Source organism: Anguilla anguilla, chromosome 1 (genome assembly GCF_013347855.1).
Source record: "Anguilla anguilla isolate fAngAng1 chromosome 1, fAngAng1.pri, whole genome shotgun sequence".
Lineage (NCBI taxonomy): Eukaryota > Metazoa > Chordata > Actinopteri > Anguilliformes > Anguillidae > Anguilla > Anguilla anguilla.
The window spans coordinates 52,395,026-52,465,620 of record NC_049201.1 but is presented as its reverse complement, the minus strand read 5'-3'; the positions used below and the strand labels follow the sequence as shown (position 1 = coordinate 52,465,620).

Sequence of the window (70,595 nt, the reverse complement as noted above, 5' to 3'; positions counted from 1 at the left end):
TACAAAGTAGTGACTAATCACATCTCAATGCCCAACGGCAACCTGCCAAATCCTGTCTTAATAACACTGCACATGACCGTGCGGAGCAGCCAATCAGCCGACCGCACTCAGGGCTACAGCACAGAGGCAGGGAATGGATCCCTGGTTATTTTCACAAATCAGTGAGACTTGCCTTGGGAGGGAGTCCGCCCTGGTAAGCAGGCCAGCTGCAGGAGTAGGCAATAGGACGACCAGTCGCATTCAGAGCCTTTGCCATGAGAGGATACCCTATGGGACACACACACACACACACACACACACACACAAACACCTCTATTTTAATTAATGTTTTCAGACCTAGTCTCTCTGTCTCTCTTTCTCCTGTCCTTAGTCCCCACTCTATTTCCTTTAACTTCCTTTAAATCTATATCCCTTCTCTCCCTCACTTCTCACAACCCTCCTTGTCATCCCTCTATTCCCTCCCCTCTCCACTCTCTGCCTTTCTCTTTTCTTCTTTTCCTCCCTCTCCTTCTCCATTTCCTCCACTCATCTCCCTGCTTGCCCCCTCTCCTCCCATTCCTCACCCTCCTCTTGCACCGTTCCATTGGAATAACAGCCGTCCAGCTTCAGCATGTCCACGCCCCAGTCAGCAAAGGTCTGGGCATCTATGGTGACCGTGTCCAGCGTGGTCCCCGGGTAGCCACCACAGGTGTGCGTGCCCAGATCACCATAGATACCCAGCTTCAGGCCACGGTCGTGAATGTAACGTGCCAGTTTTGGGATTCCACCAGGAAACCTGGGAAGCAGGTGGGACACACACACCATTAACAAAGTGGCTCAAATCATCAGTATCACAAAAACAGGACAGGCTGAGGAGAGACTGAAAAGACTACTGACACAGCCTAACATTCCTAAAAAAATTATTTATTTATTTATTTTGCCTGGATAAATGTTTGTGGTATTTTTAGAAGAATATTCATCAGTTATTCATTAGTTGTTAATTATATTAGTAAGCTACAGTACTGTGAAGAAAAATTTAAAAGTTTGCCACCTATTTTATTCACATGTGCGATCACCTTTCATAGCATTCATGTAGAATAGCAACACTAAATGTATGTTTGAAAAAGTGAAGCTGAAAAATAATATACAATTATATTTACTATCGCTATAAGTGTGCAAGCATCTGATTGATTAGCACCGCATGGATTCTCCATCACTATATCTTACTCATTCTTGGCAACATTTCTGGAAAATAATATATTTTACAAAAATTTAGATCAGGCTTATCAAAATACTCAGCAAGGTAAATGAAACTGAAATTATTCAAAATGAAAAGAAAATATTGAAAACAGTATGTAACATTCCTTCACTTTTGGTGCCTGAAACATTTGAACAATATATGGAATCTGGGCCATACTATTGGCTGAGTCTCCTGAAAGATCTTATAAATGTCGAACAGCTTTCCTGAGAATGGGGCCTAATGTCTGAGAAAATCACACCTCAGCAGGACATCCCTGCATGTCGCAGGAAGCTTTGGGCATTAGCATAGCAGTGACCATTGATTAAATAACAGGAGAGTGATAACTGCAGATCGGTCTGTCGGTTCCTAAGCTGATCGTTAATCATTGATAGTGCAGTAAACTATCGATGAGACAACCATTAACTGCGTTTTAAAAACCACCCACGATTGGGACATTTTAAATGTGAAAAGTTATTCTGGAAGCTTTAGACATTACACAGATTGTAATGTTAGGCAGATGTGTCCTATTTGATACTTGTAGTTCACACTGCTGGCCATCTACAAACTGGTAGCACCTATGCGATATGTTTTAATAAGAAGCAAAAATAAAAAAGAGTAACCATGGGGTTAAACTTCTGTAACAACTATTTCTAAGTCACTGAATATATGGAATAAGAGTAATGATAATAATAACGGTGGAATGGGACCTGTGTGCGTCAGACTGTAGCCGCCCCTGTTTGTCACGGTCCATGGAGGACCAGCAGTCATCGATGTTGATGTAGACGTATCCCAGCTCCCTCCACCCATCCTCCGCCAGTCTGTCGGCCATGTCCCTAAACAGCCATTCACTATGGGGGGGGGTTAAAGGTGACACAGTCATTAACACTCCATTCAAACTCTCAGGCCCCCAAAAGAACACTTTTCTATCACCACCCCCACTGCCTCTATACCTGATGCAGTTGCTGGGGTCATGTGTGCAGTCAATGTCACAGCGGAAGCGTTCCCAAGCCAACCAGCCCATAGGAGGAGTCCTCATCAGACCATTGTCCAAAGCGAGGGTGGCCGAGGAGAATGCCAGTGCAAAAATGGCCAGGGATGGGTCCATTTCTGCAGGAGAACATTAAGGCATTAGATGGCACACCAAAGATGCCAATCCGGTCCCAGTGATCTGATATACGACTGTCCCCCCACATGTGGAATTACATGCTTGTGTTTACACTGTGGAATAAAAACCTGCTGAGTGACATGATCTGAAAATATTACGCAATAACTCATGAAAAACGGAGAACGGTTTTGCAACATTCTGTTTCCAAGAAGGTTGCGAACTGCACAGCACAAAAGAAATAAATAGCAGGCAGCAATATCTTCACAGCCTTCTACTCAAATGCATGCACAAAGTCCACTCCAACACCACATAACTTTAAACACAAACTCAGGTTAGAAAAGGCTGAGTAGTTAAAACTGTCATACTCTCCCATGTTCACACACCTATTAAAATGACAAAGACACCAAAAGAATAAAATACCTCAGTCTATCCAGGCAGCTTTTCTTCTTTTAAAGACTATTGTTTAGACACAGACCCCAAGATCAACACTGTATAGAGCCTGCAATAAACTCTTCCCTGTGCTTCTTTCTGTCTTGTGACTCAGCAAGTCAAGACATCTTCAACTCAGTCAGCTGACTGAGGAGGGGGAGGGACAGAAATCACACAGACAATCAGGGTTTCCAGAAGTCTTTTTACAGCCCAGCAGAATTCTTCAGAATTCTTCAGAATTTTTCCTTTCTAAACACAGACTCAAGGTGTTGTGATGCAGTTTAGAATTCCCTCATTGCAGTATTAGAATCTGAAATATGGTTATAGGTCAAGACATGGGATAAATTGGAGTGTGCTTAGCTGGAGTTTAAGCCTCAGGCCCCTAGATCCCCTAGACCACAGAACTGCATTCCAACTGGAACAGCTACTCATTATTTCATAGATTTGGATAGATGTTCCAGTTACAATGAACTTCTGAGGTCTAGAAGTTTAAACCTGCGGTTTAAACTCCAGCTAAGCACGCTGCAATTGATGCATGTTGCTGCTGCTGCTGCTGTTCATTGTTTCATTGTTCAGGACAATCACAGACCTTACCACTAGGTGGGGCATGTTCCCCATGTTCCCACTCTCACAAAATCTGAGTTCAAGGTGGTTTTTTTTTTCTCATGTTGTTGTCAAAAAAATGCTATACCGAATGATTACAATAACTGCCAAGAAAACCAATTTCAGAGCTGTGTTTTCATAAGCGGTAACTGAGCTGGTCAACATTCGTCATTCAATTAATATAACACTCGTCACTCTATCAATCTGATGATAGAAGTCTAATATATTACTGAACGAGACAGCCTGCAAACCGCAAAAATGGTCTTGTCATGTGTGGCAGAGCAAAGGAACATGTGATGATATCTTTTCCCAGCTATGATCTCTACGCCTCACAAGCTGTTGTGTATCTAACCAAGAGCAACTTGTAAGCAACTGAACATCTTGGGAATGAACCTGACAGACAAAGATCATGGCCTCTGTCTTATCAAGAAGGATTTGTGTGGGTTCTGTTTATTAGTACAGAACTAGCCTGGAAACCGCTGTATGTTGTTATCATTGACACCCCATGACCTGTACTGATTACTCTTATATTCATTATATCAAGACATTCTCTGTACCCCATTTTGTTACAGTTAATCATTTCCTCTGTTGTTCAGTTAAACCCTAAACTACAAAATGGTAGCATCATACTGGGACTTTTCCTGAATAGGTTTTGTTTTTACAACTCTATTATTTAGCTTACATCATACAAACCATCAAGACAAACTGCAAACCAAGTATTTAACCAAGATCCACAACTTCTGTTGTTAAAACAAGAGGTCATGGTTTAATATTTGGAAATACGTGTGTAAAAATCCTGTTTGTGTCTTATAAATGTTGCACAGCTAGGTTAAGTTAGGTTGTGTGGGCCGTGTACAGAGACTGCACAAATGCAGGTGTCCTGGTCTCTTACCCCCCTGGGGAATAAGCAGAATCAGATAAACACCTGGCACACCCCCTTCAACCTTTCAAATTCCCAAGGGGAACTTCTTGTGATTTGCATGCTCAGAAATAGTCCAGCAGCAGCGAAGTGTTAAAACAGAAAATCACAGAGTTAGTCAGAAAGTGATACTGCAAATGGGAGGGAAATTAAAGCCAAGCTGGTAGACAAACTGTCAGCCAAAACCTGGTTGTTTCAGTCAAGGGTACTGTCTTTTTTCAGTAAATGTTAGGCTCTACTAGCATCCACAAAAACTAACTTCCAGTATAAGAAAACAAAATGAATGCAACAGCAGCTGTGAGCCTTCAGAAAAGGAATGGATTTACGGGAATGAAAGTGGTGATAAACACTAGTCACTTTACCAGAGCTGTAATCTCACCCTGCTGGATCTGAAGAAAGCTGACCAAAATCAGTCACAAGATTCCTATAGCAGGGAAGTAAAATCTATAACCAAGTGTACGCAGGCTGAGGGGTGATCTGATGTCTTCTAACAATCTGGAAAAGGCCAGTACAGGCATAATTGCTACAGTCAATCTCATAAGAAAACAAGTTTCTTGGAAGGTCTAGAATAAATGTATTACCTGTATCTACCTCGGTTATATGACAAACTATGAAATTTGATGAAGAGTAGAGATACAGCACTGAGAAAAGCACATTAAAAAACGGGCTGAAACACAAGGTTATCTTAGAAACACAAGGTTATCTCCAAGCTGTTAAAAGCTAGATCTCCCTTTTATTTTGATATTATGAATGAATAAAAAATAAATAGCAAACTAATCTGGAGTAACATCAGCCATCTCTCCTGCAAGATTCCAACATCTATAGGTGGTTTACTGCCAAGGGTACAATGGAGACTAATTGAGGATTGTTATTCCGCAGCCTCTATTTTTAATTATTTTTTCTGGAGTTGGCAGCTGATTAACCTGTCAATACAACAGAACACATGTCCTACTGTATGAATACCGGCAACTATTATTCCTGTTTTCAAATCTGGAGACAGCTCAGAAGCCAGTAACTATAGACCAAGAAACTTATTGGCAATAAGATCCAAGGTTGGTGATAGAATTGCCATAAACAACTGACAACACATTTTAATACTAGCAATTTTTCTTTTTGTCATGTGCAATTTCACTTCAGAGCAAACCACTCAACCAAAACAGCCACTTGCTCTCATGTAGAGCAAATAGAATCTATGTTTGACAAAGGTGGAGTAATTGATGCTGTATTTCTAAATTTGCTTAAAATATTTGATACAGTTAATCACAATGTCCTCATTTCAGAACTGTCTAAGTTCGACTTCTATTACTTATGGTTTGACTTAGACAAACTTGCCCATTTCAATGTCTAGTTTTTATTGCATAATGTCTTTGTGTTATGTGTATTTGTATTTGTGTAGAATGTATATCTGTATGTTTCTATTTGTAACCTGCCAAGAGACTGCAGATGAAAAATAGCTGTACAATACATCAAAGTTTCTGATTAATCTTGCACATGGTCCCTCCTAAATAAATATGAACAAATAAATCTTAAATCAGCCAATAAAAAAATGGAGAGATTCGGGAAGCCATTACATTACTGGCATTAGACAGGCACTGTCATTGAGAGTGACTTACAATAAGAAGACAAGTGCATACAATGGGGTTGAGAGTAACAAAAACCCTAGAGGAGGGAGGTAAATACTCAAAACCTAAGCTCTACGGTAAACTAGATAAGCCTGTTTGGGAACATACAAGAGGATAACGCAATAGCGAGATGTAGCTACAACTTGGTGATGCAAAATGTATTTTCTGCTCCTTTGTTTTTTGATATGCAAAAGATATCAAAAACAAAGGAGAGAAGATCCGAGTTATGGACGCATGGCTCATCATAGTAGCATCAGACATCCTGGTCACCTTGTGAACTCAAAAAAAAGCTTGAAACAACTTGTCAAGTAGCACAAAAACATGCTCCTTTATATTTTTATTTTCATTTTATTTCAAATAGTATCCATGTTCCTTTCTTTGTAAGAGCCTGATACTTTGAAAAACCTTGTTAAGTGATTGTTAACTGATTGCAGTAACTGCTTAAAGTACTGATCAGATTTGCATGGTGTGCTTTTCACAAGGAAACTTTTAAATAGCTTTGGCGTTTCGGAGGGTGTTGTTCATTACAAGACACACAGCGAATCTCTCAGTTTTAAATCAACTTTTACCGACACCACATTTACTGTCACAGCCAATTTTACACTGAGCTTTCTCTGTATGTGCAGAAGTTGAAACGTGTGACATGTAGCAACTATGAGCTTATGGCTGATCTGCGACTATGTTTTGATCCAGTGATGTTTTTTATTAACAGAAGAAGCACTCCCTTATTCTTCTGTTCCATGTGATTTTCATGAACAGGATGTCAGGTGATTGAACACTGACATCTCACATCTTCAAGTGCTTATGTAAGCTACAGTTTTGCAGTTTCTCTACATGTTTATCTAGAACTCCCATAGCTTTATCAGTGGGAGATCCCCCTCTGCTCTCCTCCCATGGGCCTCACCATTTGGTTGTCAAAGTAAATAATTTCAGACGTGCTGTATTTCGAATTTCCTAAATGCTAACAATTACATTACATTACATTACATTACAGGCATTTGGCAGACGCTCTTATCCAGAGCGACGTACAACAAAGTGTATAACCATAACCAGGAACAAGTATGACGAAACCCCTAGAGAGAAGTACCGGTCCAAGTACAGGGAACAACCGCATAGTTCAACCTGGACCCTGGTGGTTAAACTGATTAACACTAACAACGAGAACGGCAACAACGTAATCTATGGAAAAATAAAAATAAATAAAAATACAAGTAGTCGTTAAGACTGGCGCATCAACTAAGTCACCTATTAAACAGCTGCCTAGTTACAACCCTAAGTTTAGTCATTTACAGGGGGGGAAGGGATGGGGAGAGGTGCAGCCTGAAGAGGTGGGTCTTCAGTCGTCGTTTGAAATGGGTCACAGTCTCAGCTGTTCTGACCTCCACAGGGAGGTCATTCCACCATCGTGGGGCCAGAACAGAGAGGAGACGTGTTCTGGAAGTGCAGGTGCGAAGAGGGGGAGGTGCTAGGCGTCCTGAGGTAGCAGAACGGAGGGATCTGGCTGGCATGTAGGGTTTGAATATCTTGTGAAGGTATGCTGGGGCTGATCCCTTGACTGCCTGGTATGCTAGAACCAATGTTTTGAATTTGATGCGAGCTATAACAGGCAGCCAGTGGAGGGTAGTGAGCAGGGGAGTTACGTGGGAGTGTCTGGGGAGGTTGAAGACCAGACGAGCCGCAGCATTCTGAATGAGCTGCAGGGGTCTGGTGGCAGATGCCGGTAGTCCAGCCAGAAGAGAGTTGCAGTAGTCCAGGCGGGATAGAACCATTGCTTGGACCAGGAGCTGGGTTGAGTAGGTGGTGAGAAAGGGGCGGATTCTGCGGATGTTGTATAGGAAAAATCTGCATGCCCGGGTTACTGCTGCAATGTTGTTGGAGAGGGACAGCCTGTTGTCCATCATCACTCCGAGATTCTTGGCGCAGGGTGATGATGTCACTACGGTGTCCCCTAAGGAAATGGAAAAGTCGAGGAGGGGAGAGGATAGAGCAGGAATAAAGATTAGCTCCGTCTTTCCCGGGTTGAGCTTCAGGTGGTGATTGTCCATCCAGCTTTGTATGTCCCTCAGGCAAGCGGAGATGCGGGCGGGGACCTGTGTGTCCGATGGGGAGAAGGAGAGAAAGAGTTGCGTGTTGTCGGCATAGGAATGATAGGACAAGCCATGGGCAGATATTACAGGGCCAAGGGATCTGGTGTACATGGAGAAGAGAAGGGGACCAAGGACTGAGCCCTGGGGAACTCCGGTGGTGAGGGGACGGGGTGGTGATACCTTACCCGCCCAGGCAACCTGGAAGGAGCGGTCAGAGAGGTAGGACTCAATCCAGTCAAGGACTGTGCCGCGGATCCCTGTTGCTGCCAGGGAGGACAGGAGGGTAGAGTGGTCCACAGTGTCAAATGCAGCGGAGAGGTCTAGAAGAATCAGGACGGAGGAGAGGGAGGCTGCTCGTGCGGCATGGAGTGACTCACTGACCGAGAGGAGTGCAGTCTCAGTCGAGTGGCCAGGCCTGAAGCCAGACTGATGGGGATCAAGCAGGTTGTTCTCAGAGAAGAAAGCAGAGAGCTGGTTAGATGCAGCACGTTCGAGTGTTTTGGATAGGAAAGGGAGGAGTGATACCGGGCGGTAGTTCTGAATGACTGAAGGATCTAGTGTGGGTTTCTTCAGCAGCGGGGTGATGTGGGCCTTCTTGAAGGATGAGGGGAAACATCCAGAAGATAGGGAATGAGATATTCAGAAATATATCTTAGTGCCAGAAATATTTTCCATCTTTGTTAACATCAGAAATATAGAATATAGATTGTCCTGTTAAAGCGTGTGCAAATCCAAACTGTAGTCTGTTAAAGCGTGTGCAAATCTGGCTGGCACAGGCTGGATCCAGGGCATTTACTGTACATGCAGCAACTCTGGGACAATTAAAAACCCACTCATATGTCTGCTCTGCAACTCAGCATAGCACGGACAGCTATCCTGTTGCATATGACTCATTCACAAATAATTTCCTGGATCCTAGTCCAAGTCACACGTTTTTATTTTTAAACACAATTTGATTATAGAGCTTACTTGACTTGACAAGCTGTGCCCGGGAAGAAAAGGAAACTGCCGTTTCCAATTTGCGTGATTCAAGGCGAAAGTTACATTTATACAAGTAATAGAATTCAAGTACCTGTAACTGCATTCTGTGGGTCAAACCTGCCCCAGTGGGATTTGTTTGCATAGGGGGAACTTCCTGCTGTGAGTCTTTAAAACACCCCTGACACTGAAGTCTCTCTTATCAGTCCCACAGCCTGAATTGCTGAATTAAGCTTTCCGTTTTCAACATGAGGACATTGGTGTTGCTTCCTTCTCTCCTCCTCCTGATTCACTGTTAGTTGTACAATCATTACTATTACTAAATTCTATATGACTGCTTTTCCATTTCCAAATGTTGGTTCCATAATCATGTTTGATCATGTGATCATTTTTGGTGTTTTTTCAGACTCCGGTGGACAGATCAGCGTCTCACAGTCTCCGGCCACTTTCTCTCTGATGGTGAACGAGAGTGTGACCATGCGGTGCAGTGCATCTAAGGATATTAATGATGATATGGCCCTCTACCTGATCCGGCCTGGCGCTGCCCCCAGACTCCTTATGTATGAGCTGCACAAGGTGCACAAGTTCTCTCAGGCTCGTTACAGTGGTTCCTGGCAACACGGCTCCAAGGACTTCACATTCTCCATCAGGAATGTTCAGTTTGAAGATGAAGGGATGTACTTCTGTGGACAGTACAACCAGTCGCCGACACAGTGACAAAGCGTCATACAAAAACCTGTTCCCTAGCTGCCACTCAGAACAAATAGAGTGTCACACGGAAACCTATTCTCTAGCTGCCACTCAGAACAGAAACAGCAGATTATCTTCAGTGTGCAGGTAAGAAACATTTTAAAGCTTGATTTTAGGAGATAATACTCTGCCAGACAGGCGGGAATTTCGTGGAGAAAAACTTTTTATTTGAGCGAACTGCACTGTGTATATATCATGTAGTCCAGTGCTGGCTATCCCTAGGTTGGTCATTTCACTCATCAATCCTTAAAAAACATAGATATTTTGTTGTTGACTGCATCCATTTTACAAAACAATCTCAGGATAGTGCAAAAGGATAGAGTTGAACTTAAATCAAACTTAACTGAAGCACAAATAAAATGCAGAGCTCTTATTTAAAGTAGTAAATTTATGCATCAGTGTGCTTCAACAATGAATGACTGGATGGTGGATGGTATAACTGCTGGATGGTGTAACTGTCTTTTTAAAGCTAGAGTAGGACCCCTGTCTCTTGATTTAGATTGTAAGAGTTAATCGGTCGGGGTCTATCTGAATGCAGGAAAGGTTTTTGTACAGCATCTCCATTTGTACAGAGCACCGTGGTACACCTTTGGAGCAGGAACCAAATTGACAATTAGAGGTAATTGGATCTTTTAAAATATTAATAATATAAGTTTATAGTAAAACGAATTATTTATCCTAGCTTCACTAGGGCATTGCTTTAAGCAGTGTGTTGGTATTTTTTTCAGTCATCAAAATTTCAGCATAAGTTGTAGTACTTTACTCTTCAGTCCGTCTGTGGCATAATGCAGGTTCTATGTTGGGTTGAGATTTAATTTCTCTGAAAATAAGTCCTTCTCATTTCTTTTGTAAATAATGTTCAGTCAAGCTAGATTTATCAGTGAACAATGCAGTTCTTCCTACAGACTATTGTGCTTGAAACCAAAAACCATGTTTTAGTTTTTTTATTTACATTTTAATTTCATTCTAAAACATTCAAAATTTGCATTTAATTTGCTAAAAAGTGCATAAAAAGAAAATGTCTTAAGCAATAACATCTTGAAACAAATTATATGTACAAAATACTCTCTTAAAATAAAAAAGCATTTGGTCGAACCTAATAATAAGACCAAATTTATTTGCAAGCCATTAAATATCATTAATAATGAGCAATTCTAATAGCATCTATTCATTGCTGTGATGTGTCTGTCCTACCACAGACTATGCATGTTGTATAAATGATAAATGATTTGTGTATGCTCATCACTAATTACAAAGCAGTCACATCAAATGGTGAGCGGTCTCTACTCAGGAAAAAGCAATGCAGGAAATGTTGATATTTTATTAAAGTATTTTTGTGTGATGATCACATTCTTTTTCACAAAAATATTGAGCGATTCTTATTTTGTCACCCTCATTTCAGTTTATTGCCTTTCAGCCATGGTTACTTTATCTTACCTGTGAGAAAATGACGTATCTCTAGCAGCTTACAGTTCCTGAGAACCAAAATGCAGCTCAGGGTTTATTTTCTTGAACAAATTCTCCATCTTCACTGAAAAAACGTATCTATAGCATTTAGCAGTTTTTTTTTACTGTGTATTGCAAAATTCTCAGTAAAGTTAGGAAGGAAAGATGTACCAAAATGTTGGACATAGTCTATTGCAACGCAATCCACATTGATGGAAAGCTATTGCAAGCATGATAAAATACAGGGTATTGTTATGATGCTGATGCAACATTAGGTGAAGAATGGTGGCTGACCAGTTCCTTGCATGGTGACCCCTTCCACAGGTCGTGCCCTGTCTTCTCCTGTGGTCAAAATGTTGCCCCCGTCCCGTGAGGAGATGTCAAGCACCGACAAAGCCACGGTGATCTGTCTGGTGAACCAATTCTACCCAGATGCCGTACGTGTGAGTTGGACTGTGGACGGGCACGCGAACACCAATGAGAAGCTGGACAGCCAATCAGTGCGCGGCTCTGACGGGACCTATGGCATGACCAGCACCCTGTTCTTGTCTCGTTCGGCGTGGGAGTCCGCAGAGGTCTTTGCCTGTGTGGTCGAGCATGAGGCCCTGCAGATTCCAGCCACCCAATCCATCCGCAGGAGCCAGTGCATGGCTGACCTCTAGTGCTGGCTCTGCTTTTAACAAGCTCTCATTTCTGCTTTTCATATAACATTTCACTTTCTTTTTAAAATAATATCTCCTGCTCTGTTTAACTTTTTTCTTTTGTCACATCCATGCCTTTTAATATTTCTTCTGTGTTTCAGCATGACCAAAAAAAAAACAAAAAAAAAATAAACAAAGCCATAGATGATATTAAATGCACTCTGCCCTGCAATAAGAACCTTCAAATTCTGGAATCGGTTTACAGTCAAACACCATTCCAATTCATAACTAATGAGATTTAATAAATTAAAGCCTTGGTACTTATTATCATGTTTGTTAATTTCTGTCAGATTGTAAAATGTTATTAATGTTATTTACATGTAATCCTGCTCCATACTACAATAAATAAAGGTAATTTCAAAGCACTGGAATGTTTGATAGTTGCTTAAGTGAAGAAACATCAAAAGTATCTTTGATCATAAGTTCAAAACGCTGGAATGTTTGATCGTTGCTTAAGTGAAGAAACATCAAAAATATCTGTGATCATAAGTTCATAAACTGTACTTCACACTGCTGATGATTATTACATAATCATCACTCCACATTGGTGTACATTAGTGCATAATTTCTGTTAAACAATTGGTGAACTATCGTACAAAATCTCACACCTGATTATTACTGATTCATATACCCAGCTGCTCCATATTGTCAGGTTGCACAGAACGTCACCCTACACTCATCAAAAGTACGCCTGTCTGTTTGCAATGTTGTAGTGTCACAACTGCCTTAGTCAGACAGGAAGTCATGCAGGTATTTTTTGGGAATTCCAGCCTTGGTCATTTCATTGTACCAGTACCACAGCACCAGGCTGAGTATTGTGACAAGTATCAATGTGCCTGAGATTGCTATGACACAACCGCAGCTTGGTAAGTAGCGCCTGGGTCATATTTTATCACAACTGGGCTGAGTAGTACAAAGGTAGTTTATAAAACAAAATATATAACAAAAGTAATCATTAATAAATAACAGTGATACTTCATGCTTACTGCAACTGTTGTGCTTTTATTCATACATTAACTCCCATTCATGATCCATGTCTACAGATAGTTTTGAAGGATTCATTTTTATAAATAATAATAACTTTATATAGCACTTATCAAAACATTGGTACAAAGTTCTGTACAATAAGATAGGGGTATCTGTCTTGTAATTCGATGTAGGATAGAATTACACTGTATGCTTGTGGTGGCTGCCATTTTTATTGACAATTAGAGGTAAGGTTTTGCTCACCCATTAGACATTTTTGCGGTGAAAAGTTGGTGAAATGCCATTCAGGTGTTCAGGTGAAAACCCGGATACATTTAGTTGAAAAGAAAAACATTTCTTGCCTAGAACTAGAACATAGCCGGGCTATATCCAGGTAAAACCTGAAGTATATTCTGGTTAACCTAGTCCGTTTATGTCAGAACGTCTCTCAAACAAGATTCCCACACCTCAAGACGTCTAAATCTCGACCTTTGCTCACTGGGCAGTGAGTTCTTTTCCTGTAATCAGTGTTTTACGATTGAATGGCAGACAAACCACATGACTTCCAGTATGAGTTCAGGTATAGGATATACCAAACCTGTTCTGCAAGACCTTTTTTGTGTGTATACTTCAGTGTGTGTCTCTCTCTCTCTCTCTCTGTCTCTCTCTCAGGACTGAGAACCTCAGTGGCTGTGCTGCTGAGGGCACTGGGAGGGGGGTATGCGCTAGGCCTTGCAACAGAGACAGCCACAGAAGTGGAGGAGCTTATGCTGAGAGAAAAGGGCCCCCTGGTGGTCACGGCAGTGCAAGCAGCCAGAGTGGCGGGGCCATCGGGTGTTGGGGTGATGCTCTGTTGTACAAGTCTGGCACTGGCCTTCCTCTCTGCTGCCACTGGAGTTGCACTGGGAACTGGAGTCACGGCGCTGATGACAGAGGCCGGATGGAGCGCTCATGTCACTCTGGGCTTGGCGGGGGCGGTGGTAGCTCTGGGGGCCGTAGCTCTAGGGGCGGGCCTTGGAGCAGCAGTGGAAGCACTCATAGGGGTGGAGCTCACCGGAATCTTCCGCCTGCTGCTCATTGGCACTGAAATTGTCGTCCACCTTGCACTGCCGGTGAAATGGCAGGCAAGAAATGGGCTGAAGCAGATGAAGATGTTCCTGACGCAAGTCTTCATTGTCATGTTCATAGCAGTGGTACTGGGCCTCCTGGAAGCAGATTCTTTGGGAGAAAAGCAAGGAGTGGTCCTGGGACCTGTCCAGGGGTTGATGGTAGCCGGGCTACTCCTAGTCCCGGCCGCGGCTCGACTGGGAGCCACCGCCGAGCAGGCTTTGGGGAGGCTTCCGGGTCACAGGCAAACAGCTGGCACATTCCTGGGCAGGACGTTTGGAAATCTTGTGGTCCTCTTCGGATTCCTGCTCGGGGTGGGAACAGGCACGAGTAGGCAAGTGCGAACCTTCACGATGACCCTCCTGCATTCCCTGACACCACTCGCCCTGTTTTTAGCGGGAATTGTGGGCGCCGCACTGGGAACAATGACGTTGGGGCTGGCAGACGATGTGAGGGCCGAGGGTGTGTCAGTGTGGGTCTGCACAGTGGTGTGCGTGCTGCTAAAGGCCTTAAAGGCAGTAGCGGATCAGTGGTCCGTGCTGCTGGGGACAGGCAGCATGGTGGGGGCCCTGCTGGGGGCCTCCGGAGCAGCAGGACTGTCCCTTGGCGCCGTGGGGGTCGCATCAGGAACACAGTTCAGAGCCAAAGGCATTGCACTGGCAGTACTGGGGGCAGCAGGGGGTGCTGTACTGGGATCAGCCCGTAAAACGATGAGGACAGTGGCAGTAACACTGGTGGCAGCATCCATACCTCGACTTGCAGGAATGAAAGTTGTGGTCAGGATCCACTCTGAAGCAACAGCAAGGGTGAGGGGGGTCATGGAGACACTAAAGGGTGCCGTTATTGGATCTGTGGCCCTGGGGTCTGCCGCACTGGGGTCAGCCATTCTGGGAGGGCTCGTGATCTGGACAGTTGCATGCGGGACAACAGGACATTACGCTGTTCTGGTGGTTTCCATTATTACTTATATAATGAACCATTGAGGACCTCCTCTATGACCATATATTCTCTTTGGCCGAGAGACTTCAGCACATCAGAAGATTCTTTTTACACATAATTTATGGGATTGTTTTACTCAGAATTTCTATTCAGAGCAAGGTCTATTAAGTAGAATTTACACAGACCTTTGATTACAGTTTGTTGTAATTTCTGTTAATTAATCTATTTACTTATTTTACCTCATCTTTTCAATTGTGTGTCGGACCTCTAATTCACCATTTGGCCTGTTCTGAGCCCTAGGAAACTTCCCTAGGAAACGCATGGGGTGGCATAGCTCAGGAGGTAAGAGCGGTTGTCTGGCAGTCGGAGGGTTGCTGGTTCGATCCCCCGCCCTGGGCGTGTCGAAGTGTCCCTGAGCAAGACGCCTAACCCCTAATTGCTCCCAATGAGCTGATTGGTACCTTGCATGGCAGCCTTTCACAGTTGGTGTGTGAGTGTGTATGTGAATGGATGAATGAGAGGCATCAATTGTGCACTTATAAAGCACTTTGGATAAAGGCGCTATATAAATAGGAAGGAGATGAGAGATGAGACACAGAACAGGCCCAGGGGGGTGACCATTAGAGGTGTAAATGTGTGTGTACTGGGAAACCTCGTAGTGGCATATCTCATGCTCTTAGATTTCCATACCTCAAAACTGTGGGCACTATACATCCATGGGCACTTTGTTGGAAATTCTGGGTCAGGACATACCAGAATAAAAGAGAAATCAGAGTGTTACTACTGACTTTGTAACTTGGTTTAATTATTGCCTGGATCTACATCCTCGGATCCACGCATGAGCATTCATTAAGTATACATGGGCTAGGGGAAGAGCGGTTGTCCCCCTCCCTCTTCCAATGAGGACCGGACCTTAAATTTTGGTTGATATCAGTTGGCACCTGGGTCTTGCACCTAGGTCAGGCATTCACATTTTCATCCCTGGCCTTTTTGGAATATTCTGCTGTCTGTTGGTTTTTTAAATTTCTAGTATTAGGATTATTTGGGAGGGACAACTATGGTTTAGAATCATCTTTCATTTATTTATTTTGCAACTGCAACTTGTTCATGTCTGCAATATTCATTGTTTACTAAGACAGTTGAACCTTTGTCTTTAGATTAGACGTTGAACACTTGTTGTAACTTAATAAATCTGTTAATTTGTATCTGGTTGTGAGTTGTACATTTTGGTGACAATTGGATTGTTCTGCCAGTCAACAAATTTGGTGATTTAACTGATAATTGATATCTTTGATAATAATTGACAAATTAAATTAGATAAATTTATTTTACGTGTTGGATAAGTGAGGTGTTTTAACAGCTGATGCATTTGTGCCGCATTTCAGCCGTTAAAGTGCTTAAAATTAAGTGAGGGTGTTAACTGTTAAAACTAATGGATTCAGAAATGGTTGTCACATTTTTTTCAGTGTAATTTCACCATAAAAACAGAAAAGGACGGAGTGTAGCACAGTGGGTAGGGAACTAGACTTGTAACTGAAAGGTCTCAGGTTCGATTCCCGGGTAGGACACTGCCATTGTACCCTTGAGCAAGGTACTTAACCGAAATTGCTTCAGTATATATCCAGCTGTATAAATGGATACAATGTAAAATGCTATGTAAAAGTTGTGTAAGTCGCTCTGGATAAGAGCGTCTGCTAAATGCCTGTAATGTAATGTAATGTAAAAAAGGGAAACATTTACAAAAACGGAAAATATGTTTTAACAATTCAGAACAAGCATAGTGTATAGGACAGACACTACAACTGAAATATTTGAAACACACATTATCAAAGTCAGTGCACTCCAAACACAATTATGTAACAGATTGTTAAAAAAGAAAAAGCTTCATTCTTCACATTTCGTCTGAGTCATATTATTAATCCTACTGGCTTCTATTCAGTCCCATTCTTCCATCTGTAAGTGTTGTTTACTATGGGGTGCCGTTTGTTCAAATTTGCACACACTGAAACCCAGCTCAATTTTTGCACATTTAGCATTGCAAATGCAATACAAATGTCAGTTTAAAAGATCTGTAGAGAGATTAGTTAATGTGATTTTAAAGTTTGTTTTATTTTATACCTGGTTGTTTTATACAGCCATTACCCCAGATGCAAACTCTCCTTCAATTAATTCAACAAATTTGCCTGGACTAACAATTTTGAGGCAGCCGATTCAGCTGCTAACAGTGTTTGCGTGGGAGTGTTTTTTTTTTTTTGTTAGTTTTTGCTTCTCCTCCATAAAAAAAACTGACATTACACATAAGTGGCATCACCAATTAGAATATCTTCTAAACATTTAGTTTCTACATTTAGAATTTACATTTTCATGTAAAATTTCCAATTATTTTTAACATTCGCATTAATGCATTTTTTTTGCAAGGTTACTATTGGAAAAGTGATTATGATGTTTTAGACAATTTTATCTCTCAAAGTTTTAAAAAGTGGCAATAGAAAATTGTAGTGCAATTTTTACACTTGGCAATGCTAAACGTGCAAAAACTGAGTAGCGTTACAGAGTGTGCAACGTTTTACAGATAACACCCCATAATTTACAGCAGGTGTGGTGTTATATGGTTAACACATTTCAGTATTCTACTGCTTTGTTTGTGTGTACCACTCTTTCACTTCCCTCTGTTAAATGCTATGATAACTGAGCCCAACTGAATTAAATATCATGTCCTTGAACAGCACTTTACAAACCTTCAATATTGTCACTTAGAAGAAAACGCCAGCAATCATCATCATCATTATCCTCATTACTAGGCTATGTATTAAACATTCCACAACAGTACCTCCTTTAGCATTGCCTTGATAATGTTAATAGAATGTTTGTATGCACTCTTTCGAATTTCACATGCACATTGATATGTTTTTTATTTTTGTATAATGGCAATATTTTAGCCTGTTCACTGTAAAATGGGAAACTTTCTGAATGTATGCTGCCAGTGGATGTAATAGCTGACACTGTTTTGGATACTTTTGCTTGATTAACACAGTTATTTTTGGAATTATCGGTGACTTCTGGCATATGGTAATGTGTTTTTGTCTCACACTGATACTTTCTCTATTTTCAAGTCATAAAATCAATTGTACAACGAATAGAGTGAATTCAATAGAAGTATTAAAAGACGACTTTTAATTTGTGTATGATGAACGACTGATATGGACTGATATAGGCTAGGCTATTCAACTTAAGTAATTGAAGTCACCATGCCTGTAACAATGAATAATGTTTTCAATAAAGTCGTTTGAAAGAAAACTGTATTTGAAAAAAAAATCCCAGCAAATTCACATTTTCAGCCGTGTGAGGTCAGAAAATGAACCGAGTAGCTCAGTGCAACAAAGTTGTAGTTCGTTCTCCAATACTGTAGGCGGCAGTAATATTCAGTTTAGGGGTTATATCGGCGAATTGAATTGAGAAGAAGAATTTCCGGACAGATGGCGGCGTCCGTGGAAGAATCACATGTGAGCTTAGAAGAACTCACCGGTAATGTTTTGTTTAGTCTAATATTATTTGTTGTTTTCGGCGTGAGTATTTGTTTGATTGAAAATTAAGTTTATTTGCCGAGCCATTGTTTGTTTTCAGTCATTGTCTCTACGCCAAAGTTTAGAATAACTAACTTGGCCGCTGGCTAGCTACCATCATGGTCTGGAAGTCGGATGGTTTGATGTCGAGTTAGATGATCTTGCTCGTTTGTGACATACAGTGTGTATTTTACTGAGTTAACTATCTCTAGTTAACCTCGTTAAAAATAATCACTGAACATTTCAGTGAAAACAACCAATGAAGGTCGACCGTTTAAACACTAAACAACATGGCAGAAAGTGGCATGTGTCTTCTGACACATTTGTGGTTATTGACTGATGTTTTTAAACACTCACAGATCTCAGAAGATTTTTTCAAACCAGCTGCAGTACAACGGTTGACCGAGTATAAATTCTGCGTGAAAAGTGCGAACTAGGTTTAATTCATGTTTAGTTTAAGATGGTTTGACTGCCTGTTTTGGATGTGTCTCATGTTCTTTCATATTAACCCAAAATTCCTTGGGCTGTCTTGCATGTTGTCACAATGTAGGCTATATTATTTGAGCAACAATAAGGCAATTAATTCACATTTATTTTTCAATGTTATATAAATTAGAATTGAATAAAATTGAACCAGTATTCTCAAACTACTGCCCCTTCCTTATATGATACTTGTGGGGGCCGTCTTTGATGGTGTGAGAACCTAACCTGGTCATTGTGATGAGTCTGACCAAGACCTAATCACTATGGAGAGGCTGACAGAGACCTGAGCAGTGAGGAGGGACTGACCTCAACTCGACCGGTGTAATGCATTTGACTGTGACTTGCCCAGCACAGTGAGACTGACTGGAAAAATGTTTGAATTAAAAGTAAAAAGTACTTTTTAAGTCTATTTGATGAGCTTGACCTGATTAGTGTGGGGAGACTGATTGTGACCAGTGCAGTCTGGAGAGACAGCCAACCAACTGCGACTCCCATGTTGGTGTTTCAGGTTCAGCTGAGGAGGATGAATCCGCTGGTGACAGCAGTGCAGACGGAGAAAGCGATGATGGAGGGTCTGAAGGAGAACAGGAGGAGGAGGAGGATGATGGAGGGAGTGAGGGAGAACAGGAGGAGGAAGGTGATGGAGCAATGGAAGGAGAACTGGCGGAAGGGGACAATCCCAATGCAGGGTGGGCAGAAGCCATGGCTAAAATCCTACAGAAGAAAACTCCGGAAAACAAGACTGGAATCCTAATAAAGAACAAAGAGCTGGAGAAAGCGAAGGAGAAATTGAAGAAGGAACAGATGGAGAGGAAGAAGCAGGTACTGAGTGTATTTAGTGAGAAACAAATATCCTTTTGGTGCACAACCAGGTAATGTGAAGAACCATGTGCATGAAGGAGAGGAAAATGGCATAATCTAAAGGTACAGCGTGTTGGAGGAGCTGAAATGACATCTCTAAAGAGACAGTGGGCTCCTGAGTGGAGTCTGATGGATCTGATCCGTATGTGTTTGTGATTGACAGCTGGATAAGAAGCGGGCATGGGAGATGATGTGTCGGGAGAAGCCGGATGTGGTGAAGGACAGAGAGACCGAGAGAAACCTGCAGAGGATTGCCACCAGGTAGAGCACAGCACAGCACAGCTGTACACAATCAACGCACCTGAACTAGTCACCTCCATAATTATTGGCACCCTCGATAAAGATGAGCGAAATAGGTTATATAGAATGACACGGGCAATGAGTTCTATTCTTTGGTCATGAATATGGTAAACTTATATTATTCAAATATAATTGGAGAAATGTTTTTATTTTTTTAAAGACCATTTTATTACCCAAAAATGTATGTGGGTATGTATCACACAAATAGCACAACTGTATATGTGATATGTGTGCTGCCATGTTCTAGCATGTTTTCACAAAAATTTCCGTTATGCCTTCCATACACTAGACGACTTCTAAACAACTAGTCTGACACACTCTCGTTTATAAACTTTCTTTACTACATCATGGGTTTTTAGTCCTAGAGGTGCACACATCTTAAGGTTCTGTGAAGACTGGGAACCATGCAGCTTCGCACATTATAAGATTCCAAGAGGATTGTTGTAGAGATTTTCTATCTTAGCCCTCCTCTTCCTGTCAGAAACTCACTACCGGTGTGCTGGTGTCAGACAAAAGCCCTGTCCGGACGGGATTAGTTTCACTAGGGGAGGTCAGATACTGTCAAATTTACCAGCTTAATTCACACCTGGAACAACCATGTCAATGATATTCACCAGGCTCTCGAATAATAATTCTGGTTGAAAAAAACCCTGCTTTTCTGCTAACTTCGAGGTCCTCTGATAATTATATTACCATCCAGACCCACGTGCTAATATTTGATGCGAATTTCAACTATTTTAGGTACATTTTATAATTCTTCCTATTTCTGGCTTTGTATAGCCTATTTGTGTATTTCATATTGTTTTCTTTAATGTTACATGTGGGTTTTTTTTACCCTCCCTGGTGGGAATGTGTGGCGAATAGGTCGACACTCGAGAACAATCAAACAGACATGCCCCCTCAGTAATTTTGGGGAGTAATGAAGGGAAAGGGTTTTTGCATGGGGATTGCCCATTTAAATGATGTGCAGTGATAATAATAGGTACATTACCGACGTTTTCCTGCAATACTATACCCGTCCGGTCAGGGCTAAAGACAGAGCAACTATTGGCTGTTGGCAGTGTAGGATTATAAATCGCATTGTTGACCATCACAAACTTTTTTAGCCAGGACTAAAGACTTATGATATTAAAAATATTTGATTTTGTTGGAATGGTCATGATGAGAAAAAGACTCACAAACTCGGTCAGAGCCGTCTTAATACAATTACACAGAAACTGTGAGTCGTGACAGGGGTGCGCACCGACTGAACTAAGACTAGAAAGATTTTACTACGACTCCTAAGACTGTGCAATTGCGTAAAACATCTAGTCTAAGGCCAGTATTACATGCAACTTCTTAAATGTTCTTTCCTTTTTGCTCTCCCCCCTCCCTCTCTCAGGGGCATGGTGCAGCTCTTCAATGCTGTGCGGAAACACCAGAAGAACGTGGAGGAGAAGGTGAAGGAGGTGGGCGGGTCCGAGAGGAAGCGGGCCAAGCTCCTGTCCTCCGTGTCCAAGAAGGACTTCATCGATGTGCTGCGGGGAACAGAGTCCCCCGGGGAACCGGGCTCCAGAATTGCCAAAAAAGCTGTGCGTACCCTGATGATAAAATGCAACAACATTACAGCGTTCTTCTGTTGATTTCAGCGGACGTGTCTCAGACTATTACACAGAGAGACAGGAGTATTATAGACCAACATGGAGAGACAGTGTTATAAACCAACATGGAGAGACAGGAGTGTTATAGACCAACATGGAGAGACAGGAGTGTTATAGACCAACATGGAGAGACAGGAGTATTATAGACCAACATGGAGAGACAGGAGTATTATAGACCAACATGGAGAGACAGGAGTGTTATAGACCAAAATGGAGAGACAGGAGTATTATAGACCAACATGGAGAGACAGGTGTGTTATAGACCAAAATGGAGAGACAGGAGTGTTCTAGACCAACATGGAGAGACAGGAATGTTATAGACCAACATGGAGAGACAGGAATGTTATAGACCGACATGGAGAGACAGGAGTGTTCTAGACCAACATGGAGAGACAGGAGTATTATAGGCCAAAATGAAGAGATGGGTGTAACTGAGCAGCACAGAGATGCATGAGTGTATTAGATTGTCACAGGATATTTTAGTCGTTAACAAGAAGCGCTGTGTTTGTTGGGACAAGGATGGGGCATTTTCACAAATTTCGGCATGCAGAAGAGTTCTGGAGTTGTGAAATATGCAACAGGTGTAGTACTTCTGTATATCCAGTAGGTGGTGCAGTTGTATTAGAGAAGCACAGGGAGAATGGCTGCGTGTGTGCTTTTCTGAATGCATCTGTATTGTGAATTATGTATTAAGCCCAATGTCTTAGACCTTACTATTGGCCCTTACTGTTGTTTTACCACCCTTTTAAAAGTTATGTGTTAGTGGTGTTGGGTGCTGTTAGTGACCTTTGCAGCACAAGCGTATGGATATCTTGCAGATAACTCTGCCTCTCAGGGCACCCTGCTGGGGGTAAAGGGGTTTTTATAAGCAGATATGAAGCATTGTTAATAACCTGTTTACTCGCTTTGCTTCTTCTACTGTAAGCGGAAGCCTGTGCCCGTGGCTCATAAAGAGTCCTGTATCATAACAAAGAAAAGACCTGTGAGGCTGAAGCACTGTCCAGAGCGCTTGGCCCTATGCCCGCGTGCTAACAGATCTTCCCCCTCTCTGTTACGCTGGTGAGCTTGGTTGTGTCTGTACTAATGCAGCCCTGTGCGCGCAGGTGGGCCCGGCTGCAGAAGAGACCCCGGCGTGGAGCGTTCTGAAGGACGACTTCATGATGGGCGCCTCCATGAAAGACTGGGACAAAGAGAGCGAGGGGGAGGACGGGGAGGCGCAGGGAGGCCCCGGGGACTACAGCAGCGATTCGGACTGAAGCGCCACGCGTGATAGTGCGTCTGTGTGCGTGTGCATGCGTTCATTTGTGTGTGTGTGCGTGCGCGTGTGCGTGTGTGTGTTAGTGCGTCTGTGTGCGTGTGTATGCGTGTGCATTCATTTGTGTGTGTGTGTCCCTTTGTGTATGTGTGTGTGTGTTCATTTGTGTATGAGTATGCAAGAGACTCTTAAGATGTGCAGAATGGGACCCGTTGGTGTTGGTTCTGGTCTGCTGTGTCTTCATTATAAGGGAGAAACTGATCAGATTACGAGCGTCATCTGTGTGTCAAAAGATCCCCTACCAAAGCAAATCACTTTTTTGTGATTTTTGAGTGTTTTGTAGGGTTTTTATTTAGTTTGTTTCTTTCGTCTTTCATTTTGTTTTTTATGTGGAAAATATTTTTTCCTGAAGTGCTATAAAGTTATATGGCCTAATACTAGTCGTCGTGTGTGTGTCTCTGCGAGTGGGAGTCAGAATGTGTGTGTGTGTGTGTGTGTGTGTGTGTGTGTGTGTGTGTGTGTGTGTGTGTGTGGGGGTGTGGGGGCGGGGGTCAACATTCCCAGTGAAGTCCTTACATGCACTCAGCTTGCTTTCCTTAGTGCACAGGTGTTCAGTATAGACTAATGTTTTACTTTAATATCTGTTCCTGGCGGGGAGGCACAGCTACAACCTTGTGGGCAGGTTTTTGTGCTCCGTACCAGCTATGGGGGAGATATTCGCTGTTTTCTCTAAAATATGCGCATCTCTTGGTCCGCTTGGTATTCTCAGTGCCATTAACAAGTATTCCAGTTGCTTTGTGAAAGTGATTTACTTCGTCTCCCCTGCGTTTGTTACATCGGACAGGTTCAGCAGCGACATCCAACCTTTTTTGTCATAGATTTAATAATGCCTTAAGTTTAGTAATGAAATTTTGTGCGTTTAAGCTTGTGAGGAAAACGTATGGGTGAAAGATGGCAACTTGATATTACTTTGTATAGGCTAATTGTTTCCAAGAGAACCTGGAAAGTTTTCTGAGGTAAATAAAATGACTTATTTGTTTACCTGCAGATGTTTTTTTACCGTGAGGTTTTGTTTTTATAGTGATGCGTAGGCATTAGGTACAGTACCATACTGTACATAGCGCGGTACTGAAATGGACACTGACAATCCAATGTATAGGTCCACAGCCACACGGGGAGAGGTTATCTTGACTAGATTGACTGCAGTGCTCTCTCTCTCTCTCTTTTCTCTCTTTCTCCTGCTCCAGAACATCTGTTAGTGTGGGAATTGATTTAGTGACAACATCTGTGCTTCAGCAGAAAGGGAGCGCCGAGTGTTTCTGAGGGCTCCTCACAGCTGAGAGGGTTTGGGTGGGGGGTGTTGGCGGTGGATGAAAAAAATTGGGATTTTCTCGGCAGCAAAATGCGTAAATCAACCTGCCGCACGGGGTGTTTGGACTCCGAGAAAAGTGGGACCACATGGCTAAAACATGCCATCGCGTCCAAGAAGCACAGAGGTTTAACCGGAGACCCGTGTACTCGCACGTCTTTAGGCTGCGTTTAATGCTACTCTCGCGTCCGCGCATGTGTTCAGCGCTGTCCTCACGTCTTTAGTATGCATGTAGTGGTGTTCTCGCATCCAGGCGTGTGTTCAGCAGTCCTGTCGCCGTTGTTAACACGCTTACTGTCGCATCTGTAGCATTCATGATACGTGTTTAGTGTTCTCATGTCCTCCATATGATTTTTGTTACAGAAGATAATTAACACAATAAATTGGGATGTGAGCAATAAAGCATGTTTTTAAGTACTGTGGTTTAACAACAGTAAATTGAAACCTTTTCAAAACCAAAAAAAGCACAACTCAGGAATTGACACATACAAGGCAATACAACCTATGGATGAACACAGAAGTTACATTGACATTTGAGATTTAACAAGGAAGTGGTCCTGTCATGTGTAAACTATGATTTATCGCGGACACTTTATTGTCATTTTACTAAGCCCTAGGTGAAGGGTGTTAAGTGACTAACAGAAGCACCGATAATGTGTGAAACGTCAGAGTGTGGCTTTTGTACAAATGGAGAACAATTAGGCTATCCTTTTTAAATCTATTGAAAGGCCAGAAAGGAAATATGTCTTCTTTTAAATGACCTTGTACGAATTGTATATTTTACGTGTCAAAAATCTATTGACCCGAGAAGAACAAACGTTCAACACAGCAGTGTTATGATTTCATATAGCCTAATTTAAACGCACCACGAACTGAAATGACCCAGCCAGCACTAGGACCCCGGCGCTATGCTTCTGGGTTGTTAACTCGCGGTATTGTGCTGGCTGGCACGCCAAGCGGTTATATTCATAATAAATTGCCAGTTGACCCAACTTGAAGGACTCTCGGCCACAGACCGATGACCACAACGTTACTTTTTAGGGGGCAAAGCACGTGGTGAAGAAGTCCTTTATAAACCTCTTTGGTGATGCTATCTCCTGGCCAGCGCTTGCTTAGAGGGACACAGGATCTGATATTTGTTTTCATCGGAAAGGGATGGGGAAACGCTTAAACAGTCTGTTCGTGTAGACTGCGAAGATAAACGAGAATTTCTCTCATACGTTTCGGTTTTTTATTTCTTCAGGATACACGGCATTGTCGCTGTATGGTGTGTTAAATTTTCTCTTCAACACGTTAGTGTTCGACGTTAGTTTGACAGGCAGAGTGGTGTCTGTTGGGATAGGGTTGGTGCGATCGGAGTATGCAAGTCTTAACTGCAGCGCGCATCGCAACAGGGAGACTGGACGAAGTTAGAAAAGGCTTTCATTTCGCCGTTGCGGTGAAGGTGAGCGCGAACCCACAGGCAACGCGTCTGAGCTGTTAAACTGCGGATTGCCGAACAGATTGCATTTGTGAAGCTTTCAGGTTTAACGGAGTTTTGTTGGAATTTGAAGGCAGTATTTCAAGTGTCTGTCATTACAACCATAGCAACTCTGTACCTATGCTGTTGGATATCCATATGAAGCGTGCTTATTAGACTATAAACCTAGCCTTGTGGGTGTCTGGAATGTAGATCAAATCTGGTCTGTCTTCTGTTTGGATAACGGATTTCTCAGCTCGCGTAAATTTATTTCAGGTTGGCTATGTGAACGGATTTTCAACTCAGAATTAATGTTGTAAAACTGAGCAGACGAGTAGCTACTATACTCGAATATACGAGCATTGAAATATAATTATTTAACCTATTCAGAAATAAATACAACTTATCAAAATAATATTTGTTGTAAGAAGACTGATTTGCAGAAATGCATGTGGCCCTAATTAATATCATTTAAGAATCCCACGGCGTATGTTCAAACGATTTGCTGCTTCTGCCGACTAATTAAAACCCCATAAGTTTCGGAATTTATTGTAAAGATGAATTTATACATTTTGAGCCTCTTCCTGACCTTGGACTTGGCGACAGTGGCCTCGGGTCTGTCTACATGCAGCACATTAAACATGGACCAGTTTATGAAGAAGCGCATCGAGGCGATCCGCGGGCAGATCCTGAGCAAGCTTAAGCTCACGAGCCCCCCGGAGCACTTTACCGAGCGAGAGGACGTGTCGCGGGAGATCATCGCTATCTACAACAGCACGCGCGACCTGCTGCAGGAGAAAGCAAACGAACGCGCGGCGACCTGCGAGCGACAGCGGAGCGAGGAGGAGTACTATGCCAAGGAGGTGCACCGAATCGACATGCAGCCATTTCACCCCTCCGAAAGTAAGCCATATGTGTACCTGATTGTTTTATTATTCGTTCACGCAACATCGAATTTTGCATTCATTTGTTATGACATAGGTATATTACACGAGGCCCGTGTTTAAAAAGACTGATTAAAAGATTGAGGTGCTTTACATTACTAAAATAATTCCAGTATATCCCAGGTATTACTTAGGCTAATATAAAACATTGGAGGACATCCACAAGTACAACGTATTGGTCTCAGGTATAAAGTGAAATATGGTATTATTTCTTTTCATCTCTGATTGTAACAAAACTGAAAAATATCCAAATTTAAGATGATAGCACAGTCTTATTTCACATACACATTTATTTACAGTAGTTTAATATTATATAGATGTGAGTTTAAAACAAAAGGTAATGAAGCATATCTAGTGAAGATCTGAGTTTTTGGAATGTGAGCTATGTGTTTTCTGTCAGATCTGGTTACAAATCTAGCCCTGGCATAATTACAAGTGTTGGATGTTGTATATCAGACAATTGTACATTTACACTCAAGTTTCTTGTTGTGTATTTCTTCTTCAGTGCAAGCAAACACTTGCGTGTTCATGCATGTTATTGCTTGAGCTGTGAAGGTGCTGTTTACCTCTGATGGTCTTTCATGAATAGGGAATTCAGAGAGGGAGGGGGGAGGTATGCATTTCTGCACTAGATTGGCACGAGACTGTGGTCTACAATCGCAGCTGTAAACAGAAAAGGGTGTGTAAGGGAATAACAAGGCAGGAAACATCACCCTATGTTTACATGTTACACGGGTCACTAGGATAATGGGAAAATTAACAAAGGATTTGCAAGATAGGTGGAAACAAACAAGGTTTGCTGTGGTTAACCAGGCTGTCTGAAATCTAAGAACTCAAGAATGTCAACTGAATTAAAGCACACCTTAATCAAATCTAATAAACCATTTATGCTAGGGGTTTTGTGTACGTGCAATTATTATGCTAAACTGAAGTATCAGTGGTGTTGGGTTTGTAATTATTTTTTAGTGGACAGATAATGGATGGAAAAGTCGGTGAATAAACCAGTAGTCACGAGGACCAGTCCGAAGGAAATAGGGGAGACCCCTGGAGTTTAATAGCTCTTTTCTGCAGGCCATTCAGGACGCAGTGACATAACAGAGCGGTCTTAAAAAGGAGCAAGCAGGCAGCACAAACCCTACCTAAGATTTGTGTTCGGCTCCCCGAGTCTTCAGCCGTTTCGGTGCAGAACAACAAAAAATCAAAGCTTCTTAAACAAAGCAATATAGTTCACTACACTGTCGTCCTTCCTTTTCCAAGTAAACACTGTTTTATTCCTTAAATAATATCTGCATGCACTTCAAATTTTTTTTTGCGAAAGTCAAACCATTTAAGCACAGTAGCATTATGTGTACTGATTTAGCCATTTTGAGTTCACCTTTTTCCTGTAGACCAAGTATGGGCATGCAGGATGTAGAAAAAAACTTAATTAGGGGATCTATTATACTCCCAGAAGGTATTTTTTGCAATAAATATTATCTTTGGCCCTACAAGTTTGTATAAGTGCCCTAAATATGAATTGTGCTGGTACTTAGTTATAGGCAGGAAGGCATTTATGTGGCATAAATGAGTCAACACGTGGAGAGAAAGAGGTGGGGTTACATTTTTAATGTACCCGTATTATTCCTTAATATTCACTTCTGTTTCCCTATTTGAGTGCAAACCTGAGAAGGAGGGAGGGTTGGAAAAAGTAAGGAAAGGAAATGGATGTGACTGGTCAGCAGCCATCACAGAGAGCGGGTGGGGTTTGGGGGAGGGGGGTACCTACACTCAGAATCTGCTTTCAAAATCAACATGGATTTGTTTAGGCTAATTGTGTGCACGTGATGTCAGCTGTGCTTGGGTGTGTGACAGGAAGTTCCCATGGACTGTACCCTGGGGCACGAGAATGCAGGAACCCACACAAAAGAGGGAGTTGGGGGTTGGGTGGTAGGTGGGGAGCTGCAAGGTTAGAGTTCTGCCAAGGCCCACAGAATACACGCAGTTTTGAAACTAGCAAGAACCACATCGTCATGCCTACTGTACAGTACCTTACTCTCTATGGAAAATTCCATTAGTGGAAAGATGAGTGCCAGGTTGTAGAGAATTCTGTGCCCCCACCCCCCTTCTCTGCTTCTCCAATCCCTTCCTGCACATTTCTCCACACGCTCACTCTTCCTTTCTATCTTTAAAATGTCTATTTTCCTCCCTTCATCCAGACTGGCTTATTGAGAGGAGAGGATGCAGAGGAATCATCACATTGTTACCTGTATCTCAATCTTTATTTCAATTACGCTCGCAACAAAACCAAAACACAACTGGTTATTCCTCCACACCTGCGTCTGAGAAACAGATACACCTGAATTCTCTTCAGAAGCCAACCTGAATCATGTATCTAAGAGTGGGAGCATTTAAGTTTTTATGAATATTTATTGAGGTCATCAGATACCGCCGCATTCGCAGGTCCATATCTCACACCCAAGTCTTTATAAAGCAAGTTTTTCTAAGCCTGAACTTTGACTCACGTCTATGTTTTTTGTGTGCGTATGTGTCCGTGTTCAGCCCCCCCAGTGGCTCCAGCAATGGTCTCTTTTCATAGGGGAACCCCTCTGCACGAGAGAGGGAGGGAGACTGCGTGAAAGGGAGAAACAATAAGCTCCCTGTGCAGAGGGGGAACGAACGCATGCACACAAACACGCATTCACCGCAGGCACACCTATACACCCCGCGCACACGCGTGCACACACTATCCCTCTCATTCCCCCAGCAGTCTCGCTCACACGCACGTCGCTCAGGTAATAACACGTGTAGTCAACCTCGCCCAAGCATGCGTGATAGGCTGGCTGGAATCACATGTAGAATCACTGCTATTAGAATAGGTCAGACTCACTGTTCAGCTGTGGTAGGCTTGGGCGATGGTTAATTTAATCTTATGCCTCTTTTTTATACAGGATTTGTAGTTTTGTGAGTTATTTGTGGGCTGTGATTTTTAATATAATAAAATTACAATAAAACAAATGTCAAGGGAACTAAAACTGCTTCTGCCCATTAATAGAAGCTGCATAAAAAATTTTTATTGGGACCAACTGGAGAGAATAAACAAAGAAAAAGGGCAACCCCATGGAACAATGTGCTCCAGATCTTTCAGATGTGGACTGAGCAATGCCTCTCTGAACATTGCAGTCTCAGCTCTGATATGAAAATTACTCATTCATTCTGCTAGTCATATGAACTGACACAAAATGACCAAGGCGCTTGATAATGCTGACTAATCTACAAAACAAAATATATTTAAATGATTTCCAGGTTGATTTATGCCTGCTGCATCAGCCAATAAAACACAGTTTTCATCGCAATGTTTACCCCATGTGACAACTTCTAACCTCTAAATGCAGAAGGCATTCCCTTCTTGTGTTTATATTTATGTGCTGTGGTAGTTGTTGATGAACATGCCTTGCCATGGATGTACTGATGCTTTTATGTTGCTGGCTGTGTTGTATCACATAATGCCATATTTGAGTTGATATATTATGTGTCTGTGGCTTTGCTGATGTACATATTGTGTCACAGTAAGGTGTTAACATGTGGCTGCTGGTTTAGGCTCTGTATGAAAAGTAGGGCATGAGAGTCCAAAGAGGGACTTTTTGATGGAGAACTCGGGGGGGGTTGGGGGCGTCTGTATGTAGAGTGTGTCTGCTCTTTAGCTGTCTTCTTTCACCCTCTCCCCTGATCCCCGTCTCCCCTCTCTCCTTCTCTCTAGCTGCTTTGAAGTGGGCCGTGGGAGAGGGGTTGGATTGAGAGCTCAGTCAGAGGGGAAAGGGCTGTTAATGTTGAATCACTCACTGTAATCACGCCAGAACAGACTCCTGCCATTTTCTGCTGGGGAGCAGAGCGTCCGATCGGTGTGTTTTCGCAACTGGAGGAGAGCGAGGGCGGGAGAGTGACTAACACTACAGCACTGTAAACTGGGCTACACAGCAGTAATTCTGATCACATATTATATAATGCAATGTTCTCTGTTTAGTGGAGAGTACTGTGAAAGTAATATTGGTGATAGTTCTTTGCAAAAGTTGTTGACAGCAGTCTGGATGACCCTCCTCATCTGTGGTTGTGAGTGTGTGTGTATGTGCGTGTGCGTGCGTGTCTGTGTGCGTGTGTGTGTATGTGTGTGTGCACACACTTAAGTACTGTGCTTGCATATATTTTTGTTTTGTGTTTGAGTGTGCGTTTTGTATTTTTTGGGGCCTTGCCACACAGCGGTAGCTGAGAACAGAGGCCGTACCTGATTGATACCAGAAGTAAAGCCCCTCCTCCCTGTATAATTGTGCCTGCTGTGGGAGGAAGCAAACATCCCTGTGGTGGGAGGAGTCTACGTGATGGACATGGGGGAGAATTGTTGTGGAGGCAGACAGGCCCCAGGGGGGAGAATCATTGTGGAGGACAGGCATCACCTGGAGAGAAATATTGTGGAGGTGGACGGGTGTCTTTAAGGAAAGAGCCTTATAGAGACATGCCACCCTGTGGCGGAGGTTCTTCAAAGCAGGGGTATTTTTAGTTCGTAGGGATTATGTGCAGAGTTGTTTTCAATTTGCTGTTGGCAGGTGAGTGGTTTGGGCGGGGGCGTCTACAGGGACCGACACAGGCCAAATTCCCAGTTTCACATTTCCTCTCCCCCTTCTTCATCCTCTCTCATTCCTCCCCTCTGTCTCCTCCCTCTGTCCCTCTGAACTTCTCATCTCTGTCTCACTCTCTCACTCCCTCTCATTCCCACATGCGCTCTGCAGCGAAATGAGCATCAACAGAAGCTTGAGAGGGAACTGATCCGTCCCTCAGCCCTGCACTTCCTCCCCTTCTGAATCAATTCAAATATGGTTTCCTGTACTGGCCTGAGAATCACACACTATGCGTGTGAATATTTGCAGAGCCCTCAAAAGTTATTTGCACTCTTGATAACGGTGTGCAAATAAAACTATAAAAGTACGGAACAATATTGTAAATCCCAGACATGGAAAATAATAAAAATAATGACTCAATTGAATCTTAATCTTAGTTCAGTTGAATCAACAGAAATAAATTTATTTTGTCAAATTATAATTAAAAAAAAAAAAAATGTCACAAATATTCACCCATTTTCAGTACTTTGTGCACCCTCTGTTTTCAAGGATAACACTACTGTTGTCTTTTTTTGTGCTTTAGATTGGTTCGCATATTGGGGTGGACATTTTGCTTCATACAGAATCTCTAAATATCTTTCAGATCCTTAGTCTGTGCTTGTCGACTGCTCTCTTCAATTGAAACCACGAACTTGCCATCTCTCAATGCAGGACAGTAATTCTTTTCGCTTTCCACCCTTCCTCCCCTCTTTTGATCCCCTCTGTCCTTACTTCTTCCTTCTCACCCCTTCCCCCCACTCCTCTTTTCCAAAATCCACTTTCCCCCCTTCTCTCCTCTCCTCTACTCTCATGTGTGTTTGTGGAGGTTGTCCTGGTTTAACATTGGAACTCTCCCTACATTAGCGTGTGAAAGAGAGGGCCTAGGGAATTGTGAGTAGGTCTTACTGAAGTGAGAAATGCACAGAAGTTGGCCAAGCAGTTTTAGTTCGCAACTCTTTTGGTCTTTTAACTGAGTATGACATCTATTTTAAGGATAAATTTTGCCTTTCCATAATGGAATAAATTCTGTGTTTCTGCAGTCTGTCAAACGATCCCAGATTTAAAAAGGGTCCTTTGTACAGTAACAAAGCTGTCTTTTAAATATAGTCACATGGGCTCTATCAGTCTCTCAGACCTCCATGTGTCGTATTTCAATGTAAATTGAACTGTTTTATTATCACAAGCAGACCTGCATATTGTCACATGTTGGTTTGCATATTAAAGAGGTTTTAGCAGATTTTAATTGAAGAATTAACCAGTCGAATTGTCCTTGCATCTTTGACCGCACTATAGCTACCAAGTGTTGTTTATATTCTCTCTCAATAGGGGGCAGAAATTTGCTTTGTGCTTTGTTTTTTATTTTTTATTTGAAGAATGTCGAGCTCGCAGCATTTTAAGATCACTCTGCTTTGATAATTCTCAGTATAATGATCTGTTAGCTAGAACGTCGTTAGTTGTATCAGGTGTGTTCCAACTCAAGCACACCTGATACAACTAATGAAGCCCATGATTGCATCAGGTGTGCTTGAGATGGAATACCTCAAATACCTGCATCTGCCCGATGGTCCCCAAGGAGAGGTTTGGGAACCACTGGGCTAGAGGGAGATGTTTTACTACATACCTAGTCATCATCTTTAGTTATGACTGTTTTTGCATGAATGCACATCACTGATTGTGCATGTCTTTCGGAATGGTATTCACACTCCTGTCTGCATGCCATAGCAGCGTTGTGCTTGTACTCTTTACACTGGTTTGGAAGGGCTGATGGGGTGGGTGAAGAAATGCCTGGTCAGAAAAAGAGGTATGTGGATGGCACAACATACCTGGAGTGCATCAGAGCATGATGCTAATTTATAGCCAAAACCAGGCTGCAGGTACAGCCTGTATAGCAGTCTCCTGGTAACGCAGCCAATTTCATGTTGTAAATCAGTAAAAAATATCACAAAACTTGTTACTTTGCAAAGATAATTTCAATAATTAAATGCATGAATCTTTTCCATTTGACTGCTTTTAAAATTAATGTTATTGACAGTGGTGGTAGGTCAGTTTTCCTTTTTGAATACAGTACATCCCTGTTGACTGTGATCGTGTGTTAAACATCAGGTTAATTTAAGTTAATGACTTTCGAGAGTCCATTTTCCAAGTGTGTTTTTAGCACCATTCAGGTTGAACAAAGAGGATGTGTGCGTTTTCCTGCAATTGCCAGGACAACCTCTTGAAACAAATGACAGAAATCACAGAGATAACTTTGGTTTAGATAACTCGTGCAAATAGGGCAGAGAGAGATTTTGGGAGCATATTGAGCAATTTACAAATGTGTGAATGAATGTTCTGCGTGCGTGAATGAATGTTCTGCGTGTGTGTGTGTGTGTGTGTGTGTGTGTGTGCACGCTTGTTCTCTCCTGGATTAATAACACAGTCATGGCTATTCATGCTTGCAGCTCTTACAGTGTACTGCTGCTATGAACATACTGACCCCAGTTGGCCGTCCATGGCTCTAAAAGTAAAGGTTTTATAAAGGTTTGCTTTTCTGTGCTTTAGGCGTCACACTTACACTTAAAGTGTGATACCTGTGACTTCCCCATTGGGCTGTTGTTGTTTAATGATGTTATTGTGGGCACACACACCTGATGGTTCTCCATCGCCTTTTGCCTGTGATGCTTTCAGTACTACAGCTGACTCTGACCGGACCTATTTCAATGGTCTTTATTTAGGCGTACTATTACAACTTGCTGAGCATAGGTCAGCCTGCATTCTCCATAAAGTCCAAGGTCACTTCATACTACATGTTAACAGATTATGTATACAGAAGGCAAATAAGGCACTTTTAATGTCTTCACCATCCAAGTGCAGATGCGAACACAATTTTGTGTGCAGATAACTGTATGATCTCAGAGCTCCAGTTGAATTCATGTGAACAGTTCTGAATAAGTCAGGGGGGTTTCATGACACTAAGGTTAGTAAGACACAGCGATTGCTCCCGTTCAGTACTTCCGAGGTACTGATTTCATTAAGATAAAAGTTAATGAATGACAGGGAAAACCCTTTACTCATTTACTCAGTTTGTCATTAAGGAAACAGCGTGTCAAAAGCGGCATAGCACTATTGTGCACGCACACTCCTCAGGGCATCACCTCCCACTGTAGGTTTCCGAATGATATTCTCTCTCACTGCTGCCAGCCAGTTTGTATTCACGGTTCATGCATGGTTAATCATTCTTAAACCAGTAATTTGTATTTAATGCTTTATACTACTTACCTATTGAAGTTCTATGGAAGTGCCCTTTGATCAGTATGGGTACTGACCATGCATCTGAGTGAGTCAATTTGTCATAGTCAATGAGGCTAGTATATTAAGCTCGTACATGGTTCACACAGGTGTCAGAATCCAGTCCTGAAGAGCTGCGGTGTCTGTGGGGTTTCGATGTGTTTCTGCACCAGTGATTCATTTTTAGTCATTGATTGACTAAATAATCCACAGAACTTGTTCTCAAGGCCTTAAATGTTGGCTAAATAAGGAAAAACTTGCAGACACTGTGGACCTCCGGGACTGGATTCTGATGTCCTTTGTTTGCACACAATGGTCACTGAAATTTAAAAAACATAAAAAAAATTTAAAAAACATAATTTGTGAATTTCATAAAGGATTATAAGGCCTGTAAACATTACATTTTTTTTACATTGTAAAAAAAAAAAGTAAAATCAGACATCCTTAAATCCAACATTTAAAAAAAGACAATCTAAACAATCTAAACTGCCCCTTTAATTGCCACCCTTTTCTTTAAAGGTGTGTATTTCAAAATACGTATTTCATTTCTGGGTGATCTGCCCCTTAAAGTGTGAAAATGTGTGGTGTAGATCCTCATTGAATCAGGTCTGCCGGTCAGTCCATGCCATGTTTACTGGTCAGATGAACAAAACTGGATAAACGTTTGTCTGGGAACAGATAAAACTAGTTCCTTATTACCAGAAAGTATGCAGTAAGAGATATTTTCTCAGAAAGCTTCCTTCCTGGTAGAATGTGGAGAGTGTGCATTGGCAAGATTCAGAGACTGGTCAGTGTAAACTTAGAGGTAAAGCAGGTACAGAGTGAGTAGACCGTAACAAACTGTAGAGATTGGAGAATGTACATTTTGCTGAATGTAGAAGAGTTGGTTGAGAATGGCTGGATGTAGAGATTTGAGAGTGCAGTTATGGCAGGATGTAAAGACCAATGAGTGTAAATTTAGCCTGATGTTGAGAGTGAGTGTAAATTTTGCATCAAGCAGTGGATGTGTAGATAATGGTAGGATGCGCAGGAGAGTATAATTTATTAGGGAGTAGAGTGGGGACGTGTAGAGGCATGAGGTACTGCTGTGTGGAGGGTGGGAACATTCACACTCAGGCATCCCAGCGGACCCCCAAACAGCCTCCGCATTCTTAAAGGTGTTTCCTGCTGTGCCGCAGATGTAATCTCCCCGACGCACTACAACCCGTACTTCAGGCGGCTGACCTTCGACGTGTCGCCCATGGAGAAGAACGCTTCCAACCTGGTGAAGGCCGAGCTGCGCGTCTTCCGCCTGCAGAACTCCCAGGCCCGCGTCTCTGAGCAGCGCATCGAGCTGTACCAGGTAACCAACCGAGCGCGCCCGCTCTGCCCTGTCGCCCGCAGTGCCCTCCAAAAGGATGGCAACGGTAGAGCGGAATGTGTGATGTTTCCTGTGTACTTAAGGCATTTTGATTCGAGATCAAAAGATGCATATTCGACAAGGGTACAGACAGTCCACTTTTGTTTCATGGTATGTGTTCTACCATTTTGCAGAAACAGCTGTAAAATGTAAATCAAAGTAAGGAAGTCTACCATTTGGTTGCATAGCCCTTAAATCACCAAATCTTTGGTATCTTCTTTGGAAATGCATTTCAGGCCTTCACTGCAGCTGCTGAGCTTTGTTTCGGGGGGGGGGGGGGGGGGGGGGGGTTCTGTCTTCAGTCTCCTCTTCAGCATGTGATATGCATGTTCAGTTGGATTTAAATCAGGTGACTGACATGGCTCGTCCAAAGCTTTCCACTTTTTCTCCCTGATGAATGCTTTGGTGGCATCGGAAGTGTGTTTGGGGTCATTGTCTTGCTGCAGGATGAAGCACCGGCTGATGAGGCTGGAGGAATTTCTTTCTCCATAGCCAGACAAAACCTGTCTGTACACTTCCAAATTCAACCTAGTGCTGCCATCCTCAGTTACATCATCAATAATGATGAGTGAGCCTGTTCCAAAAGCAGCCATACATGCCTAAGCCATAACACTACCGCCTCCATATTTCACTGATGAGGTGGCTTGCTTTAGGTCATGGACTGTTCTATCTTTGTTCACACTTTTGGCTTTCCATCTCTTTGGTAAAGGTTTATGTTGGTCTCATCTGTCCATAAAACTTTGTTCCAGAACTCTTCTGGCTTGTCAGTGTATTTTTTTGGCAAATTCTAATCTGGTCGATTCTTGCTGCTGATGAGAGGTTTGCATCTTGCAGTGTAGCCTCTATAATTCTGCTCTCAAAGTGTTCTGCATATGGTAGCTTGTGATATTTTCACCCCTGCCCTTTGGAGACTGCTGGGGATGTCACTGACCCTTGTTTTAGGGGTTTTCTTCACTGCTCTTAGGATTTGTCTGTCATCAATTGCAGCTGTCTTCCATTGCCAACCCGTACAGTGTTTATTTCTGAGTCTACCAGTGGTGTCTTTTTTTTCTAGACTGCTGTAGTAGTTTTAACGATGTCAAAATGTTTTAGGCTTTCATATTGCTGAACATGTGATGAGCCGCGCATAGCACACCGTCTGTATCACTGTTTGTGTTGTGTCACTGCCTGTGTTGTCACTTCCTGTGTTGTGTCATTGGCTGCGTTGTCACTTCCTAGACTATGTCACTGGCTATTCTCCATCACTGCCTCTGTGTTGTGCAGAAGGGGTTTGTTGAGTGATGAAATTGTTCACAGGCATGTTCTGAGAGTGTTTTAATTTTAGATTATTGCGCCAAGCAATCAAAGACTGTTTTTATTTTTATGTGAAGATTTCAGAGAGCTGAACAGCAGTGACTTACCACTCTGTGTGTCTGGGTCTGTGTCAAACCACACTGCTGGAGTGCTTTCTCCAGCACTAACAATTCCCAGGAGGAAATGTTAATTCTGAGAGTGTAACTTGATTCAGGAATGACGTGTTTGGTGAATAAATTGAGCATTTTCTCATTAACCCTGAGCATGTGTGAGAGAGGGAATGGCCAGTTGAGAAATTGCATGTACAGTACACATATATATTATTATATATTATGTTATATTATAACATATGTGAGTTCACATATCACAGACAATCAACGCTTTCATGTGCCTTATTCAGTCTGCAAGCTCATGTATTGGTCACTCTGTGAGTTCACAATGCAGACTTGAATTAATGAATTCATTCAAAACAGACCTGTGACATTATGCATTCATTACAGTCACTCTCAGTTCATTATTAACCTACAATCTCAGGTTCATGAATCACTGACCTGCAGCAGGTGATTGTTTCACAGAAACCATGAGTTCATGTTTTACAAACACATTGTGAGTTTATGTATCACAGTCTGTTAATGAATTCAGCAGTCTTGAAGGTTTAGCTGTGTAAAATGAGTTCTTTTTGTCTGTGTGAGAAGCTCTTCTCGGGGTTGTGCTACAGAGCTCAGCTCATGTTGTACGCATTAAGGAGGTACCAGCCAATACAAACACATCTATGAGGAAAGTACAATAACAGCACTGCTTCAGACATCTGCGTTCTCAATACTAGCCCCTCACAGAGGGGCTGCTGGGAAGAGTGTGGTAAACCTGTTGCTCAGAAACAGACTGCGTGGAGGGGTGGGCTTTCTCCCTGACCTATCACTCAAAGAGGGGCCCCTAGAAAGGGGAGATTTCTCCCATACAGTCATATTTAATCCAAAGCAAGATGAATGCTGTTGAGAGGGTGAGAAGAAGGGCATTCATTGATGGAATAAATGCTTTTTGCAGAGAGTTATCTCTGTACTTCTGCTCCTGCCACAGTTGTCATGCACCGTAAGCGTTTCCAAATGGAATGCCTTTAACGCCTCAAAGCCAAGTTCCTGAGGAAATGAGTTCAGCCGGTGAAGCACAGTTCTCGGGATGAAAAGATTGTATTCCTCATCAGAATAAATTCCATTGTCAGCAGACTCGTTCAGCTTCTTCCCTCTTCGGTTAGCTCCCTCAGGTTGATCAGACAGACATGTGCGGGTTTGACGTGCCAGCTGCTGCCTCTTTAAGTGTTTTTAGCGCGCCATTCCAAAGAGATCGGCCCGATCTTGTCTGCAGCGTCTGACCACATTGCGTTGGCTGGTCTGCCTTTCATTGTTCTGCAGATTCTGAGTCACAAGGACCTGGCCTCCCCAACGCAACGCTACATCGACAGCAAGGTGGTGCGCACTCATACGGAGGGGGAGTGGCTGTCCTTTGACGTGACGGAGGCTGTCAGCGAATGGCTGCTCCACAGAGGTGAGAGAGAGGGAGGGGCATTGGGCAAGAGGAAGGTACGTGTGAAAAAATGGGAGAGGCAAGAGGTGAGGGTGAAAGAGAGGCATGGGGAGAAAGAGGGAAAGGCGGGCAAGTGAGTAAGAATTTAGTGTTGTGGAATAAACAAAGAGAATTACTGATGCTTTCCTTTAGCTGATGACACTAATGGCATCTGTGTAGCTCAGTGTTAGTGACTACAGTGGATCAGTCCTGGAGGTTCTCAGTGCTGCTTCTGTTTTGAACCAGACAGAAACAACGGATTCAAGATCAGCTTGCACTGCCCCTGCTGCACCTTTGTCCCATCGAATAATTATATCATACCCAACAAGAGTGAGGTGCTAGAGGCCAAGTTTGCAGGTACAGTAACTCTGAGTGTGTGTTTTTTGTTTGTGCATGTGTGTGCATGTGTGTGTGTGCGATGTGTGTGTGTTTGCGCACATGTGTGCGGGTGTATGCATGCGTGTGTTTGATGTTGGCAGGTATATTATATTGTCTAATATTAGTAGTTTGTAGATGATGTGTGCGTGATTGGCAGCTATTTGTAACAGATACGTGTGATTGGCAGGTACAGGTGACAGGTATGTGCGTTGTGTGTGACTGACAGGTATAGATGACAGCACCCTGAACGGTGGGGAAGTGAAGGCGGTTAAGAAGCGTCGGCCGAGTGGGCAGAACCCCCACCTGCTGCTGATGCTGCTGCCCTCCTACCGACTGGAGTCGGAGCACAGGAGTCACCGTCAGAAACGCGCCGTGGACACCGCTTTCTGCTCCAGGTAAGCCCCGCCCCCAGTGCAGGCCACACCCACGGGCCCCCAGTCTCTCCACATCCCCACCACGCTCTACAACAGGGGACAGCCGCAGGGTCTGCTTGATGCGTGAAATAAGTGAAATAAGTTAGAGATTTGCCTGAGTCCAAGGTGGGATTTGAACCTAGGCGTCTCACTCGTCCAAAGGCTCCATAGGCAAATGCGTTACCAGTCAGCTAAAGGTGAAATAGCCCCTAGCCAAGGGCAACATTGTTTTTTATTTGAGGGTTGCGTCGCCAGAAAATGTTTTTATGGTAACCTGCTACGAGACCTTGACTTTACCTTTTGCTCTGTGTGTCCCTGCAGGAACATGCAGGAGTCCTGCTGCTTGCGCTCCCTCTACATCGACTTCAGGAAGGACCTGGGCTGGCGCTGGATCCACGAGCCCAGAGGTTACCAAGCCAACTTCTGCGCGGGTGCCTGTCCCTACCTGTGGAGCGCAGACACGCAGCATAGCAAGGTCGGTTGAGCAGTACAAAGCAGGGCAGCGCAGTTAGTAGGTTTTTCATGCTAAAGTCAGCGTGTGGGAGCAGGAGGGTAGCAGCAGTCTTAGTTTTTCTAGGTGTTATGGTAGCGGTTATAAAGTGTATCAAAGCCAGTTAGTGATGAAGTGCCTGTTGTTAGTTGTTAGTGCTGTTGGTGTTGTGGTAGTAAAATGTGTTCCTGTGCGCCCTCAGGTTCTGGGTCTGTATAACACCATTAACCCTGAGGCCTCAGCCTCCCCCTGCTGTGTGTCCCAGGACCTGGAGCCCCTCACCATCCTTTATTACATCGGCAAGAGCCCCAAAATCGAGCAGCTCTCCAACATGATCGTCAAGTCCTGCAAGTGCAGCTAAGACCAAACATAACACATACACACACAAACATACACACACACACACACACATACACACTCATAAGTGTGACCTCTCTGTCCAAAATGTACGCACACATACAGTACTGTGCTGAAGTCAGAGACCGCCCTTTCGTTTATTCAGTTTCCAGTCAAATCAGCCATTCCGTGCAATTAATTTTTTGTGTCAGGCAATAATGCAGGAAACATCTATTCAAGAGAAAATGACAGAAAAGTCTCCACTGCTGCATATAATACCTAATCTGTCTGGTCCATTCTTTCCTTTGTGCACTCTACTACCACTTTAAGTCTTTCATCCTTCCAATTAATAAACAGGTTACAGCTGTGTCCTCCCAACAAAAGTTGTTACCAAGTGTCAATGATATTACTTTAGAACGCTTTGCCTTCAAAAGTGATTGTTGCATGTCGGATTCCTTTGTCATGTGCTTCTAATATGGCTAAAGGTGATATTTCTGACAAGATTTGATATAAGATAATTCAACTGAGAAAGGAAGGACAGACTCATGGTACCATGTCTGAAACCATCGGTCAAGCGTGGAGGAGGATCATTGGAAGTTTGGGGTTGTATAGCTACATCTGGAGTTGGTGATTTGGTGATTTGGTTTTGATTGAAGGCATCATTAATGCTGATAAATACAAACAGATCTCACCATGTCATGCAATACCCTCTGGAGAAAATTAATTCTACTGCAAGATAATGACTCCAGATCAGCCTAAGAAGATCAAGCTGCTGGTGGTGATCAATGCATTGGCCACCCAAGAGTACAGGCCTCAACATCACTGAATGTGTTTGGGATTACTTGGATTGAGAGAAGCAGAAAATGCAACCAGCTGAACCAAGACTGAACTTTGGAGGTGTTCACAAGAAACGTGGAAAAATATCCCTGCAGATTCCTTTGAAAAACTCAAAACAAGTTTGCCGAAAAGAATGGAAGCTGTAATAATAGCAAAGGGAGGACACACTGAATACTAAAAGATTTGGTATTGTACATAGTTGTGGAGGTTTTTCTGTAATTTTTCTGTAAATATGTTTATTGCATTATTTTCTGACACTGAAAATAAATAACTTGCACTTCATGGCTGTTTTCACTGGAAAGTAAATATAAGAAAGGGTGGTCTCTGACTTCTGCACAGGACTGTACATAAGCACAAACTATCTCAAACATTACCATCCCCCCACAGCCACACACAAGCTGCTTGATCTCTTTCTTTGTCCCTCCCACACACACACACACACACACACACACACACACACAGACAAAACATGATCACTCTTGTTTTTTGTCACATACACGCACACCCACGCACTCACTACATACCATAAGCATCTCTTTCTGTCAGACACACGCAAGCATGATTTATCTCTGTTCCATACACACACTTCCACACGCACACACAAACACACACACACACTGTGGAGATGGCTGTGAAAAGGCTTTGTTGGCACCCCTCACCTCACACACTCATCGCGCCACAAGAGAAGTTTGGAAAACACTGGAAGAGTATAATAATATAAGAATAATAAATAAGTATGAATATGTGAAATCAGGAGAAGGAGGATGGTTCCCTGATCTCAGTGTCCAAATCAAGCCAGTTCTTCTGGTTCTGTTGTCTTACATCTTTGAAACTATTATAATTTTACATGTTTTTTTTTTTGTTTTTTTTTTAATACTTGTGATATTATTTAAAACTTGTGGCTTGCACTGGCAGCAGAGGGTTGTGTTTACAGCCTGCTCCGTGATAAACTCTTATTAAAAAGTCACTGCAAATTGAGGAACAGAGAGTCAAGAGACTGACCAACAGCCAAAAGCAGAGAGATACACCATGAGCTAAAAAGGCAAACACAGATACACAGATTGAAAGAGACAAACTGAGATATTCTCTTTAAGGCCATGCTGTACGTCTGCTCTCTAACAGACTGGGTCTGTGACTGCTGATCTGATTTAAACATGGCTCAGAATCAGACTTTTATCTTCAAATGTGGCAGAAAAGAATTAGTGAACTACTAATTGTGCAGTTTTGTTCCAGACTCGTCCAGTACAAACATCCAGATTCAAGTCAGACATGTCCAGTCACACCCAGCCTCAGTTAGCGTCTCCAGGTCCAACCCAGACTCAAGCTTGGTCTCATCCAGACTCAGTTAGACACATGTGGTCAGCAGCACCAGACCATGTCAAGACTTAGTGAGACACTCCCAGTTTGGCCTAGACTCAATCAGTCACACTCAGTCAGGCCTAGCCCCAGTGAGACACATTCAGCTAGGCCCCGACTAAGTCAGATGCACTCAGTCAGGCCCAGACTTTACCAGTCCTGTCCAAAGACAGGCTGTAGGCCCAAAACCTTAAAGTTCTGAGTTTTTTTGCATGTTGGATGATTACAAACCGAATGATGATTGAGCAGCCCAATGATGTGTTTGAGCTCTTGGTGAACTTGCAGGGAATAAACAGAAATGATAAATATTAATGTAAATATGAAAAAGATTTCCTGGTTCAACTTGCAAGGTATATGCTACAGAAAAAAGTTGTTTTTTTAAATTGTTTTTTTTTTATTATTAAATATACGCAGGTTCTAGAAACATGGATAATGTGCTATACCTGAAAGGGCCTGGGCCTTCTGAGAGTTCCATTGCTCCACAAAGCTCATTCTTTAGAGCACGTACAGGCTGCCAGTGTGCACAGTGTACACGGACTGGTAGCAATTTAATGCACTTTGTGCAAAACTGTGTGCTGTTCCAATGCATGTACCAGAAGTGATGTCGTTGTGTGCAGGGACGGGAAGGGGCTTGGTTATGCACGCAGGGCAGTGGAGTGATTTGTAGCTGTCAAAATCAGATGGGTTTCCAGCAGGAAGTGGGGTTTCTTATAGATGGCCTGTCATGCAGAGGAACCAATGCCCAGTCAGAATAACAGTGAAGACCACTGCAGCACTGCTCTTAATGGACAACCCAGTGGATACCCGCGTTAGGCCGCACACCTCCCCAGTGCTCAAAACTTTCATTCATTCATGTTGTTATTTTTTTTTCTGATGAGGAATAAAATATTTTAATCCCAAGAATTGCACTGATAGTACTTCCCCATTTTGTATGTAGTTATTGTCTCCCCCTCATAGCTATCATTTTCCCTTAGTGCAGGAGGGGTGATGGTTTGAAAGCAGAGGAGGCTAGCACCAGCGTGCTCACGTCAGCTGCTGCTGTTGTTGTTGTTGTCATTGTCTTTGCCATTGTCATTGTCATTGTCGCAGATGTTGACCCGTCATGATGAAATGTAACTTTTTTTTTCCTTTCTTTTTTGCGGTGCTCTAGTGATAAATAAATTATTGAACTTATGAGGGAAACATTTGAGCTGTTTGTTGTTGTTTTTCCACTGCTTTCCTTCTTTGCGGAAGATTTATGCTGCAGTTTTTACTCTTGGCCACAGGGCTTTACACACAGAATAAGCTAAAGTACCAGAAGTGCTGTTACTCTCCGCAAGTACAACACTAAAAGTTTGAATAATTACAACTATGGTGCACCACATGACTGTAGCCACGGCTATTGAACGTCTGCCCTGTCCACAATTGCACATTTGCACATTTTTCTTTTTCTGTGAAACGTTTATTACTCAGTGCTTATTGCACTGCCATGTCAGTTGTACACTTCAAAGGATGAAAGATATATCGCAGTTTAATTGCTGCAGTTTAATTGCTCCCTCTCAGCCCCAGCTGATGTGTACTGAGCGTTCTGGTACAAAATGGCTGCCCTACATCACCAAAGGGGATATTACACATTGATGGTAGTTGGAGTTGGAGCTGAGTTTTTCCCTTCACTAATGAAAAGTCATAAATAAATACTATCTATTATTATCATTATCATTCCAATTGGCCCCAAGCTAAGCATTTTTTAACACACAATATCTGGCTTAATCTCGTGTGTAGGAGAAAGTATGCATAAGACTACGTTGTCTCTGCTTTTTGTCTTTGATAGTCTGGTGAAATTCAGCAAGTGATTAGGCTCTTTTATGGTCCACAAGGAATACAGGTCTTATGCACAGGCTTCCTCTATCGCACATAAACAGTCCCAGTGTATCATATACCCTTTCCCATATATTCACACTTAAGCTCACCTTATCTTATACATACTTCTGCACCTCTCTCGTACACTCTCTTGCACACAGCTATGTAAAGTCCCACATCATAAATATCTTAAAGATTGAAAAAGGTTTGGGGTGAAGGGGGGATTTTCTTCTTTTGGGAGTTAAACGATTTGGGGATTTTGGGATTCAGACACAGCTGGCTGGAGATAATCTGAAATCAGAGAGAAGCATTCGGAGCAATGATGTCAGCTCCAAGCAATGCAAGAACTCCATTAGCACAGAAAAATCTCAGAGACTACATGTCAAAGAATGAGTGTGTGTATGTATTTGTGCGAATGTGCGTGGGTGTGTGTGCATGTGTTTTTGTGGATAGGTTTCTTAGCGAAGAAACATTCTTCTCAACTCTACACTCCTCCATATCTCTCTCTCTCTCTCTCTCCTATATCTCTCTCTCTCTCGCTCCCTGTCTCTCTCTCTCCCTCTCTCTCTCTCTTTCTCTCTCTCTCTCTCCCTCCCTTTCCTCCCTCTCTCTCTCTCTTTCTCTCTCCCTCTCTCCCTCCATCTTCCTGTCTCACGGGAGAGAGTTTTGTGTTGCGCCTGTAATTACGCAGGAACGCTTGCAGCTTTTAAGGAGAGGATTAGTCACTCCCTTTGTGTGGAGTAGGGGTGCAGAGAGAGAGTCACAGCGGGTTCTCCTCGCCGTGGAGTAAGACATGCGTGTGGGAGATCATAGTTTGGAGGCCCATGACATTCAATCCCCCCAGAGTCAGCTTGCCTGCCTGTGGGCGAGACAGACCCTCACACACACACCCGGACAAAAATACACACGCACTCACATCCATGTACACATACCCACACCTAAGCACACACCCACACTTGCATCCACACCCCTACAAGCAGCTTTACACACATTCAAAGATGCACATACACATAGTCTCAAACAAACACACACTCTCACACACACACCAAAGCACAGAGTGTTTTAGGGAAATCCCTCCGTGAGGGTGGGGGGACACTGGCTGGGGCTCAGTTTTGAAGTTTGGATCTGGGCCTGGTGGGGGTGGGGTGTACCATGAGGTTCCATAACACCTTCTGGTATGGTTTATAGCCCCAAATGGAACATTATAGCCATACGTATGAGATACCTCTTTTCATAATACATAATAACAATTCAAATTCAGAACCTTTTGAAAGTGAGATGGCAGTGGGGATTGTGGGGAGGGGGTGGGTGTGGGGGGTGATTTTCATGTTATCTTTGATAACAGAAATCTGCTTTTGTCATTATGACTTTGGTGCAAGAAACTTAAGAAACTGCGTAGCTACCAGAAAGTACTTAACTCTCACCTGTCCAGTAGCAGTATACATTACAGAGACTATTCACCACAACATCATTCAGTGTGACAGTGCACAGTACACAAATTACATCATTTTTCCTCATTATATGATTACATATCTTGAAACATATCATATCTTGTGTTTTCCTTATCTCATGTGGCTCCCTATTTTATTTTATTTTTTTTGTCTGGGCAATGACTCAGAGTGAGGGGGTGGGCAGAGGTGATATTGTACACCCCCAGCACACCACAGACCCCTCCTCTGGGTATGCCCCATGCAGTCGCACACACATTTGCCCCGCCAGCCATTGAAGCACACATGTGATTCCAATCTACTCCTTGCAAGGGGTCTACCTAACTGAGCTGGGTCAGAACTCCAGAGGCCTGGGGGGGGGGGGGGGGGGGGGGTGGTGGCTGGGATTGAAGGGAGATGGGGGGAGGGTGCCACCTGGTCCTCCAGCAGACATTACACCCCCACTTCTACCTCTCTGCACTCTCCAAAAAAGAGAGGGAGCGGGAGGTGGAAACAGAGCACTGGGGGAATGAGAACCATGGTGCTTACCTTTCACTTCTGTCTACTCTACACTCCATGATCACATGCTACCCGCAGTGACTTTTACATGTAAGTAAACCATCTGTCACTGCGGTGCTGTGGGGACCCCACTCTTTCTCTGAACTAGATCCAAAAAGGTCTCATTCTGTCGGCGGCAGGTACCCCACTTCCTCCCACAGAGGGCCCCTACATGCCATCATTGGCAGAACTATGAAGGCTATCACTGCTCCCATTCTGTATAAGGTGAGGAGTGTGGTTGCAGGGTGGGGTGAGGTTGTGTGTATTCGTATGTGTGTGCGTGTGAGGGGGGCGGGGGTTCTGACCCTCCCTATACTTGAATGTTGGTCAGGATAAGCATGCTAATTTAAAAGTACACATGCAAATATCTAGGGTTTTGAAAGGGCCATTCCATGGAAATTTCTCGAAGGAAAGGCTTACATGGCCCTTGGACATAAACCATTAACATAATCTTTATTTATGTGGTATGCTCAACCACAGTATTACAGAAAACACAATGCTCTGTGTTTTGACATTGTGGGCTATATCCAATATACTGTACATAACACATTGTGACTGCAGCTACTATGTTACATTTTTGGGGGGATGTTTAGTATGTGAGTGCAGTAAATGTTTTTTTTCCTGACTGGAATGTTGCTCTTGCCCCTAAAATAGGGAGACAGAAAAAAAACACACTGGAAGCAGACAAGGACAGTGGCTGGGGGAGAAGTTCAAGGGAACAGTCATGACCCCGTAGCGGCGATACTGTTACCATGGCACCATGGCCATTTAAGGAAACCATTACACGTTTCTCATGTTGTGATGAATGCTGCACATTGTAACTGCGGTGCCAAGTGTGTGACCTGGGACCCTCCCAGCTCGAGGGCTGAAGGCAGACCCACACCAGCTCATAAGATTAATAGTGCATAATGACTCGCACCAGCTCATAAGATTAATGGCGCATAATGTCTGCGGCGCTCTGTAATCTAGCTGTCACGACGCACTTGAGAAATAACAGAGCAAACGTCGTTTTTCACTCAGCTCCACCTCACCTCTCCTGAAGCCATGCTCTGATCCCCGTGGGCTTCCCCTCTGGGCACATTAGCTCCCGCTGCGCTGATCCCAGGTCAGTCTCTGCAAGTTCATTGCAGCTCCCAGATATGCAGCATGCATCTTCTTCCCTGATCGGTGTCTGCTCCACGTCTGTTATGAAGTTTTACTGTTAAATTTATGACCGTCCTAGCATGTTTTTTATATGTTTCTGTGTGTGATTATGAAGCTTGGCAGTTTTGGGAACGTTTACCCATCAGTGTGGGTGCTGCTGTCAGTGACAGGGAGAGACAGTTGAGCTCCAGACAGCTGGGATCCGATCAGATAAAAATTGAGAGCCACCCTCCAGAATCCTGCTGCATACAGGGAGGGTAATATTACACAGCTGTCAGGAACACACCTCACACTCACACACACACACACACACACACACTCACACACACGCACGCACACACACACAAATCTAACCTGCATTCTCTCAGTCGGACCGCAGATTTAGGTTTTGATTGCTGAACTATCCTCCGGGTGAATCCAGCGGACTGAGGACCAGGTGAGTCCACAGTGAGTCAGACTCCGGCTGTCTGTGAAAAACACACACAGCCCTGGTCCCACAGCCGTCTGAATAAATGCCCGCCATCAAAAAAAGCGAGACTCAGCACCATATTTTTATTTGCTCACATCTTCATCCATTAAATGTGTCTGATCGCAAAGTGGCCAGTAATTACCACTGCCTGCTACTTTATATCTGTGTGTGTGAGCTCATCTATGGAGATGTACAAGTATTTGTGTGCTTCTACTCTGTGTGTGTATACATTTGAGTATATGTGTATCAGACCTGGCTCTAACAATCGTGCCGCCCTAGGTGAGATTGTATAAGAGGGGTGTGGAATTGCGATCCCGGACCAACCATCATGGATGCAACACATGGATTTTTATTTCTTCCCTTCATTTGGCACCCCTCCAGATGGATTGCAACATACTGTAGGTGATCATCCTTGACAGCCCTCATCTGTGTGAATGTGTGTGTGTGTGAGCGCTTATGTCTACGTGTGTGTACATGTGCGTATGCATGTGTGTGTGTGTGTGTGTACAAGTGCGTGTGCTTGTGTGTGTATGTGCATGTGTGTGTGTGCGTGAGTGTGTGTGTATTTCTGCGTGTGTATGTGTGTGTGTGTGTGTGTGTACATGTGCGTGTGTGTGTAGGTGTGTGTGTGCATGTGTGTGCGTGAGTGTGTGTGTATTTCTGCGTGTGTGTGTGTGTGTATGTGTGTGTACATGTGCGTGTGCTTGTGTGTGTGTATGCGCGCGTGTGCGTGTGCGTGCTTAGATTTACAGCATTAAAGGTGAGTGTCTATGGGAGAATATTTGAGGACCTGCTTGTGTGTGTCTGTTATGGTGTCAGTGTACATTTTCTCTTTCCTCTGTGAAAGGACGTCTGCCTCTCTTTCCGGGGGTCAGACCTGAGTCAGCTGTGTGGGAGCGGAGTCTCTCAGCCTCGAAGACAATCCTTCATTCCCTGTCCCTGAGTTTCGCTCCCAGTCCCTGTCAGTAAATCTCTCCCCCAGACTCTGCGTCCCTGTCACATCCTTGCGTCCTTGTTCCCTTCCCTAAATCTCTCTCCCATTCTCCGTGTCCCTGTTCCCATCTTTAAAACTCCTAGTCCGACTGTTCCGAACTGAAATCCAGTTTCCCTGTTATCATCCATAAATCTCTCTCTCTAAATCGTAAGTCTCTCTCCAAATCTCAGGGTCACTTTCCCAGTCTCTGTCACTTCTTAAAGGTTATGAGCAGTGCTGATTGACGCTAAATACCTTTGCACAGTGCTAAAGAGGGTAAATATTATTCCACAGTGCTGAGGAGGTTAAAGGTTATTCGTCAGTGTAGTAGGAACAGATACACAGACCCAATCCATAGACTTGTTGAGGCCTGTCAGTCATCAGATTCTTACTTCTCCCTGTTCAGCTGCAGGTTTATACGACCTGTTTTCCTCAAGAAGCCACATTACTTACATTGATATCATCTGATTCATATTTGTCTGTAAAGGGATGGGATTCCTGTTGTTTCTGAAGACTAGTTTTTATCTGTCTTCCATCGCATTTAGGTTGCGTTTTGATGTGCTTTCTCGTAGAACACAAGGTGCTTAAGATTCTTTCCTAGGTCTTTTCTGATTCAACTTATGCCCACTTAAACTCTCATTCTCATTTTCAGCTTCCCATTTTCATTCTCCTTCTCTCTTCTCTCTCTTTTTTCACAAACACATACTCAACAATGAACTGTTCCCATCCCCGGTTTCCGGAGTGTTCTGGAAACGTGGAAAGCATGAAAATATGCGAAATATCCGCAGCATTTCCACTCTGACAGTAATATGCCAGGTAGAGCAGGGTGTGGAAGAAGAACGAGGGCTAAAAATGTAAGAATGTGCAGAATGTGAGCCGTTAACCACGCTAGCCTTTCGGCTGACATCGGCTTCCCATCGTGAAATAAGACGACGGGTAGATTAAGCAGGGCCGGGGAGATCAACACGCTGACCTAACTGACTGAAATGAGCCTTTTGGGAACCCTGAAAATGCTTTACTTTGTTCTCAGGAGAGCATCAAGCTTGTGATGGTGGAGCTGCACTGGAGAAAAGATCAAGTGAGCATGAGATCTGATAGACTTCCCCGTCGCTACCTGTCAATTTATTAGCAGCTCGCTGTGGACGTGGATGATGAGGTTGTTGCGGTGGGAAGGTTAAGGCACCTGAGCTTTTCCGTTCAGGTTTGGGTGGCGGACTTGGCGAAGAAAGAGCAGAAGCGGGGCCACGGTAGGGGGAGGCGGGGTGCAACATGGTTGTTCGCAGGGGCCTGGGGTCTGTTCCTGGAGATTACAGTTGACACGGTGACAAGCTACAGACAAGCAGACACCGAAGGGGGGAAGTCTGGGGTGGATGCTCCCCCCTGCGCCACGCAGCTAGTGTGGGGGTGTGTTTTGGCTCAGGCCCTACGACACCGTGCTCCAGGGTAAAAAAGCAGAGCTGCATCACTGCCTCCACAATCAAGTCTTCAGGGCTACTTTCAGGTCACATTTCCTTTACGAGTATTTACCCTGGACTAGGGCAGAGCCAGCGGCCACGCGACGACAAGCACTTCCTGCCTCGACCGAGAGTTTCCTGACAGAGCTACGGGCGATTCCTCGCTGAAACTCCAAGAGCTTCCTGACTCGAGCTAGTTTTCCCGTTGCCTGTCATCTCTCCGTTCGGTGAGAAACAAAACTCCACGCTGGTTCGTGAACCTGCGCACCATTATCATGTCAAGCTGACAGGATCTGGAGCTTTGCTCCACAAAGCCTTGTGAGGGAGGAGATTTACTGAAAGGTGATCTGGGGGTTGAATAGCGTGTGAAGTTTTATCTCTCTGCTTGATCTGAGACTGTCTCTGTCCCTAAGCTGAGTGTCTTGTGTTTTGGCACCTGTGAATGTTACAACCCCCCCCCCCCCCCCATCCCCCCCACCCCTCCACACACACTACCCCGTCCCTCCACCCATGCTCCAAAGCCTCCTCCTATGCCCCGTGCCTCCCACGACCCCTCAAACCCCGGCCCTCTCTCCTCACCTCACACCCAGCTCTCTCCCATCGGCCTTGACCTCTGCCTGCATCCCGCCCTTTTCAACACCTGTGGGGCCACATGACCAGCAGCATTTTCTGTGCTCCTGCTTCTATGCATGACATTGCTGAAGATTCTCAGGTTCAGGTGGTTGCAGTTGGTAAATTATTGTCTGTGTGTGTGTGCATGTGTATGCCCATGTATGTGCGTATGCTCATGAATGCCTGTGTGTGTGTGTGTGAGTGTGTATTTCTGCGTGTGAATGTGTGTGAATGTGTGTATGTGTGTGTGTGTGTGTGTGTGTGTGTATGAGTGCACATGTGGTTAGGAAAGACTCAAAGCACGATACCATACAGAGGACAGACCCAGACACAGTACATCTGCATTAAAATAGCCGGAAAATGTCATTTTAAACTCTCAGTAAATCCTGGGAGCATAACAGAATACAGAAGCGCAAGTAAGCATGTGGACATCCAGAACTACAGATGGTGATGTCACCCTCTGGAGCTCCAATCAGAGTGTTAGTTCCCTTAGTTCCCTTAGCTCCCTTGGCTTCGTACCTATGGCGCTCAGCTCAGAGACTGTTCTTGTGAGCGCCATGGCTTGACCACAGCAGCAGACCTACCCACATTACAGGATTAAAGTAGTGACTCCCACACTCTGAATGAACCAATGACTCCTACTCTGAATGGATCTGTGGCTCCCATTCAAAGTGGGTCAGTGACTCCCACACTGAGTGAACCAATGACTCCTGCTCTGAATGGAGCTGTGATTCCCATACTATGAGAAGGGCAGTGTCTTGCCCGCATCTCCCATGATCCCCTGTTGTTGATTCAGGGGCTGTTTGCAGCCACAGCTCAGGGAGGAACTGTAATTGTATTCTTGCTAAACACAGCAGATGTACTCACAGTTGTGTAATTCTGCCAAACTGCAGTTTTTCAGCATTACATGCCACTAGTTCACTGTGACTGAGGTCAATATAATGAGCAAATGGAAAAACTGACTCATTTTTGTATTTCTTTTTTATCTTTGATGAATTTAACATGTCGAAGATCATGAAATATAACCTAACATGAAAGTCTGGCCACTGCCACAGTCAGTTTCCAAACCTGAAATTCAGCTGAGAAACTGAAACCTTTGAAGGCTGTTGATGCTACATGAATCAAAATTCAATCTTTGATAATAATAATAACAAGAACAATTATATACATACATACATGCACACACACACACACCCACACATATAAACATATACTGCACTACCCCTCTCATCTTTTCACCTTTATTAGACTTTATTAATTTTTCGGTCCCTTTCCTGGTCTATATTGAGTACAGTGGAGGTGAAGGCTTGGATCAGTCTTGCTCTCCGCTCAGGTTTGGGTTAAACATCTGGCACACCTCTGAAGGCCTCAGAATCTGGGGCTCTTGATGGATCTCCCCGCCTCCCTGCGGGGGGTAAACAATGCCCCTGACCTTCCTCAGACTCCCGGGCCACTTTGTGACTCTCTTGAGGGGAGCGTTCCCAACGCCGGGGAATGACTTGCAGAAAAGCCCTGCCTCGGCCTTCGGCGTCTCGGGCCCCGGCTCGGACGCCGCTGTCTGTTTGTTTGATGGTCCTGGGGGGAGGGGGTGGGCGAACCAGCAGCCCCCTCTGTCTGGTTGTCTATTCAGCCCTTCAGAGCCGATTAGGGCAAAGCCCTTCATTGGGCAGGGGGGGCTTTGGTTCTGGGAAAGCAGCACTGGGTGGCGTTTGTGTTTGTGACCAGAGGCGTGATGCGATCAGACGCATGAGCGGGTGCCAAGGAGAGGCGGAGAAGAGAACTTGCCAAGTCTGCTCTTTAATTCTTGCTTCCCGAATTCCTGCAAACAACTAATGAGACGAGAGCAATAATTATCTGCATTTCTTTTACGACAGGACACGTATTTAGAAAAAAAAAAAAAAAAAACACATAGCTGTAATTTTACAGGTGAGAAGGAATAAAAATCAAGTAGGGACCTGATTCACCCATCTCTGATGCTGGAAACATCACTAATGATTTTAATGTGCGCTACAACTCTGGCCCTGTGGATTCCACAGTTGTCGAATCAGATTGTTATTTCAAAGGCGGTAATAATGAAGGACTCAAGGGGCTGCCGTATCTAGTGCAGGTCTGTGTCTCTGTGAGGTTCCCCTGGCAGGCAGCTCCAGTGTGTAAATCAGAGACAGAGGAAACCTCTCACTCTTACTCTCTATATTTACTGTATAAAGATAGAGGAAGCCTACCCTGGCAGGCTGCATCAGTGTTTAGAGCGGTGTTAGAGAAAGCCAGAGCCATACATTCTAATAACCACAACAAATTAAATTTCAATTTGAATTATTTCCTAATTCTCTAGTCTCTGGAAAAACAGAGATTTTATTTTATAAGAAAAAGCTGAATACTGTCATAAAATAACAGGTTCCATATTAGGATACATTTCTGGTCGTATGAAAACCAAGCATCTGAAGTGTACTATTTTAAAGGCTTTACTACTTTTTGACTTCCTTGTTTGTATTTAGGTGTCGATTCCCTGACACTGCCAGCTGACACATGGAGATTGTGGAGATGATATTTACTGTGTTCATCCACAAGAGATTTAATCTATTCATACTTCAAAATTGCTACTGCACTAATACTACCTGGCTCGCTAGCTTGTTTGCTTTGCTACCCTCTCATCAATGTATTCTGACAAGCCGGCTAGATTTTCAAGCACATTTCAAACAGATGCAGTAGCCATCACCGGGTAGCTAATTTACATCTTGTAGTCATGAAACTACAAATCAAATGAAAGTGAACAGTTTTCATTTTCTTGGGTAAAATTGTATTGCTAATTAGCCACTTTATAATCTGAATTTTAGTACTGATTGTGAGTGTGATTTAATTTCCACAACCATATGACACGATTAACTAAACAAAAGAAGGGTCACTGCTGGGTGCTCTGGCAGGCAGCTCTAGAGTATTAAGTTGAGATAGAGGAACCCCCCCGCGGCAGAGAGCTTCAGTATATAAAGCTGATACAGAGGAAACCTACCCCAGCTGAAATATTTTCTTAGGACTCTGCTTGGAAACCCCATCAGGGGCCCATTGCATCATCAAGAGTTTCATTTCCTCCAGATCCCGAGTAGAAAAAAAAATAAAGGAAAAACAGCGGGCTTCATGTAAATATGTGCATGCGCTCCCTGTGTGTCCTCGCAGCGCAGGCCCCGGGTCCGCATGATGTAACTGGAGGAGCGAGCTGGAAAAACATTACTGTTGCCCAACGGCCCGCTTGGCACAGTCCCCTCCTGTGGCAATGAATTAAACCATTAAACCGTTCATTAGTGCTAACGGGAACTCTTTAATAACCGCTAATTAAGTTGATTTGAAAGTGGCATGTTTATTATGATTGGTAGCAGCGAGCAGCCTTGGCCATAAACTGGGATAGACAAGAGTTTGATTTCTGTGGCGGCCTCTGTTCTGAATGCTCTATGGTTCTTTCGGAGAAAAAAAACCTATTGCTCTATAAAAAATGTCTGTGTTTTGAAATTTTTGTATTAAAAAAAAATTATAATTTTAATGAAACATTAGTTTAAAAAAACAAACTAGGATGGAAAATGAACTAATCATTCCGCATATGCCTTCACCCAGTAAACCACAGATTGCTTTACATTTATTATTTATTGCTTTTTTTTCCCCTGGCTACAGGATTAGTGTTTTACGACCAACCAACGACTGATGCCTGTACTTACTGTGATCAACATTTTTCCATAACTTTTTCTTACAAGTAAATGCATGCTTTTGGCAAGTTAGTTTTAATAGTTGAACTTAGCCAAATTACCCAAACTGAAGAAAAATATATAATTGTAACAATGTAACTATACACAAGAATGTCTGTGACCTCTGGCTTCCTGACCATGGGACTGACCCACCGCTGAGTCACGTTCACCATTAACTTTTCTGGTCGACCAAGGCATAATTAAGTGCCTGTCCCCTTCCTCTTGAGACCCTGCAATAAACCCACTGCTTGATTGTTTAGGCACTAGCTTGGGGTAGGAATACCCTTTTGGGAGGAAATTGGGAGCCAGATTTAACACATTTAAACATTCAAGCGGTATCAATGATTTGTCTATCAGTGTTTGATTGACATCTTCTATACCATGATCCAATCAAATGTTTGTGTGCCCATAATAATCCACCAACCAGGTTCCAGGGAACGCATATGGGGTTCCGTTGGGTCAGTGACTTTGTGAGCATTAAAACTCACCAAAAACTTAACAACTTTGCTCTGAGGATAAAAACATTGTCTAACCAACCAGATGCATAAGGAAATATTATTAAGTATGAGTTGCGCCTCCCAACTCACACTTAGCTTGACCACAAGACCTGCCTGATAATATCTCCCTTGCAGCTAAACCCAAGTGGAAGACCTGTGCACATCCACAGTTGTCTTGACTGGAACCCATCGCGACCCCAACTTCAAAAAAAAAAATTTTCAAGTCCACATGCACCTGCTGTGACCTTGGACCAACTGATGAGCTGACACATCACCTAACACATTTAAGGATTGGCCTCCCCTTTTATTGCCTTTAAGGATTGAAACACATTTTATTTAACATTGACATCAAACAATAGGATAGTGTAAAACTTGTAATACCTAATTAGGTCATTTTTACTGCTATATGTTTTACTATGCATGTGTTCGCCAAGAATAGCAAATTCCCTGACTTTGTAGTTTTACATTGTTCAAACTTCATTTTATGAGACTGATTAAACAAATTAACCAGGTAATATAGAGTAGCGTGTCGCTAGCCTATAACACAAATTAGCCTTTGTTAAATGGTAGTACAGTTACCCTCTAAGTGTTATATATCATATATTCATTATCACAGTCAATAAACTATGTATCATTTTTCCAAACCATCGCCATGTCTACATTTTTTCACTAAGATGGAATTGACAGCATTCTGATTGGTTGTTGAAATGTATTTGTTCTGAATAAACCTGACCAAACTTCACTACATAATTATTGCTTTGACCTAGTAGTCAATGGTAAGGCAAACAGGTGATGGAACCCTAGCCAGCATTTTTTAAATACAGAATTTCACTCAAAGTATTCAAAAGCATTTAGCAGGTTAAGAGTCCAGTGTGTTAACGATTACCTGGCCCCAACAACTGCAAATTTGTTGCCTTTCAAAGTGTCAGTTTTTCCAATCTACTTATTTACGAATTAGTTCCAGTCTTCTCATACTGAAAATTTCTTTAAGAATCTTATGTTTCAGAATTTATTTTTCATTCTCAAACTTGCAATATCCGCTGTCAGGCATGTGAATGCATTATTCCTGATGATATTATTGTCTGCAGCTGTGATGAACCTGGCTTATTCTAACAGAGTAAAAGACATTACATCACTGAAGACCTGTCTGCCATTCCATATTTAGCACACTTGTGTCTATCGACTACAATGCTCTATGTATAAAAGAGAGACCAAAAATACCCCTTTTACACCGTAGAGCTGGACAAGGGCTAGCATGTGCTTGAGCCAAAGCTGACTTGATTCAGCATGATTGCTTTTCCATTTGCATCTGCTTCATTGAGAGCTGCAGCGAATGATGTCACGCCAAATTCTGGCATCTGCCCAGATCAGGACGACTGCCTGGACAATGTCTGAGTCCAAGGCTGACGTTTTCCTTTAAAAGAAGGCTCCATTATTACCTCCATTTACCTCTGCTTGTCTACTACTGATGAGGGTTTATTTGAACCATGCAGACCTTGGTCAAATCATACAATTTTAAGATTTGAAGACTTGAAGACTTAACATATTTTTAATAAGATGACAGTAAAATATCTTCAGATTTCCGATGGAGCATCTATTTTAATCTATTATCAAATATTCAGACTGATTATTCTGAATATCATTATTTTGGTTCATTTTAACTCAAAAGACCAGAGATCTCCAGGTGTGCTTTCAAATTTTACTGTCATCTAAACAGGTTGAGCAGTTGAAATAATGCATTTGATACAGATCTGGAATTATGTTCCATGAAGCCTACATAATGGTGTCAAAATCATGACATAAATCCTGGAAATCAGTCGTTCCAGTTTATTACAATTTATGACAAATGCCATGATGTATAGTTTGGCTGTAATACCTTGCTGGACACCCCTTCCAGATTGCTTGAGGTCACACAGTATCAACACTCCATAGCCTCTCTACAGGCGTTCCTCAGGGTTCTGTCTTGGGTCTCTTCCTTCTTCACCCTTTACACCAAATTCCTTGGTCCTGTCATTGCAGCTCATGGCTTGTCATATCATTGATAGGCCAATGACTCTCAGGTCTTTCTGTTCTTTTCACCATATGACCGACAAGTCTGAACACATCTCAGCCTACCTGAATGACATCTTGAGCTGAATGAAAAATAAAGACCAAGATTGTCTACATCCTTGCTATGCATGACCCCCTGTATGACCTTTCTCTCATTCTGGATAACCCCACTATATCAGTTTCTTCTAGCACCAAGAACCATGGAGTGGAACTAGATGACCATCACTGCCCCTTCATACCACCAAAAGATTATCAGACCTTAGACACCAGCCAGACCCCTCCATTCCGGCAAGCCTTCTGACATCTGGCTCCGCCCCTCTCCCCCCCCACCTTTCTTTTTTTTTTTTTTGAGCTGATGCATAATAGAAGCAATGTAGATATATTATACTTATTAAATGTAGTATAATTTCAAACTTCTTTTTTAATTGAAAAAATAAATAAATAATTTATGAAAACTATTTCTTGCAAAAAGTGTCTATAGTAATGGGTGAACAGGGTACATATGGTGAACCTGGTTATTTATGTTTATTTTTTAAATATTGTGCTCTTGGGTCTTTCTTCCTCTATAGGTCTCCAAATAATTACAAGAATTACCTATAAAGGCTCACAGAATAAATGTTTTCAATTAATATTTAACTGTATGTTTAATATTGAAGTCAAAATAGTTATACACCATAATTGCAAGTTGAAAGTATAAATTCACTTCGAAACTCATCAGTTTCATCAGAATTGGTAGATCATGAGGAATGACAGTATTCCCACCAAAAATGTCATTTTCCAGTCAAAAGGCATCACATTGGATGTTTTTCTTCCAAACTCATTCAACCTTTCTGAAATTACTCTACTACAACTACGTCCCCAAATTCTTTGAAAAGGTGCATGTTGGGAATTCTTATCTTACTTTTACAATTTAGTAATTTCGGAATCACTGTGTTGGTTAACTGTGGTATTATTTTACTATGTCCAAACAGGAAAACCAGAATTTCAGCAAACTAGGAACATAGGAATTATGGGACTCGTCTTGATCTTGAATAGAGTGTCTCCACCTAGTGGCTGTTAGTATTATTATATGTCATGCATCCCAGTGTGTGTGCATAGAGGAGATTAATATGCTCAGCTAGTAGGCTGCTGACTGAGGTAGTGGCTGGCAGTACATGCACTGGACAGTATGTGCTTGTCTCTCGAGGATGTTGCACTGATGTGATAGGCCTAGTAATACAAACTGTCTCTATTCAAAAGACAATTTGTCACTCATACAAAATAATAATTTCAGAATTCTGAGGCTAGTTGACATGATGTAACCAGGAATTCTGGAATTCTTCAAACTTGTGTATACCTGTGAGCAGCAATTTTATAGACGCATTAACTTTAGCTTTTGGATTACTTCCTTATTACACACCTAACCCTTCCTTCAAAATTTTGCACCTGCTTCAATCCTAAGGCATCCATTTAAAAATACAGGCTTACTCATTTAGATACAGTGCTCTGCAGAACTCAGACACAAGAGAATAAGACAAATTCTGTATGAATTTGGACGCTTATGTTGTTTGAAGGTTAATCAGTTTGTCCTGCTATGTGCATAGTCTCACTAGCACTCTTGCACTCTTGCCCAATAGGCCCTGTTCTGAGTGGCTTGGAGACATTCACTCTTAATCTAAGTGCATACATACACACACACACACTCACTCACACACATACCAGCCGTCTTCTGTGCGACTCTCACACAGATCAAGTCAGTTTCTTCTCTTGTTTCAGTTTTCAATGTGAAACTGAATTTCAAGCTAGTGCCCTGTTCATACCATACATTTCTTTTCCAAATACACATTTCTGTCCTTTGTGAAGTAAAAGCATGTTATTTAATACAGATAGACATTATTTTAATCTTGTAATTAATTTTTATCTGTCCATTGTTTATTACACAAAACTTATAATAATTCCTCAGCCATATTGAACTGAGGTGTAAATTCTTCAGTATTTCATCTACGGATGTGAAATGGGTAAAATTGATATGGTTCAGTAGCTATTCATATAAATTGAAATATTCTGGGAAAAGAATGGTGTGTTTTTTTGGGCGTGTACATGATGTGTCAAATGGAAATTATATATTGTATGTGCTGTGCACAGAGGGTGTATTTTGTGTATCAGGTGTGTGTATTGTATGTGTTCCTTTTAGTGGTGTGTGTGTGTATGTTGAGCATATTCTATTTATCAGGGGCAAATGTATTTTGTATTTTTTGTATAAGGCAGAGGGAACCAGGAGGCTGTTCAGAATTGAGCCATTTTCAGTCAGCACCTTGCCCCCCCCCCCCCCCCCCCCCCAAACAGCCTGTATTCTCCACTGCTTAATTCAACAATAATGAGATCTGTAACCTTTGACCCACACTCTTTCCACAGTGAGGAAATGTGTTGGACTGACCAAGGGAGTCTCCTAGGATTTCATATGTCACTGACAGGTAAGTATCCAAGATTTATAACTCCCATTTTACCCTTATCCCTGCCTCCCATATCCCCCCAACCCCCTCCTCCTATGTCTCAGAAGTGAGTATTAAGATTTATTGACTTCACTCCCCTAACCAACTCCCCCCCCCAACACACATACACACACACATACATACATATACTCACACAGTCACGCACACACACACACACACACACACATGCACACACACACACACCAGCACACAGTCCCCTCTCTGTTCTCTGAGCATTTCCTGAGCGCCCTGCTTTTCAATGCTTCACTGAGTCTGGCTCTGTTTGGGACGGAACTAAAGTCTCCTCCTGCCAGCAGTTACTGCCCCTGTTCCCTTGCACTCTTCCAAACTCTGTACAGCGCAGGTCCCCACTCTCACAGGTGCTAACCTGCACAGCTGTCCTTGTGTGTAGTGCAGTGTGTAGAACTGCAGGCAGTATAGGTGCAACATAACACATAACTGGAGCCAACGGTGGCACTTCATTTCCCACAAACCACTGCACAAAAACAGTCACTATTATTATAGGTTTATTAAAGATGTGAACAACGCCAGTTGCAACAAAAGATGGAAAACTGTGTTACCAAAACATTACATCAGACAAGGCTGTATTTGAACACTGCTCACCTCAGTGTTGTGTCAGTCAGGAGCAGCACTGGTGTTCCAATGGATTGAAAACCAATCTCAGCACATTTTGTTATGAAAGTGGCAAAAACACTTGCAAACAGGCTTCACAATGACACGGTTTTGACAGTTTTGGCGAACAGTATAGCTACTACAATATATTGTAAACGCATATCTGCTAAACCTGCCATGCCATCAACATGCAGTTCTTGACTAAACCAGGATTATTCAACAATTTATTCCTGGAGATCATGGTCTTTTTAAGAATGGGCCCAATAGGCCAAACTTCTTCCACATGCATAAATAGCATTGTGTGTAAACAAATGTATCTACAGTACCAACAGAAAAATATGGAAACATTTATAAACAGATTATGACAATGAATGCAAAATTTGCAACAATTTCTCTTTTTGGCATAATACATATAATTTATAATAAATTTAATAGCAACATAAAACAAAAAAGAAGAAATTATTTGCATTTGTGTTAAACAAGTAGTAATAATTTCACCTTCCTAAATGCATTAGTTCATACATACATAATTTAACTGTCTAATGTAACTTACAGTTGTAAATTCTATAATCAGCATAAAAATGTATATCTTTGTCCAGTATTTTCTACAGAAAATGATAATATTTATGCAAAAAAAATGTTTTGACTTATAAACTTAATGTCAAATTACTGATGGTCACATGATGTCATTACCACTTGTGGGTAAGAAGATAACTAATGGCTCCGAGAAACCACAGAAGAATGGGCTCAGATAAGTTTTAAACTTCTTCTTTAAAAAGTTTCCATAATTAATGTCAGACCTGTATATATAGCTATTCTGACAGTTCTGACAGTACTGGGAGACATGCTGAGACTTTGAAGATGCAGACCTAGGCAGAGTTACAGTTTTTATGCGTTTTCTATCCTTTTTTCTTCTCAAAGCAAAAGGCCTGATAGTATGCGTTTGATAGTTTGAGTAGCTCTGGACTAGAATTCAGTTACATTTTAATCATTTGACTGATGCTTTTAGCCAAAACTATTTATATAATTGCAATTTACATGCCAGCAAACAACATTCTAGACAGGGAATTATATGAGTGTCACCATTACAAAGCTGAAAAATAGAGGGAGAGAGGGGTTAGAATAAAAAAAGAAAAATATTGAGGTGAAATCTGAAAATGTGGGTTTTTAAATGTTTGTGGAAAACAGCCAGAGGATCTTCCTTTCTGACTGATTGGGGAAGGCCATTGCACCACCAGGGTTCAACTATGGACAGCCTCATCCCACTGCATACAAATCATCTGGTACCTTTTGTGCTACAACCACAGCACCACCTACATGCATCACTGGAGCTCCAACCCCACCCACGCATAACTCAACCCTAAGACTGAAACAACTCTATTATCGCTCAGTTCCGTAACTCAACCCCCTAAATCACTCAGTGCTATATCTTATTCCATCGCATGACTCAAAAATCTACCCACACAGCCATTGGTGACACTGTGAAATATTTATTTAAACTGGATTTCCTCTAGTACAGTTACTGCAGGTCATGATAAGGCAATAGATTGCATCGTTCTGTTGCTTATTTTTTTCTCAAAACCATTGGTTCATTTATTTATTTAGACATGAATGGTTGATCAGAATGAAGTGAAGCAAAGCAAACCAAACTTGATATAAAATGTATACAACCTTTTTACTTTTTCTTTTTAAAAAAACTTATTTTCTAAAACACAGTTCAGCTAGCAAGAGTATGGCCATAAGTACTTACTGTTCAGAAAACATTCATCCTTCTCACGTAATGGAAACCTTTTTGACACTGAAAGCACACAGTGGTGTTATTGTTGATTTACAGGCCCTTGGATGTCAGCTGCTTCTCTAGCAACTGATCAGCCAATGAGGGTGAGTCAGGAGCTGCAGGGGGCTGGAGACACACACACAGACTGTAAGAGGGGGTGGAAGTGTAGGGGTTATTGGAGGGCACTTTACAGGTAGGGATGAAAGGATGTTCTAATCAGATAAATTGTTTAACTAATGATTTGAACATTCCATGTTTTGAGATAAATGTGAGTGAGACAGTATCCTAAAAGTCTGATTATTTTTAAAGGTCTCTACAGTGTTTTATTTCCATCTTTTTACCAGAGAGTGTGCTTCTAATTTTCTTAGAAAAACAAAAGAATAGAGAATGTCAGTCCACATCAAAAGAAAACCAGAAAATAAATTTACACTGCCAGAAATTCCTTGGCCTCATGCATACATTCTTTAAGACCCAACATCTTGGCAAGACTGCAGGTATAATGCGGCTATGGATTAGAAGTGCGATGAGAAAAGTTCCACACTCTGAAGCGGAGCAGTCACCTCTGCTTAGCTGGCGGTAGCCTCTTCTCATCTCTCCCAGTTCTGCGGTGAGATTTACAGGCCAGCCGCGCTTTCATCTCCCCGGAGCCGCGTGGTGCCGTGCCAGGCTGGCCGCAGGAGCCTTTAATGTTTATCCAGAGAGCTGGAAAGAGGACGGGGTCTGAGCCACTAGTGGAGGTGACTGCTCGGCCTCACCCCTTAAGCACACATCTCCACTGGGGAGTGTCTTCACCATGACCACTTTGCCTTCATTAGGTGTGCTAGGGGGAGCAAGGGTGCACAAGCACGGCCAATATCTGTTTCTGTTCCATTTCCTGTTTACAGCATATTTCATTAGCAATTACTCATTCACAATTATTTACATGATTAGATATTTTAGTGCATTTTAATGATAACAATAATAATTCCACACTCAAAGCACTTTACAGTGAAGAGGGGGAAACTCACCTCAACCACCACCAATGTATAGGACCCACCTGGGTGATGCACAACAGCCATTTGACACCAGAATGCTTACCACACCTCCACTGAGGTGGAGAGGGAGAGAGCCATATTTTCACCAATCAGGACCCTGGTTTAATGTCTCATCCGATAGACGGAATCTTCTGCAGTACAGCATCCCCATCACTGCACTGGGGCATTGGGTCATATTTGACCAAAGGAAAGATCGCCCCCTACCGGTCCACTAACAACACTTCCAACAGCAACTCAGTTTTCCCAGGTCTCCATTCCAGCTAAGTGCTTACCAGACCCACACTGGCTTAACTTCAGCCATTTGGCAGGAGCAGGGTGCACAGTGGCTTCTGTCATTTTGTTTGCAAGTTCATGACGGAGGAAAAGTGTTTTGTGTCCCTGTGTGAAATGTAGCCTACTGCTGTGGTCTACAACCGAGTCAGCATTGGCATGCGGCTAAACTGAGCCTGTAACAAAACCTGCTGACGCACCAGCCTTCGGGGAGCATGTGGGAGAGGGCATAATCACAATTTGCGATGCCAGGGCTATTTTTTTTTTATACTCCTGGGAGATAAAAATAGCCTGTGTATGTTAAACTGAATTTTCAAAATAAGATGAGTGAATTGTTAATAATAGGCGAAGTATTCATATGAAAAAGGTTAAATATTTGTATTGTGCGTATATAATTTTATTTGTTCATTGTGTTATTGTGGTCCAAGTTTTAAAATGAATTTCCTTTCTTTTCAAATAGCTTTGGACTTCAAGTTGGACTTCAGGTGACGTATCATCATTAACTAATTCTAAAGTTCATACATGTGCAATACCTCCTCGATTATTTAAAATAGTATCAAGTTCTAACGTAATAAAACAATTGTTGTTGTTCAGATAGCGTCGTGAAACGCCGCCTACTGTGTTTTGCCGTCACGTCTAGTAAGTTTAGAACAGCAGTTTCCGGGTTATAGAGTGACGTTGTTATGGGGCTAGCTGTGGGCTAGTTTCACGGTGCTGTTAGTGATGGCTGTGGCTCAGAAGCTGCAGAGGTGTGCTGTTTCTCATACTGGAAAACACTCTGCATCCGTAATCTTCTTACACGGCTCAGGTGCCAAACTCTTGACGATATATTTGAGCTCTTTGCGGAATTATTGTGGAGGGAGTGAGTCGGATGCATTTGCCTTTGCAGGCATCCGCTTGGAGGGTAGGCTAATACCAAGCCAGCTACGGGTGATTAGCTTTATCCGAGAAGTTCTCAGCTAGCACACAGTCAAGCATCTGCATGCTAGAAATGATCTGTCATATAAACGGACTACGATACACGCATTTAAAAAATAAAAAAAAGCTTCAGGTTCCTTTATGGGTTGAGCGTTTTGTAACCCGTAGCTAGCAGTTAGGCAGAAAGCCAACGTTGAGTATGACTGACACGTCGGACATCGACACAAAAATGCTTAACGAGCCTTTGTGTTTACAGAAGCATAGTAATCTTAAATGTTGCATTCTAGAATCCCGCTAAAGCGCCTCGGTAGTCCCACAGTGCGTCTTTTGCAAGTATTTTTCAGAGTCTGCACTGTGTCCTACTGTTCTTTCAGATTTAAAAAGGTCATAACGTTACACTTTCATGGCAAAGGAACGAATTAGCGTGGTAGGGTTTCACAGTCTGTTTGAGTGCAAGTAAATCGATCTTTCAGAATCAGTGGAGTACGTGTACAAAATGGCTTGGACAAGTAAACTCCTCACGACGCTTTCGCACTGGAATGTTTGAAAAACAAAATACGTTTATTGTTACATGTCGTTTAATTTTTTTTACAGACACCGGTTCCAATATTTCATCACATGACGTTTTTACTCTGTGTTTGGGAGGTACAGTAAAACTTGTAGGATCCGTGAGAAAGAATGGTGTTCTGCAGTTTTTCTTATTTTTTTATATAGGAGACACAGGACAGGGCCTACGTGCATGGGTGAGGGACGTCCTGAAACAAGATTTGGCTTTCACCCACATCAGAGTCATCTACCCCACCGCCCCAGCAAGGTACAGGAATATGAATAATCAATAATAACAGTATATCTGAAGAATCCACAATCATGACAGGAACTTCTTTTGAGATAACCCTGTAACTTTTATACAATAGGGGGTTGCATATAAAAAAACTCAGAATCATTACAGTCAGTTTGCTTCTTCATGCCTTCAGTTTTCACATTGGCCCCTGATCTGTCTGCCTGCCCTCAGATGCCCATGGTGACCTCTGACTCTGCATTCTCTGCCCTCAGTTCTCATACATCCCCAGTTTTCTTATAGGCCTCAATTTGTACACTGACCTGTCTGTGTACCCTCTGGTTTCACAGGGTCTCTGATACTTGCTGCTTTGTTCCTACTGTAATTACAGACCCTACACACCCATGAGGGGTGCGCTGTCTCACGTGTGGTTCGACCGGTATAAGATCTCAGCCGACTGCGCAGAGCACTTGGAGTCCATTGACAGCATGTGCAGCCTGCTGGGCACTGTCATACAGGAGGAGGTCAGGGCAGGTGTCCCCAAACACAGGATGATTATTGGTAGGTTGACTTTGTCCTCACCTCTCTCTCAACCTTTTCACTCTCTTTTTCTCTGTTCTCTGCATTCTCCTTCAAAAGGATGTAGAATGGGGAATATGATTCAAGTTTTATCTTCTTTCATGTTCTGCCAAAAGTTAAATGAAAACAATTTCAGGACAGTTGTTTCAGGTTCTGTAAGGCCAATAAGACAGTAGGTTTGCTGATCTGACTGGTACACTGCAGGAAAGATATGTTGAGGGATAAGAGCGAGTAGGTCATAATTAAATAATTCAATTACTCGGTCATAGTGAAGTAAATGCCAGCAGTCAAATGATGAGTCATGTCAAAAAAGGGTTGGATTGCTGTAACCACTATGCGTGTGTATATATATATATATATATATATATATATTAGAGAGGGAGATGTGAGTAAAAAACTTGTTTTGAATGAAAGCCTGCGTGTAGGACAGAAAGCCCCTGAGCTTAGAGCCAGAGAAGCTGATTCAGAAAACACATGTTCCTGTGAGACTGCTGAAATATTATCTTCCTAAATCATAACATTTTGTCATTAACTATAAATACTCATTGAAGTCACTGCACAGCCTGAGCTTTCAGGCTGAGAGACCGATAGGCTATGGAATTTTCCAGAAAATGTTTCTGAGAAGGCTACTGTGTTTGTTTCTTGCACATTTATTTGTTGTAGTTCATGTGAAAGAGGCTGGAGAGGGGATATCAAACACATACATGTACTCAAACCCACTTCACACGCAAGCACACTTCATATGTACACAAACACACACACACACACACACACGTTTTCCACTTACAAATCCCACTAATGAGTTTATGGTCTAAAAGGGTGGGTGGAGCATGTGAGCTCAGTCTGTTTTCACTCTTGGAAATACTCACTCCTCACCGGCTAGTGTGTCCAGATGTGCTGCATGCTGGGTTTAGCTTGGCTGTGTGAAGAGGTGCTTTTCCAGTACCCTTCCAGCTCTGATGATGTAGAATTGAGGATCAGCTATTTCTCCATTTTTTTGTGGTGGCTCATGCTCTGTGAGTTTTGGGCTCTTGGATTAAGCTTTCAAATATTATTCATATGGCTGCTGTCATGCCGTTTTGTGAGTATTTATTTCGTATGTTATCATGTGACCAGCTGTGTTTCTCAATATTCTTTTCACATATGGATATATAAGAATGTTGCAGCTGCAAAATTAACTGCAAGTCAGGTAACCGTGAAATAAACGCCTTGCTGGTGAGGGACCTATGTTTTGCCGCGTTTCTTCCCATCACTAGAGCACTGGTCTTTTAGCCAAATCTCCCTTTGACACCAGAGACCTGGTCTTCTAGCTGAGTCCCTCCCCAACACCAGAGCCCTGGGCCTGTCCAGTACCTGAGGACTGTGCATACAAGGCAGACCCAAGTCATTTTGTTTGGGTTGAAGTATATTAAATAAATATGAGTGCTTCTTTGCCTCTCTTTCAAGGGGGTTTCTCAATGGGTGGGGCCATGGCTCTGCACTTGGCCTGCAGGTACTACCCTGAAGTGGCTGGGGTCTTCGCTCTCTCCAGCTTCCTCAACAAGGACTCAGTCGTCTACCAGGTAACTCATAAGCACACCTTCTCCATATATCACACTTACAGTAAACCAATGTATCAGGTGCTGCACACTTGCCCCTGCATTTCAGGTCCATCACCACCTACACCAGTAAATCAGATATCTCATACATATACCAGCAGCTCAGGCAAACATAGTCATGTTGACAGTTATGTCAAGTATAAGCTACCTAACCTCCCAGGGTTTTTTATATTTTCCCTCATCTCTTTCAGAGCCACTGAGATCTCCTCTTCTAGTAAAATTGGCAACTAGGGTTGACCAGTGTTTTTATACGCAACCGTAAGCTTGCTGAGATGATAATTACTTAATTTTAAGAGTTAATGAAGCATGTAACATCCCAGCATGCTCACGGGTTGTATAAAAATGCAGGTCCTGTTACCCGTTATTGAAAGCATACTTTGTATCCCTCATTTATTCAGTTGCATGTGTAATGTAGTGCACGGTGGGCTGTGTGGGGTGTGTCTGAGTTTCTCCTTCCCGCCAGGCGGTACAGGACAGGAGGGGGCAGTCGCTACCGGAGCTGTTCCAGTGCCACGGAACAGCTGACGAGCTGGTGCTCCACCGATGGGGGGAGGAGACCGGGGCCCTGCTGAGGGGGGTGGGGATGGCCACCTCTTTTCACTCCATCCCTGGTCTGAACCATCAGTTGTCCAGTGTGGAGCTGGAGAGCCTGCGCTCCTGGATCCTGAAGAAGCTTCCTCCAGATAGCCCCTCCCATGGACAGTGAGACCCCTTTACCCATGACCCCCGAAGGGTTATTGAAAAGACGCAGTCCCAATCAATGCTCTTTGGTCGTGGTCGTTTGTCATGGAGGGCCTGCTAAGTTCCTGCACTGGAACCAGGACACCAGGAGCCAAGGGAGAACTACTACAACAGTACAGAATGTTATGAGCATAAACTGAAGGTATAATTATGCCTGTGACTGTACTGTAACACTGAATTATGTACAAGAGAACTCATAAAAGACATCTTAAAAAGACATTTGGGTAAACTGGTTATCAGAGCTTCATTGAGGTGATATATTAAGAATCACTTTTCCATTGTAACAGTGGAACCCATTTTTAAATCAGCATCATTTTTTTCTCCATGTATCTCTATTAAATGTCGTGAACATAGTTGGCCGGTCTTTTATCAAACCAAAACTGAACCGACACCACCCAAGAACTGCAACAACTTTACTGGGCCTTTCTGTGTTCAAGAGGTCAAATATCATAACTGCAGGAGCCTCTTAGTCATTCAAAAAGCCAGCACACAAGGACCACTACTGTTTCTTAGTACAGAGCAAGTAATTTTAGACTGTAGTTTAAAATAAGCATAAAAATAAACACAATTCTGTCATTTGAATTTAATTATGGCCAACATTATTTTGAATAGGAACACAACTGTAAACCTCCTTGCTCACCACACAAACAATCAAATAGTGTTGCAGAATGATGTCGTTTTTAAAGCAGTCCACAGATGGATCTCATAGAGTTTTTCTTTGAAGTACACAGCTGTATACTGTCTTGGAGCATGGTGCATAATATACAGCTGTACTCAGTAACCCACAAATACTTACACTTGTTTTCTCTCTCTCTCTCTTGCTCTCTCTCTCTCTCTCTCTCTCTCTCTCTCTCAACACACACACACTAGGAGGGGGAGTGCTGGATGTGCTCTGAGTTCTTCCAGCATCAGGAGAGTTGGGGGTGGGAGAGTGAGGTTAGGAGAGTCCCAGCCAAAGTAAACAGGCTGAGTTGACAGTTACACTTTGGCCCTGAACGTTGATCTCTCCCAACACTGTGTGAAGGAATGCTACTGTAGAACAGCCAGCAGCTCCACAGTACACTGACTGGCACTCTCCCTGCCCTCTGCTGCACTACCCTCCTCAGCAGTCATTGCTTCAACATTGACCCCATTCTCCTCTCCCTCCACATCTCCCCCATTCTTCTCTCTGCCCACCTTCTCATCCCCCTCTCCTTCTGCACCTCCCCCACCCCCTCTTCCTCTAAACACCCCCCACCCCCCCACCCTCTCTCCCGCAAAGAGCTGGAGCAGCCACAACGTCGTTCATGGTTTTACAGTGGAAATTTGGGTTGTTTTGAGTTGAGTGTTAAGTGTCTAACAGTTGAACTGAGCCCCACCAGTCTCGTCTGAATTTCCCAGAGGAGGAAATAACAGAAATCTTAATTTTAAAAACGGCTATTTTTAAACAAGAATCTTCCTCTCACTCAGTGGGATGTGTTTTATTTGGGGGACAGTCCCAGTGATGATGTAGCCTTCAGTGTGAGAACTTTATAAACGCTTCCTCCCTTTAATTGGAGACAGCAGTGTGAAGGTGCCCCCTTCTGTCTCCTCAGATTCTGATCTGCTTAGCATCGCGGGTCTCAGACGGAAGGAATGTCTCTCTGTAAAAGCTGTACAGCTGGCGTGGGCCGCCCATTTCCATACGCACTTCCTCCAGACAGGGCAGGATCGCTCCCAGACACGCCGGAGCTGCTGCCGCGCAGAGGCCACGCCCATCTGTCTCTAATGTGCACGGAGACCAAGGCCTTCTGACCGCGCCCTACGGTGAGGCCGAGCCCCTTGCCAAGTACAAAGGCCCCAGCCGGCTGCCCTTGCTCGTCAGCGAGGTCACAGTCACATGTCTCCCATATCACCATGCCAACTGAGCTTCTGTCAGTCAATGAGAGGATAAGCATGACGATTGAGAGAAGTGCGAGGATGGCAGCATATGGTGGGCGTGACATAGCGCTGAATGACCTCTGTCCAGGTGGGTCTCCATGGTTGCACCTATAAGCCTGCCTCTAGCAGCTTATATCAATTCATTTGAAAACATCCAGATTTTATTGAACGTAGCCCTCCCAACTAATATAATGCCACAGAATACATCACACAACGGGTAAACTAACCTCAACAACCACCTATGTGTAGAAACCATGTTCAGACAGTTATGTGAAATTAATCAAAAAGGAAGACCAAGAAGTGCAGTTTACTCCTTGGTGGCAATCCTGTGGTAAAATGTGTCACAGTCGTGTATTAACAGTGAGATTTATGTCGTTCTACTGTATTATAGTGAATCCACTACCCTTCTGGAAGGTACAGTGCAAACAGAATACAGTGATGAT

The 70,595-nt window shown here is 43.0% G+C and overlaps 5 protein-coding genes across 10 annotated transcripts in view; 4 read left to right on the top strand and 1 right to left on the bottom strand.

The window, feature by feature from the left end:
• Nucleotides 1–2,882, bottom strand: part of LOC118220561 (alpha-N-acetylgalactosaminidase-like) — a 5,848-nt gene extending 2,966 nt beyond the window's left edge. The window contains exons 1-5 of the mRNA XM_035404411.1: nt 2,745–2,882; nt 2,170–2,326; nt 1,927–2,067; nt 564–775; nt 173–267 (exon numbers count right to left, since the gene is read on the bottom strand). Of these exons, the coding sequence (XP_035260302.1) occupies nt 173–267; nt 564–775; nt 1,927–2,067; nt 2,170–2,324 (603 nt within the window). The 5' untranslated portion in view covers nt 2,325–2,326; nt 2,745–2,882. The remainder of the gene's footprint in view (nt 1–172; nt 268–563; nt 776–1,926; nt 2,068–2,169; nt 2,327–2,744) is intronic.
• A 6,247-nt stretch (nt 2,883–9,129) lies between these two features.
• LOC118214660 (immunoglobulin kappa light chain-like) lies at nt 9,130–15,264 on the top strand. 5 transcript variants are annotated; one of them, XM_035394910.1, is made up of 4 exons: nt 9,130–9,256; nt 9,369–9,799; nt 10,251–10,331; nt 11,483–15,264. In XM_035394910.1, the coding sequence occupies exon 4, from the start codon at nt 13,368–13,370 to the stop codon at nt 14,913–14,915; it is 1,548 nt and encodes a 515-aa protein (XP_035250801.1). In that variant the 5' UTR covers nt 9,130–9,256; nt 9,369–9,799; nt 10,251–10,331; nt 11,483–13,367; the 3' UTR covers nt 14,916–15,264. The 5 variants fall into 5 exon arrangements, with proteins under 5 accessions (XP_035250801.1, XP_035250715.1, XP_035250966.1 ...); XM_035395075.1 differs by lacking the exon at nt 10,251–10,331 and having other exon boundaries at nt 9,151–9,256; nt 11,483–12,725; nt 13,498–15,264; XM_035395152.1 differs by having other exon boundaries at nt 9,151–9,256; nt 9,369–9,669; nt 10,294–10,331; nt 11,483–12,224.
• Nucleotides 15,265–18,292: 3,028 nt separating this feature from the next.
• On the top strand, nt 18,293–23,410 carry rrp15 (ribosomal RNA processing 15 homolog). The gene is made up of 5 exons (XM_035386470.1): nt 18,293–18,396; nt 19,426–19,739; nt 19,942–20,039; nt 21,460–21,649; nt 22,822–23,410. Exons 1-5 carry the CDS (start codon nt 18,348–18,350, stop codon nt 22,972–22,974), a joined length of 804 nt encoding a protein of 267 aa, XP_035242361.1. The 5' UTR covers nt 18,293–18,347; the 3' UTR covers nt 22,975–23,410.
• Nucleotides 23,411–23,505: 95 nt separating this feature from the next.
• On the top strand, nt 23,506–43,875 carry tgfb2 (transforming growth factor, beta 2). The gene is made up of 7 exons (XM_035386457.1): nt 23,506–26,704; nt 35,819–35,982; nt 38,742–38,874; nt 39,139–39,249; nt 39,497–39,665; nt 40,005–40,158; nt 40,376–43,875. Exons 1-7 carry the CDS (start codon nt 26,359–26,361, stop codon nt 40,532–40,534), a joined length of 1,236 nt encoding a protein of 411 aa, XP_035242348.1. The 5' UTR covers nt 23,506–26,358; the 3' UTR covers nt 40,535–43,875.
• A 20,107-nt stretch (nt 43,876–63,982) lies between these two features.
• On the top strand, nt 63,983–68,606 carry lyplal1 (lysophospholipase like 1). Of its 2 annotated transcripts, XM_035432643.1 has the most exons (6): nt 63,983–64,006; nt 64,100–64,124; nt 65,272–65,371; nt 65,727–65,896; nt 67,361–67,476; nt 67,976–68,606. In XM_035432643.1, exons 1-6 carry the CDS (start codon nt 63,998–64,000, stop codon nt 68,216–68,218), a joined length of 663 nt encoding a protein of 220 aa, XP_035288534.1. In that variant the 5' UTR covers nt 63,983–63,997; the 3' UTR covers nt 68,219–68,606. The 2 variants fall into 2 exon arrangements, with proteins under 2 accessions (XP_035288534.1, XP_035288454.1); XM_035432563.1 differs by lacking the exons at nt 63,983–64,006; nt 64,100–64,124 and adding an exon at nt 64,291–64,447.
• The last annotated feature ends 1,989 nt before the right edge of the window (nt 68,607–70,595 follow it).

Excerpts from the sequence above, each read along its gene's own strand:
- LOC118214660 (XM_035394910.1), top strand. The coding sequence starts at position 13,368 with ATGGCAGACAAACCACATGACTTCCAGTATGAGTTCAGGTATAGGATA.
- rrp15 (XM_035386470.1), top strand. The coding sequence starts at position 18,348 with ATGGCGGCGTCCGTGGAAGAATCACATGTGAGCTTAGAAGAACTCACC. Across the intron at positions 18,397-19,425 it reads GAGCTTAGAAGAACTCACCG|GTTCAGCTGAGGAGGATGAA; the intron begins GTAATGTTTTGT and ends TTGGTGTTTCAG. Across the intron at positions 20,040-21,459 it reads CTGCAGAGGATTGCCACCAG|GGGCATGGTGCAGCTCTTCA; the intron begins GTAGAGCACAGC and ends TCCCTCTCTCAG.
- tgfb2 (XM_035386457.1), top strand. The coding sequence starts at position 26,359 with ATGAATTTATACATTTTGAGCCTCTTCCTGACCTTGGACTTGGCGACA. Across the intron at positions 38,875-39,138 it reads CGAATGGCTGCTCCACAGAG|ACAGAAACAACGGATTCAAG; the intron begins GTGAGAGAGAGG and ends GTTTTGAACCAG. Across the intron at positions 39,250-39,496 it reads GCTAGAGGCCAAGTTTGCAG|GTATAGATGACAGCACCCTG; the intron begins GTACAGTAACTC and ends TGTGACTGACAG.
- lyplal1 (XM_035432563.1), top strand. The coding sequence starts at position 64,363 with ATGGCTGTGGCTCAGAAGCTGCAGAGGTGTGCTGTTTCTCATACTGGA. Across the intron at positions 64,448-65,271 it reads AATCTTCTTACACGGCTCAG|GAGACACAGGACAGGGCCTA; the intron begins GTGCCAAACTCT and ends TTTTTTATATAG. Across the intron at positions 65,897-67,360 it reads CAAACACAGGATGATTATTG|GGGGTTTCTCAATGGGTGGG; the intron begins GTAGGTTGACTT and ends CTCTCTTTCAAG.